Source organism: Theropithecus gelada, chromosome 10 (assembly GCF_003255815.1).
Source record: "Theropithecus gelada isolate Dixy chromosome 10, Tgel_1.0, whole genome shotgun sequence".
NCBI lineage: Eukaryota > Metazoa > Chordata > Mammalia > Primates > Cercopithecidae > Theropithecus > Theropithecus gelada.
The window spans coordinates 94,477,162-94,548,808 of NC_037678.1; the positions used below are offsets into that span (position 1 = coordinate 94,477,162).

General features: G+C 48.6%; 1 protein-coding gene across 1 annotated transcript; it reads right to left on the minus strand.

Moving 5' to 3' along the window:
- Nucleotides 1–6,695: 6,695 nt before the first annotated feature.
- On the minus strand, nucleotides 6,696–13,709 carry CD93 (CD93 molecule). Its single transcript, XM_025400439.1, has 2 exons — nucleotides 11,631–13,709; nucleotides 6,696–11,340 (listed from the first exon to the last, which is right to left on the minus strand). The coding sequence occupies exons 1-2, from the start codon at nucleotides 13,559–13,561 to the stop codon at nucleotides 11,316–11,318; spliced, it is 1,956 nt and encodes a 651-aa protein (XP_025256224.1). The 5' UTR covers nucleotides 13,562–13,709; the 3' UTR covers nucleotides 6,696–11,315.
- Nucleotides 13,710–71,647: the final 57,938 nt, after the last annotated feature.

Genomic DNA, 71,647 nt, shown 5'->3' on the forward strand with positions numbered 1-71,647 from the left:
CAGAAAGGGTGACTGCTCCTTCATGATGTGTGTGTGTTTTTATGGAGGTCAGTATAATTACGGCTATTCATGATCCCTGTGGTGCTTTGGTGGGAGGTAGAGGGGGACAGTCAGAGACCGATGCCTTCGCAGTCGCTAGTGCTGAGCAGAGGATTTGGTGAAGTAACCTGCAGTGGGTAAAGTGTAGAAAGCACAAAACTAACTCCAGCCCACAATAATCATTCACTTTTTAATACCACTAAAATAATGAAGTTCAAAGCAATCATGTCTCCGACTTCTAGAAAAATATTCGGGTCCCAATTTATAAATCTTTTGTTTAATTCATAACAATGATTAGCAGCATTTAAAAATCAACTTTATTGAAGTTTAATTTACATACAATAAAATGTACCCATTTTCTGTTTATGGTCTAAGGAGTTTTGACAAATGCAAACACTCGCGTAACCAACGCCCAATCAAGACACAAGTATTTCCATCATTCCACGAAGGTTCCTCAGGGTCTTTTGCTCCCAACCCTCACCCCTACTCTCACATAACCACTGAACTACCTTCCATCACTGCAGATTAGTTTTACCTCTTCTAGAATATCATAGAAATGGAATCATGCGGTGTCCAGCTAATTTTGTTCCTTTGTGTCTGGCTTTCTTGCTCATTGCGTATTTCAAACACCTTCTCCTTTTCCTTGATAGGGGATATCCCATTGTGTGCATGGCCCACAGTCTTCACCTACTGATGAATATCTGGGTTGTTTCCATATCGAAGCTGTATAAATAAACCTTGTGAATATCTGTGGCCAAGACAATGTAGATCATGGCTTCATTCCCTTAAATAAATATCTAAGAGCAGAATTGTCAGGTTGTACGGTAAGTGTATGTTTAACTTTCTAAGAAAGAAACCATCTGTTTTTGAAGAAGTTGTACTGCTTATATTTCTATTACTGTGTGCAAGAGTTCCAGTTGGGAAGTGGCCTCTGAGCAGGTTAGGACCATGGGGAGGTTTGCACATTCCCACTTCCCTTCCTCTCCCACTGCATTCAAATACATTGCTCTCACCAAGGCAGACTGGGGATGGCCACACGGGGGGATCGTGAGGGTGCATTCCCTGGGATCTGCCCTCAGAGCAGGCAAGGCAGGTCTCAGGATACACAGTCTCTCTGATCAGAGAGCTTCTGAGTAATTCTACCCCAGTGTGTGTGCATGTGTGCGTGTGTGTGTGTGTTTGGGGGGTACATACACAAGCCTGGGTACGTTTATTTGAACATGTTGTTAAAAATACCCATATTGCTTAACGCTCTGCTTTTCCTATCTGAAACTGACTGAGAGGCCCGCTCATCTCCCCACTCTTTGCTGGTTGACACTTTTTCAATTGCAGTTCCTATTCATGTCTAATGGGAGGCAGGGAAGCCTAGTGATTAAGAGTGAGAGTATAAGATTTCATTCATCTATTTCACCACTCATCTTCTCTCTGCCTCAATTTCCTTAACTATAAAATGGAGATATTAATACTACCTATTTCTCAATAGCAAATACTATTTTCCCATTTGGTACACAGTAAAAAGTCAGTGATTTTTTTCCTCTTCATTGCTTTAATAACATATGCGGTATAAAATGACATATCCAGCGGTCTTGTATTTAAAAAACCTTTGAGGCTTGACTGTGAGTAAGGCACAATACAGATGTGCCCCTTACTCTTGAGTGCCTTACAGTCTCTCAGGAAGACACAAGTCATATAGCCACTGATCTATCATGCAAGGAATAAAGTGATGAAAGCCAGCAGGAAAATCCTGAGATTTTCCCCATGGATACAGCTCCTCCTGGAAAAATGGAGGCATGACCTCTAGAGGCAGGGAGGACTGTCTGCACTGGGTTTAGAGGACAGCTGTGTGCTGGAGGCTGCCAGTGCTCAACAAATTGAGCTTGCACTTTTCACTGTGCTCAGGCGAAGTACTCCTGCCAGGGTCTGCACCTATACCTGAAGGTTTCCCCCTCCTAAGTGTTGAAGACCACTTCGCCCACATGTGTGGTCATCTGGAGGTGCTTAGAATTACACACCACCACCACCCAGGGCAGCCCTCTACTCATTACCAATGGGTATTTACACACTGCTCCCTTGGCTTTCAGATGTGATGACCCCGGAGCGTTTTGCACCATTTCCCACGGTTTCTACAGTGATGTCACCACTCAGTGCTGCTACCACTGTCCCCTGCGCTTCCCAGTGAACCACAGGAAGGTGAGTCCTTGTCTCAGGCTCTGTTTCTGGGAGCTGGAGTGCAGAGCCCCAGACCAGATGGATATGGCGGCCACAATTCAGATCAGCAATAGGGAAGACTTGAGTGCAGGCAGTGCCATGAGCCGGAGACAGGGGACAGGAGAGCAGATGGTGGAGGAGGAGCCCACAGCCTTGGATGGCAGGTGAGGAAGAGGCCCTGGATAGCATCGAGGCTCATGCAGGCCCACCAGGAGGGTGCACTGGCCCACCCTGCCTGATACACTGCTCCAACCCCTAGCTCAGTCATGCATTCCACATGTGTTTACTGAGCACCACAGTATGCCAGGCCCTGGTCTAGATGCCTAGGGCATATCAGAGACCAAAAGACAAAAAAATGTGTCCTGGTGGCACTTACATCCTAGTAAATAAATACAGGTCCTAAATAATCATAGTGTACAAACAGAAATCATATACCATGGTGGAAGGTGATTGGTGTTTTGGAAAAACAGTAGAGCAGAGCAAGGATCGCTGGGAGGGCTGGAGAGAAGGCCCAGCCTTATAGCCCACTGGGAGAAGATAGACAAGTAGAAAGTGAGGAAGGAAAGAACCATCCAAAATTGTTTCCAAAATAAGAGAGTCAAGATAATGAACAACAAGATATACTAACAAGAATGAATAAGACAAGACTACTCGAGATCAAATGAAGCAGTGGTTCTCCAAGGGTGGTTCCTGGACCAGCAGCATCAGCAGAAATGCAGGCTTGGACTCCACCCCAGATCGGCCAAGTCAGAAGCTCTGAGGGAGGGGTTTGGTTTTAAGGAGCCTTGCAGGAGGTTCCAGGGGATTCAGACACATGCTCAGGTTCAAATACAGCTAGAAGGAAACACCCTCCTGTGTTGGGAAAAGCTCACCTAGTGCAGGCGGGACCAGAAAAGAACCCAACCTGTGACCTGAAGCGAAACCTCAGAACTCAACAGAGAACAAGAAAATCACCAAAGCACTTGGGGAAAAAAGGAAAAGAAAAAAGAAATGGTCCATGAAAGAAAACACATTATTTGACATCAGCCTTCTCATCAGTAACAACATATGCAAAAAAGCAAAGGCTGGATATGTCCGGAGTTCTGCGGGACAACAGTTTAGAGCCTAGAAATCTATGTCTAGGTGAGGCATCATTCAACCTGCGGAAGGGAAAGGCATTTCTGGTCATGCAAGTATGCAGAAAACCTGCCCATTGATGACCGTCTCAGAAAAAGACACAAATCAAAACAAAACACTCCCGTGAGAACTGAATCCAACGGTACTGGGAATCAGAGGTGAAGATGAGAAAAAATCAAGAAAAACTCATGGCATCTAAGTAGGCTTTGACTGTAAAAATGTATAACAATCAAAAAATAAAATTCAGATGCAATCCAGGTGGGCAGTGGTGTGGGAATTCGGGTAACTTGAGAGGAGAGGAAATAGAAATAACAGATTGTTGAGTATTTTGGGGGAGGGGAGAGGAGATAGCTATTAATTAACATGAGGACATTGATAGGAAGACATAGGCTTTAGTATGTGAGATGAAAAAGTAAGACTATTTGAAGAATACAAATAGTCTATATCAGTTCCAAACTATTAAGGGAAAAAGTAGATCAAAGAAAACTTAATCAATCTAATAATTGACGAGAGAGAGACTAGAAATCCCAATGAATCATTATAAATGGAATACATAAAGTAAGTCAGCACAAATTTATTAGTAACCTTAATGAAGGTGAATAGATTGAATTCTCCCATGAAAAGACAAAGACTTTCGATTGAATAAAAGAAAAAAAGTAAAGTGAAATCCAGCTTTGTTGTTTACAAGTGACAAAATGAAGTGCCACCAGAAGGCTGAATTTAGGGAAAAACAATCAGATATTCATCAGATGCAGTAGAATGAATCAGGTATATCACTTGTAAAGTCATATATAATATAATTTGAAGTGAAAAGGTTCAAAAACATATATTTTATATTGGTGAAGGACGAAATCTGCCAAACACATATTAGTCCCTTCACCACATGGCTGTAAATAGAAGACAAAATTGGTGGAAATCTGAGGAGAAGCTGACGAAGCCACAGCCATGGGAGATGAGGGCCTGGATGGAGGCCAGAGCATGAGGACTTGTAGGACAGATGAGAAGAAAAACAGACAAGCGGGTGACACCCTGACACACACACATGGGACGGGAGGTGGCAATTTCAACAATGAAGTAAAACATTTGTGGCATAACCTTTTTGGGAAAGCCAGACCCTGGAGAAAGAAGGTAGACGTCCCAATTATTTTTTTCCACCTCACAAATTTCATTATTTCTTGATACTTGAACACAGGAGGAGCCCCACAGAGACAGGTCACGGCCTTGGCTTCAGACCTTATGATATGAACTATATAGACAGGTGTAAGGCCAGTGGCAGAGGCAGGCAGGCTTTGCAGGAAGGTGACAGGAGGGTGCTGGGCCTCATCAGGGCCAGCAGAACAAAGCGGCCTGGAATTTGCACAGGCACGGCCTGAGAAACTCAGCCCTTCCTTCTCAGGCTCCAAGCCCAGCTTCGTGAGACCTGATTGTGACCACCACACCTGGGACATTCCTCTACCCCCTTTTGTGTTTTCTCTCTCTCTTCCCTCCCCCATGTCTCCTTCCTTCTCTTTCTCATTTATTCGTTCCCTCCTATTCGTTTTCTCCCTCCCTCCCATTTATTCCTTCCCTCCCTCCCATTCGTTCCTTCCCATTCTTTCCCTCCTTCCATCCCTCCCTCTCACTCCCTCCCTCTCCCTCCCTTCCTCCCTGCCTTCCTTACTTCCATTCAGTTGAATTCTGTGAACCAGTTTTAACCACAAGAGAACATCAGCATCCAAGTTAATGATGACAAACCTCAAATAGAATCCAACTACTAGAACTCAGAGAGGGACAACTGCTCACGGGAATTCGGTGGTGGTTCCCCTGGGGACTCAGGAGAGGGCCTGTGCCTGAGCTACACGCTGAGCATCCTTAAGTCAATCACAATTCTGGAAAAATGACTGCATTTGATCCACACCTTTTACTCTCTCTGCCTCTTTCTTTACTATTTCACTCTTGAGCTGTCCATAATTTCCTCTGAAAAGGGGGAGTTAGGAGGCACTCAGAGGATCTGAAGGGTAAACCCATTAGTCATTCTCTTTCTAAGCAACTGTAATGTCAAATATAATTCAGGGAAAGGCTGACTGTGACTTCTCTGGTTTTCAATTTATCATCTCTGCTCTCCGTATCGCCTCTTACTGAATATACACAAGAGTCAGCCGAGAACTTGATAGGCTCACTCAGTGTATGTTCAACCCCATGGAAGGTGCGTAGTACATGTCTGAGTCTCTCATTTTAATCTGCATTTTGTCTGATGACAGCAACACAAATGTACTCTGCATTGTGCAATAGATATGTGTGCAAATTAATTTTTCTTGGCAAATCATTTGTTTGCTAATGATTTACCTAGCATTTAAGAAATTTTAACGAGATAGCAAAAGTCGCCAAGAAAAGTAACCATCACAAGTTGGTGTTTTCTTTCATAGGCTTTTCCTAAATTGAGAAACACTGGCCCCAGGTGTACGAGACAGAAGGATGATAGAACTGTGTGTGCTTGTGGGTGTGTGTCTTGTGGATGTGTGTTGTGAGTGTTTGTGGATCCATGTCTCTGTGTCGTGCATGTGTGTGTTTGTGTGTGTGTGTTGGGAGAACAGCCATGGTTATTCATATTGAGGAATAATTTCCAAGTGTATGTTGTGAATGACTAGACTTCTAACAGGATCAGCTGCATTTAACCCTAAATAATGGATATTTATTGCAAGTGTTCTGTACCATCAGCATAACAGAGCAGAACCCTTTATTCTTCTTAAGTCCTGTGCTTTTGCCACAGCCTTTTGCACAATCTTAAAGCAGCCTGACTCAGAATTGACCACCATCTGCTGTTCCTGACTTGGAATCACCATGAGATTTGTGTAGCCAAACAACCAGCAATCTGATCTGCCTGTCCAATTAGTTAAATAAACTGAAAGGGCTTTGCTGACAAAGTAGTGATAAATGCTCCAATGATAATTATAGGACAGTATTTTCACATCGCATCCATTGGACATGTTTAATTCTGCGCCAGGCATCACCCATGTAATTTACAAGATGCAGGGAATTAATGAGTGATGAGGGGACCATGGATGAGTGGACTCCGCTGCCATGGACACTGGGCGCAGTGCAGCCCTCTGTATTCCATGTCCCCAAGGGCAGCACACTGAGGGGCAGGGAACACATTTGCTGAGGTAATGAAGGAGGGCAGAGCCCAGCGCCCCCTGTCGCGTCCAGCAGGTGCAGGTGCAGAAACTCAGCCACAGGGTACCTTCTTTTTAGCAACTCTTTGAAAACGGAGATGGATAAATGTAATGACCTTGAAAGCAAGTTCTGCCAGGTATTTTGAGTTGTCGTGAAATATATTAAAACAAGTTCACAACCAATGTATGTAAGAATTTATTAGGATAGGCACATAACAGAAAGCTCAAAGGACGACAAAGCTGCACCTTCCTAAAGGTTGACCCATGATGGCACTCAAAGCACCATTTTGTTAGAACTTGGAGGAAAAGCTCGATCTCTGAGCCTTCCCTCCTCACAGTCTGGGAAACATGCACAGGATGAAGATAAATCCTGCATAGAAATCTTATAATTTCAGAATTAGTCAAACACATTTAAAATACACACATTTAAAAATACTTACATTCTCATTTTGTGTTCATGAAGTGATTACTGACATTTACAATCACATCTGACATCACAGAGCAGGCTTTTCCGGGATCAAATTCAAGTTTAAGTCAAATCTATGCAAAGAACTTCAGCCCAGGGGAATAGTGGGCAAAATCTGCTGAAAAGAACTGCTTGCCACCTTGCAGATAAGAGCAACAGCGCAATAAAGGGATTCCAGAGCTTCTACTTTAAATAGAAGGGCATTTATCTACAAGAACAGACCAAAACACAATTTATTTTTAAAGCCCTTCAGTGAGTATTTGTCTCAGAAATCTATTATGAAAATAGTGTCTTTGATTAGTGAATATATGGAGAATTCAGATTATCATCCTCTATTTTTGGTTGAGAAAATGCACAAACCATATAGATTTAAGCCATGGGTTTTGCAGCCAAAGTAGAGACAGATGTTTTCTGGGATCATATCTCAGATTCCCATGCTAAAGCTATTGTTCAAGGTGATGGAAATATGTAGGGTGCATTAAACCATTTTGCAGCTGCTAGAAAGCCGTGTTTTCCTGTTTTCCTGATTTAGACAATGGAGAAGCTAAGAGGAGAAATAATAAGAAAGGCTTTCCTATGTTAGTTTTAAAAAGACAGTGTTATTTTTAATTCAAATTTTTTTTGTCAAATCTCATCTCTGCTCTCCTAGTTTTCACAGAAATATTTATAGGAATAAAGGTTGAAACAAAAGTACCGAATGATCATCTCCATCCATCGAAATATTGCTCAGAGATAAGACCCATGAGGATGGAAAAGACAACGCAATTTGAAGAGAAAAAAAAAATTCTTTCAAACTCAGTTCACCCTGCAAAATGGACACAACACATGCATATAAAGGTTTGACTTTTTGACTCCACTTTTCTGCCTGATTGCGGGGAAGATGACATGAGGCTGGCCCTTCCTGAAGCTTTGCTCCTCTGCCACTGACCAACAGGCAGGCCTTGAGGTGGCCTTACAAGGTCAGCAGTGACCACAGCCCACTTCCCCACATCCTTAATCAGAACCTTGTGCAGTTCATCCCCACATTACCCAAATATAACGTCATAGTGCTACACATAGATGTGTTGCATCGTGATGCTGTGGCAATGACGATGATGCTGAAGTGTGGGCCACCGAAAGCAGAGACCAGATGTGGCTGGTCTTGCCTGGAAGCCAAGCTGCTGAGCAGGGGTGGAGTCCCTCTACAGAGGATGCTCACCAAGTTCCTCTTAATGCATTGTCGATAACTGTCCTGCCCTGGTTTTTCTGCCTTCCTCAGATTATCTGTAGGAATTGTCCTCCTGCATCACCCTTCCCAAGTGACGAAGAAGAAAGAAAGAGCAATGACAGCACCTGAAATTCAGGAATGAGTGGGTATGGCGAGCTGCATGTGTGACATGTTCCTTTTTTACATTGTCTGCTTTGAGACATGGGATGAGGGGAGGGAGAGAGTTGGTCCTGAATATATTCAGTTTTTTCCAAGAGTCTCCCAGAATTATTGACCTATTTGGATGACAAGTCTTCATTGCCTTGTTGTCCATCTCCATGTGAAACCTTCCCCCTGTCCCCACAGCCCTGGCTTGTTCTGCTGTTGAACAGGTCACCTGGAGAGAAACACTGTGTCTAGTGAGAAGTCAGCAGGTGGCAGGGTGCACCTCTCCCCACACTATGACCCTTGGATTCCCCACTGTGCCACACCCGAGCAAGCTTGGGTCCCTCAGGATAAGGATGATTTGTTAATGTCCCCTTGGCTGGTGGGCATTTGTTTACCCACTACTGTAGCCCCAAGATCCCCCAAACAAGAATTTCCATGCCTCAAAGTAACAGCAAAAATAAACAGGAGAATAAAGCACGTGTTTGAGCCCAGTGGTTTCCATCAGATGCACCTCCTGAGCCATCTGGTTGGGTTGCTGGCTCTTCCCCAGCAGTGGGAGTGGTGTGCAAGAGAAAGCACCACCCAGCGGGAGGGGGACCCAGCCCTGCCAGGGGAGGTTTTGAGGAACTGGATTCTTTATTACCCATTTCTCTCCTAGCGGGTTCCACAGAGAGGGTCCGTGTCCTCCCTGTTGTTGAGAATGGGGCTGCATGTTGTCACCTACAGAAAAATTCAGAGACCAGACAATGGGCCTGGGCTGTGAGAGCAATCAGAACGCTGTGGAAATAGGAGGCCTCGTTGGACCCCAGGATTCATACACAGACTGCGTTGGGGCTCTGGGAAGCCAAGGACAGAAATGCCTCCTTCACCCCAAATGATAAGGGCAAGGATTTTCAAGGCCCAGAGGGAAAAGTGTTGTATTTGCATTTATTTAAGTGCTGATGTTGGTCAGCAGCGCATCCAGCCATGTCTTTAGAATCCTCTGAATGGCCAGACAGGCAGCTGCTCTCCACGCCACAGGCTGCCCAGCTTCACACATCACCTAGAGTCTCGTGGCCAAGGAAGTTTTGCCAAATGGACACAGCCTTTGTCTCCCTTAAGTGTTAAACACCAAAGTTCCAACTGAAAACTGGAGACCATGAGATGACTTTAAAAAGAAGTTCCAAATGCCCCACTGAGCCCCACAAAACCTCCATCTTTCCTTTCACCTCCCCTGCCCCTTGAGTTTTCCATTAAAAACAATCTGAACCATAGCATCTATATTTCAAAACTGGCAAGAGTATTAACTCTAAGGGCCTGCACCTGGTGGTTTTTCAACTGCTCCAGGGTGTCACCTCGGAGACCGATGCATTGCTAAGGCAAAACCAGAAACACCCTTTCTCTGAGGCTTTGGGGCCTTGGAGGGAGACACATTTCCTCTGTCTGTTCTCCTGCACAGTGACAGCAAAAAGCCCACAGGAGACGTGAGGCCTCCCAGAGATACTCAGGTAACTTCTAGTGACTCTGACCATTGGTGACCCCAGGGCTCTATTCCAGTGCCCCAGGCAGAATGGTGCCGTGTGTGTGTGTGTGTGTGTGTGTGTGTGTGTGTGTGTGTGTGAAAGAGAGAGAGAAGGAGAGTGCACACTATCAACCACATTATCATCATAGGGAGAAATCTTTGCAAATGTGACTTTTAAAATGAGGATATAAATGTAAATGGCTTTGAGCAGTTTTTGCTGATAAAAATGATTTTAGTTAGTCCTCTTCTTCCCTCTTCCTTCCCTCCTTACCCCCAATTTTAAGGAAAAGAGAGACACAGAACAAAAGTTCCTTAAGCAAACTGCCTGACTAGCTCCCTACTTGGTGTGTGCCCCAGCCACACTTCAGGATTTAAAATCTCAGGATGCTGCATCAACTGTGAACTATGAACTGTGCTAAAATGCTTTAAAAGGGCAGCTTTCAAAACACAGTGCATCATCTCCCGTTCATACATCCTTTAGAAAACAGCCCGATGGAAGTTTCCGCCATGGCTTCCTCCGTCTGAGCTCGGAGCACTGGCATTCCCAGCAGCATGAAGTGGAGGCGGGGCCACAAGCAGGGTGTCTGAGGCCTGCCCTGGCTCAAAGACAGGTTGTCCTTGATTTTGTTTCCTTGTTAGTGTGGATCACATCCATAGTCAAGTGTGTGATAACCTCAGTACATTTAGATGAATTAATTCAAGTATCTTTGAACAAATCTCTGGCCTCTCTCGCCCTAGCCCTGTAGATTATGTGACTTCACAAATACCTGTAACTCACTTCAAGCAACTTTTCTCATACTTTTCAAGCTTCCTTTGCAAATAAACCCAAGACTATTAGAAATGTAAGAACTAAAGAGGCACTTCCTGCCTGCTTGCCACCTAAGAGGTTAATTGCACTTCTGGCAGTTCTGGAGGATGTCAACAATTTCACATTTAGCAAGACTGGGGAAATGCAGGAATGCAAATGTAAAGAAATGTTTCCAGTCCTGAACATGCTCCCTTTGACCAAAAAATCAGATCTTCTTATCTAATTGAATAATTAATTGACTTAGTTTTCATCCCAGGAAGAGAAACAAATCATTTTCAATCCTAATCGGCATGAGCAGCCCACCTTTTCCTCTTAGATGGTCGAAGTGAGCAGAGAAGCTATTCAGGGGAGCCCCTTAGCCCCAGCCTCCTCACACCCTGATCCGGAATTGGTCACATTGGAATTTGAAAAGGAAGGGGGAGTAAGAATCATTACAGAGTCACAAAATCTCCACTGAGGCACGCCAACGCACAGCTTCCACTTCAGGAACACCACACACGCGTAGAAAATACCTGCATGTTCCAAGGGAGCTTTAAGGAGAAGGCTTACAATAGTTTGCTAAGATTTCAGTCCAGTCTTTCAGAAAGATGTGGGTCCCCCTTTGGAATGGGGAGTTCAAAGCTCTGAGGATGGTGGCCGGTGATTCTAGTGTCTCTAGGGCCACCTCACTTTCAGCAGTCTGTCCCAGGTGTCGGACTATGGGAAACAAAAGAGACAGTGTTGGAAGCCACGGAGCCCCTGCTGCCTGCACGTCTGGAGCTTGGGAGGGAGCCCCAGGTTACCTGCAGCCGCGCTGCAGACAGGCAGCATGCTCTAAGGGAGCCCGTGTGCCTGGCGTGGGGGGAGGTTGAGGGGTCAGCTGCCAGGACCGGGGTGTGTCTGCCCACAGGGAACCTGGGCCTGCTCCTGCTGCCACCTCTTTGTACTGTGGTCAGTGTCCCCATGCCTGCGCATCCCCTCCCCCAGTCGCTCAGGGCCCCCTTTACCTGTACTGGTTCTCCATTGCCCTGCTCTCTGCTCGCTCTGGAACCCAGGAGTAACTGTCTGCTGCATTCTGGGGCTTCTCCTTCTTCTCCTCCCTCTTCGCTCTCCGCTTGCGATAGACCAGTAGCCCCAGAGCCAGGGCCAGCAGAAGTAGGATGCCCACCACGGTGCCTAGGATGTAGAATAAAAGCAGCTTTTGCCCGTCAGTGCCGTCGTCGTTTTGTGTGGCCACGGAGGAGTCCCCACCTGCAGGCTCCTGGGCGCCAGAGGCAGCTGTAGTGTGATGGATGCTGGGCTCCCTCCAGAGGCCTGGGGACCCACTGGGGGCCAGCACCTCAAGTGGGACAGAGGTGATGGGGGCATCAGATGAGAGCAAAGGTCTCCTTGTGGTGGGTGTAGACTTGGGGGTGCCCTCCGGGCCCCTCGTGGGACTGGCTGTTGCAGCGGGAGGCACAGTGCTCCCCTCTCTCTCTCCCTTGTACTCCTCATCGGGGGGCCCAGATGGTGGTCCCAGAGACACAGGCCCCATGGCGCAGGAGACCCCATTGGGGGCCAGCACCCAGCCTGGCAGGCAGCCACAGCGGAAGGACCCTTGTGTGTTGAAGCACAAGCTGTCGCAGAGGGGGCCCTCCGGGCCCACACACTCATCCACGTCGTGGCACTGAGTGCCGTCCTCCCTCGCCAGGACATAGCCCTCCTCGCAGGAACAGTGGAATGAGCCCTCTGTGTTGGTGCAGCCCTGGGCGCAAGGCGAGCGGCCCAGGGCACACTCATCCACATCCTGACAGGCCTCCTCTCCAGGACCGCCCGGCTCATAGCCAACCCAGCATTCGCAGCGGAAGCTCCCAGGGGTGTTGACACACTCCTGGGCACAGGGGGAGTCCTGGCATTCGTCCACGTCCACACAGTCCAGCTGACTCGAGTCCAGCTGGTACCCTTGGGGGCAGCGGCACGTGTAGTTTTTCCCATGGGGTCCCGGGATGCATGTGGCCCCCCCACGACATGGGCTAGAGCTGCAAGGGTTTCGTGAGGCACAGGTCACCAGGTCGTCCAGCAGCCGGAACCCTGGCCGGCAGCCGCAGAGGAAGGAGCCATCCCCGCCTTCAAAGCAGTCCTGGTGGCAGCCCCCATTGTTGAAGTTGCAGCCATACTTGGGGCTGACACAGAGGGGGCCCGAGCTGCCCCAGTCGAACACATCGGGGGCCTTCTCCTTGCACAGGAAATAATGACTCTGACTGTCGTCTTTGTCCCCTTCCCCACAGGCCACATTGGCGGCAGAGGCAAAGGGCACAGCCTCCAAGGAGGAACTGGTGGTCTGGAAGGGGGTGGTGTAGGTCACCTGACCTGGGCCCCCCAGGGCCAGAGGCCGGCACATGCCTTTGAAGCTGAATTTGCACACGAAGCCCTCGATGTTACTTCCGGGGGAGCCTGGGCTCCCACAGGGGCCTTCGGACCACTTCGGGAGGCGCCTGGGAAGGAGCGGCTGGGACAGGTCCAGCAGCAGAGACACACAGCGCTTGGAGATGCACGAGTTCCGGAGCTCCTTGTGCCAGTTAGAGTAAGGCGTGTCCTCCCCGCCGCCCACCCAGCTGAAGCCCTTCAGCGGCAGACTGGGGTCCAGGCACTTGCCCTTCTCTCGCTGGAGCCCAATCCAGAACTTGCCCATCCTTGCCGTCAGGGCTGCCTCCCGCCTCAGGAGTTGGGCCAGTACTTGCTGGACGTGCTGGGCCTCCTCCTCGCTCTTCACAGTGGCCAGGTTGCCCCCGTTCTGGAGGCAGAGGTTCTGGGCCTCGGCAGCGCTCAGCTTGCCCCAGTGGGCCGTATAGCAGGCGGTCCCCGCGCAGACCACCGCCTCTGTGTCAGCTCCTGTCCCGGCCCCGAGCTGCCTCAGGAGCAGCAGCAGCAGCAGCAGCAGGCCCACAGAGGTGGCCATCCTGGTCTCCGTGTGCCCCTCCGCAGGAGGCGAGAAGCCCAGCGGCGACAGTAGCTTCTATCTCGGCTCCCAGATGGGACCCGAAGGGAGCTGAGGGGTGAGCTGCAGCCACTCTGGCCCCGAGAAGGACACAAAGGCTGCGGGCTTTCCACGTCCCCGTGACCCAAGGCGCATCCTGTACTGTTGTACTTCTTATTTCTCACCGGATGCTGGGGCTTCCTGCAATGAATAGTTCTCTGACTCCTGCTGCCTTCATCACGGTGCTGTTGTTCATAAAAGGAGCTAGGCAGCTCTGCCGGGTCCCTGGCTCAGCACTGTGGAAACTCAGCGACGTGGGGAAGACGTTACAGCCTGGAGATACTGCCGGCTTGATTTTGGCTCCATTCTCTTTCTCATGGCATGAGGAGCCTCGGAGGCATGCTATGGAGTGCACAGAGGCTTTGGGGGCTAGGAACTCGAGGAAGCTCCCTTAGTAACCCATAATAAAATTCCACTTTGGTTTGCAAACCATCAAAAAAGAAAAAAAATTCTGAGACTTAAGACGCAAGGCCATGGATGGTTATAATTTTCAGCCTTTTTTAGAAGCAAACTGGACTTTCCTTTTGCCTAGCTCATGTTCTCTGTTGACTTTGGGAGTCTTTTCTCTTTTATCCTCCCATCCTGAACTTTAAATAGACAGACATTTTTTAAATAGGAGCCGGGTCGTGGGAATGTCTGGGTTTTCAACATAATGCCAAGCTCCTTGATAATGTTAATCCAAAATGGGTGAAATTTGGCAGTTTTGGGGGTTTCACAGTGGAAATATTGCATTGTGAGGTGGCAGGGTCACAAAAAGCATCAGAAAGAAAATGAAAATGTGTCCGGCCTTGTGGTGCAGGCCTTGCAGGCTCACGTCCCCTGGCTCAGGATTCCTAGCAAGGGCCGGAAATCTGGGCAGGGAGCGGGAATCCAAGCCCGGGCAGGCCCTCCCGTGACATCGCGACTCGGCAAAAGCCCGGGACTCACAGGGTGCTTTTCTTGCCGCCACAGACCTTAGATCATTGGTTGGGATCCCCCAGGAGGGGACCCTGAGACAGGATTTGGGGAGACTAGTTTATGTGGAAGGGGAAGTGAAACAGACAAGGAGGAAGCCAACCCGCGATGGCTTGCTGAGAAGGTGACCCTGGGCTGCTGGAGCTGGTGCCGGGTCACTCTGGGGGCCTGAGGGGACCACACCTCAGCGCCATCTCAGCTGAGGGAGGGGCTCAGCTGTTCTCCAAGTCCCCTGTCATTGGTAGCAGGCTCTGTCTCTCACTTGGAGAGACTGACTATAAATTCTAGCCCTGTCCAGTGACCAGAAGTCTCTCTTACACAAACTTGTTTCTCTGGACAGACACCTTATGACTCTCGTCTGACCCATGTCCAGTTTATTCCTATCAAGACAGCCACTTCCTAAGAGAGCCCTGATGGGAGGAGAGTTGGGTTGGGGCGTGGGTCGGGGGAGACGCAGGAGGCAGCACAAGAAGACACAGGAAGCAACAGAAGCACTGTGTCCCAGGGAGATGGCAGCGTGCCTCACGGGGCCTGCAGAAAGTGGGATCTGTCCGGGTCATGAACGCTCACTTGGGGCGGGGGGAAGTGAAGGGAGAGAGAGGGACCTGAGACCTAAGCCTTTATTGGGGTCCAGGGCGTTTCCCAAGCGGGTTTCCCATGGGGACTTCTCACTGGTGGGTTTAGAGCAACCAGACATGGGCTCCGTGTGGTCCCTGTGGCTGAGAGGTGGGCATGGCGGCATGTCTGGGAAGTCCCTGTGGGGTGTGGAGTCACTGAGGCTATCAAGTGGGCTGTATCTGCCTGTTCCACAGGGAGGTGGTCACAGGAGGTGAGTGTACAAGGCAGATATTTGGGTTGGCCACATTGAGGGACCGGGAGTGGGTGAATCCCTGGACACTGTGTCAAGGGCGACTAAGCCCTGCTTCTGGTAGGAGAAGGTCCAAATTACATTCAAAATGGATGCAATGCACAATTATAAGAATTCACCACACAGCGGCAACTCTTTGATGCTCTGCACTGACTGTGAAGGCCCCAGGGGACGCGCCATGGTGGAGAACACAGGGAATACCTGTGAACCTGGCACCAGCAACCACCACAGTGGCCTCCATGGAGATGTTGGGGTGTCCCTAGGCCTGGGAGCTCGCTGGCTCCCTAAGGGACAAGGGGCTATCTCTGACTCCAGCTGGATACCCTCCTAAGAATGTGCCTTAAGTCCTTGCATTTTGGCAAAGATATTTGAGACCCTTTGGGAACTCTCCATAGAAGCCACCGGACCCTCCCTGTGCCCCTTCATCTATCCATCTGTTTGTCCATCCACCCATCAAACATTTGTTGATTAAGACCCTGCTATGCGCTGAGCGAGGCACTGGATTCCAGAAGGGGATCCCTGCCTCTGTGATCCTTGAGGCCTGTTAGAGTGGGACAACTTCGAACAAGTCACAGCACTGATGGCTTTATTTCAGGCAGCACAGGGGAGGGGGGAGGTCATGGTCAATACAGGGGTAGCATCCTGGCTGGGGGAAGGGGAGTTAGGAGAGGCTCCTCTGGAGAAGACAGGCAGTAAAGTCGGAATCTAAAGGAGTTGCAGCTCAGATGTGGAATGGTGTTGGAATGGGGGTATAGCATGTACAGAAGCCCTGGGGACAGGGAGTGAGTGAAGGGCAGGGAGATCAAGGCCCAGGCAGTGGGAGGGAGGATTCAGGGGAAGATGGAGCCTGTGAACCCCAGTAATGAAGGCTTGGGGCTTCGTCCAGTGGACCCACACAGGGGGTGGGGATCCCTCAGCAGGTGGCCACAGGTTTCCAGGCCAGATGACAACCACCTGGACTAGGCTGGCCCCCAGATTAGAGAAGGAAGATTGAAGAGCTGTGGAGGGTCCAGGTCAGATGTTCTCGGGGCTGGGCCGAGGTGGGGGGAAGGGCACTGGGCACGCAGAAGGACTGCATGGCTCCTGCTTGTGCTGCGGGGAGATGGGGTCCTAGAAGGCTGTGTCCGCTGGAGGTACCTGGCTCTGAGAACATGGGGGACTGCCTCCTGGGGCTCAGGGTCTCCCAGCCCCCTGTCCTTGTGACCTGCCTCCTCGGGACGCTGAGTGTGCCGCCAGAGCTGGGTGAGTAGACAGCTGTGAAGGGTCCAGGGAAGGCTGGTGTCCTCGGCTTCTAGCCAACATAGCTGGCCATGCATTTGAGCTTGGCAAGGGTCAATCTTGTTCTCTGCCTGGGAAAAGCTGCATTTCTAAGGGTTTATTTTCATGCAGGTAACTTCTCAACATTCTGTAAAATTGATCCTGCAGCCTTGGCATCCACTCATAACAGGAAGCCTTTCTCGTGATCTAGGCCCCTGTTCGTGCAGCTCAGAGGTGGATTCCTCAGGGGTAGATTGTGATCTGCAGCATTCACTCACATTCTACTTAGTTGATGCTTAAGGATATGGGCTAAATGAGTGACTTTCAGCATGTTAGCCACTCTGACCCCCAGATCTTTGTCAAGATATCTTCTTTAGCTGTAAGTTATTCATCTTCCATGTGGGAACTTTCAAACCAATTACTATTCACTTAGCCAAGTGATGACATCTTAAAGAAGAAAATGAACTAGCAAGACATATACTCTGTTTTTTTAATCCATTAACCTTGGAAGTATTTGTAAAGCACCAACAGTGAGAAAGGCCATGTAAAATGCAGAACTGCCTTGCCCTGGGGGTCCTTGAATTTTACTTTATTATTTTCAGTAACTTGGTTAACTCAGCCCCACTTCTCATCTATAAATGCAGAGGTGGGAACAGGGCCTCTGGAAACTTTCTTGCTCTAACATTAATAAAAGTGAAATCATGCTTAACTCTCCCCTCTGGAATTAGGGAGAAAGCAAGTTGGGAAGAGAGTGGACGCTGAGACCGTTGCTGAGCCCTAGACATGCTGCACATGTAAGCAAGCCTCTGTCTAAACTGCACACACACAGTTTCATCCCAAGTTGACCTGCTGACTGCCAAGACACAGGGCAAGTTTTCTATTCCTTCTCCCCTACATCTGACTTCCACTCTGTCCCTTCACCCTTTGGCTGCTGCCTGCTGGGCTCAGGTGGGTTAATTCACCCGGGACACTTACAGCTGGGTTCTCTAGCTCCAGCCCCGCCCTTCTGTGTCCGCTCCCACCTATAGGTGATGCTCCTTAGAGGCGATACAGGGGATTCTTAGAGGCTGAGGGTATGATGCTTCAAACTCAGGGGAGGAGGAAGAGCTTGCTTTTCCTGGGAGGGATTTGGTGGAGTTTTACAAAGAATTTAAGATAGTCTGAATGCAAACTTTGAGGGAATTCTGTACCTCACATACTAAATTCCCCATGGATGGTGATTTATCCCATTTTATTTAGAGAGCAGATTATACCAAACCTCTCCAAGGACTGATACTTAAAACAGCAGGAATCAGCAGAAGGAGATTGAAAGAGTTTTTCTCGGCAGATCTTTGGACGGAAGCCACGTTAGGTGTTCTAGAACCATGGCGAGCCTAACAGCATGACATGTACCCTGAGCAAAAGGCTCCACATCATCTGTGTGTATTCTGCAGTCTTTGTGAGTACTCTGGGCTTTCTTTTTGAATTGCCTTAAAAATTTACTTTACATGATGCTGGAATGGAATGTTCTGATCTCAAATATGGGGACAGTTTAATCTCAATTATTTGGGAGTAGACTAGTTGGTTTGTGGATCATTCAGGCATCTGGCCTCTCTTTTTCCTTTTATTCTTTTTAACTAAAAATTGAATTAAAAAGGGAAACAAAGCACATTGTGATTTCCTGGCACAACACGGTATATGTTAGACTCACAGTGAGCAACAGTGGCACAGAGATGGTGAAGGGAATGAAACAGAACTGGAGTCACTGCCACCTGTCATTCTATGAGACCACTTAGGGATTTTGTGTCCAAAGTTTAAAACAGAAACAGAGTGAAAACTGTGAGATCTGATATTTTTGCTTGTCAGTACAAATTTTAGTTCATACATGAGGTGCTTAACAGAATTTGAATAACATTTTTGTAAAATTGAAATTTGTCCCCTATTAATCATTTGCTTTAAAACTTAAAAAACTAGAAAAATCACGAATATTGATTATGACATGATGATTTCTGAAAGTCATTGTGGTGTACAGAGGTGAGAGGTGCTACAAGGTTCACTCTGGGCACAAAGATGCCAGGATTGCTGCAGGCAACGCCACTTGAGGACACCGTCTCCCCTCGGGGGAGGCTCGTCAATTGACAGTCTGTCTTGCATTGAGAGGGATAGAGGCTGGGGGGCAGTAGCTCACACCTGTAATCCCAGCTGTTTGGGAGGCCAAGGTGGGTGGATCACTGGAGCTCAGGAGTTTGAGACCCCATCTCCCCATCTCCAGGAAGAGAGAGAGAGAGAGAGAGAGAGAGAGAGAAAGAAGGAAGGAAGGAAGGAAGGAAGGAAGGAAGGAAGGAAGGAAGGAAGGAAGGAAGGAAGGAAGGAAGGAAGGAGAGAGAGAGAAAGAAAGAAAGAAAGAAAGAAAGAAAGAAAGAAAGAAAGAAAGAAGGAAGGAAGGAAGACATTAGTGAAGTGTGGTGGTGTGTGCCTGTAGTCCTAGCTACTCAGGAGACTGAGGTAGGAGGAGGATTACTTGAACCAGGGAGGCAGAGGTTACAGTGATCATGCCATTGGACTCCAGCCTGGGTGACGGAGCCAGACCCTGTCTCAAAAAGAAAAAAAAAAAAGAGAAAGGATAGAACCTGTCTGCACTGGGTTACAATCCCACTCTGTGACTTACAAGCTGTGTGACTAAGGTCACAACTGAACCACTCTGTCCACTGTTATATGGTACGACTATCTGTAACTCCATACCCTCAGCTGTCTCCACCTCTCACAGGGCTTTGTGAAGACTAAGAGAGTGCATACCTAAAAGAAGCAGCTCAGGAAAGCACCCGGCAGGAACAGTGAATTCCTATCACACCAGGAGACTGTGGCCTGAGACCACCTGGACTCTACTCCTGCAACTGGAACTAGGGCCTCAGCCAGTTGCTGGCTTCGGGATTGGGACCAACACTTTCACTTCTTGGGGCCTTGGTTTCTTAGTTTACAAAACAGGGAGGATAAGAGTCAGGATGCCACTGTCCTGTCAGTGGCATTAAATTAAATGAGGTCCTAGCGGTAAGTGCTTCCTGCAAGGGCTGGCACGTGGCCGCCATCAGTGGACAAAAGTCATGTCGCTCTGATTGCAATGACCAGAGAAGAGACAGAGCCCACACCCCCAGGGCCCATCCCTGCCAAGGCAAAAATGAAAAGGAGCAAAACCTCCCTTATGTTTGCTGGAGACACGGAGCTTGTATTTTTCAAAAACTTCCCTGGCTTTAGAGTCTTTGTTTGGATCCTAGGCTGGGTAAACATTCTTCCTAGAGTGTTATTGATTTTTTCACATTTAGTAAATAGTCTTCTGACATAATTAATCATGTACCATATTTACAGAAAACTTGGCTGGGCTGAATGTTGTTTTTGAGGTTAACTTGTGCTCACCTCTTGACACTGGCCGTGATAAGCAAAGGCTACTCACCGGCTCACCAGCTTTTGGAACGAGATAGATCATGGAGGGAAACAGAGTTTTCAGCAGGATCGGTTCACACATTTAATCTCCAGGGACGGCTCTGAGCATGAAATACAAGTCTCTAAATTATGTTCACACGGCCGGTGTGGATGATTTCAGGTTCCATTTGACATTGACAACATCCTCGGTGATTCCAGTAAGTTGTCGTAACAGTTTAGCCATATTTAGACAATATAATTTGGAAGAGATAAAAATGATTAATTTAGCCTAACATACCAAGATTTAATTATTCATAAAAATGAGAACGATGACATTACAGTTGTGTGAAAGGAAGCCATTTAAGTTGAATAGATAAGCCTGCTTTTCTGAGAAAATTTAGTTTCCTTTGGGAAGCTGACTGGGGAATTCTGAAGATTCCTGAGAAGTATATACTAGAACTAGAAAGGAAAACCTCACAAGCACTGGTGGAGAACTTTCCAGTGCTGGGTGTATTTAGGACCACACCCAGGCACCCTTAGGATGAGGGTTTTAAACCAGCGAGACTGCCCAGAAGCAGGAGGAAGCACTCGGTCTCAGCCCAGTCTCCCGAGGCCAGGACTGCTGCCTTTGCCTTGCCGGGTCTCAGTGGGCATCCCCCAGCTCCACTGACTTAGCACAAAATGGGAATAATAACCCCCGTATTCTGTAGTTTTGACCACTAGTCAAAATGTGCCACTTACTAGCCATGTGCCCCTGGGCAAACACCGTTCCTCTCTGGGCTTCAGTTTCCTTACATGTAAATGGTGTCACATCCACAGAGGCACAAGGATTAAATGAGATGACTCAGTAAAGCACTTTGCATAGTAAATGGTAAGTCCATGGTTCCATGATTAGTGGTATGAATATAGTCTCACGTTTACCGAATAACAGTTCTAATGATTACGGTTATTATTTTTGCCCTAATTGATTCTCTGGCAAGGAAGTCACCAGGAACACTCCAGAAGGAAGAAATGTCTAGCATGTCCTAGGTCCCCACACCCTTCCAAAGACCCAGAGATGAAGCAATGCTGGATAGACCCCACCTGCACACAGAGAAGAAATGCTGCTGGAGAGATGTCATCAGAGGAGAGAGACAGTGGCCCTAATCCCAGAAACCAGGCAACATGTGTAGGGCTCAGGGTGGTGTGTGTGTGTTTTCATGCCCAGCACCAGGACCTGAGCCCTGAGAGCTTTCCCTACCTGCCATGGGATCCTGGTATCGAGGTGTTGCCTGAAGGTTTCAGCACCATGTGGTCAATTGGCCATGCATCTTTATGCCAATCCGTCACCCTGCTGCTGGCGTCCTAGAGCCATTCAAGTTGGTCTGAGGCATTCAGGGCTTGCCAGCTCCCAGTGGGCACAAGGCAGCTTCCTTGTAAGAGCACTTCCCAGCTTTGATGACCTAACCCTCCTTGCTGGGGTGCAGGACACAGCAGGTGCACTCCCTCCATAACCCTCACTCAAATATGCCAGTCTGTGGGCTCATATGCCTTGACCTCCAAAGCACAGACATGCCAACTGGGCATGAGCTGGGCCCCCTTTGGAGGGCAGCCAGAAGCATTCAGAGCCATCAGCAAAGCACAGGGTCTCCCTCCCTGCAGGGGGCTGTCTGTGGAGCTCCCTGTGTGCCTGGATGGTAGGATTCAGTCGCTCCACAGAAACCTGGAAATCCCCCTGTTGTCCTGAAGTGTCCGAAGCCAAGTCCTGTGTTTTAGACATAGAGACCCTCTGAACTCTCTTCTCACTGCTGGCACATGCTCTGTGGCTTCAACTGAGTAATTCAATTCTGCAGGGCCCTTAGTCATCCGTCGGTGAGAACCAGTCCGGGCAGAGAAGGACAGGAGCAGGGCAAGCTGAGAATGCAACCCATGATGCCGCCCCGATTATGGTGTTTCCTCACTGGATACGTGGATGAAGAGTGCTCGGGTTTTGATATCTCATAAAGAATGAGCTGACAGAATTGGGTTTGATTCAGTCATTTTGAAATAAGCAAAACTGCTTTTTGATATCCTTTTTGTTGAAAATGACAAATAGCTTGCCTTTGTGTAAACCTGCCTTGTTTCTCAGTCTAGATGTCTCTATTTCTTAGGAAGTGGGGGGACCAGCAGGAGGGGAGGAACATGACTGTGTCATGGCCCCAGCAGCCAGAGAGTGCCCCGAAGTAGGTGCTGGCTGTGACATCGGGTCCCCGTGCACTAAAATAGTGGGGAGCAAGGGGCATGGGTAGGGTACATGCCCCGTCTGGCCCTGGTGAAATGACAAAGAAGAGCCCTTCCTAGTTAGGCATTCAAATCATGACTGGATCCCCCAAGACACGAAGGTGTGGTTGATGTCTCCATGCCAGATCCTAGCACGGAAAGCTGTTCACCCAATGAGCGTCCATCCACACCCCTACTTCTGGCCTGTTCCACTGATGAAGGTGCCCGTGTATGTATCTGTCCGCCCATAGTGGGGTTTTTTCACCTGGTTTTATTTTACCAGTGGCTGCATTTCATCATCCAGCTTCATTTCGCATAGAAGTTCTGCATGTTGTCTGGTTTTCCTCTGAAACTATGAATCACACTCTCCATGCCCTGCTTTTCTCCAGCACTGTAAGGAAAGCACCCCTCCGTGCTGGACACATTCCTATCTACTGCCCCGAGAGCCCTGGTTCATCTCGTCCCTCCATTCCAGTTCCTTCTGGAAGATAAAAGTTGGGAAGTGACCTGAGCCCAGTGTGGGAGAACAGGCAGTGGTCTTCAAGTCCTCCGCTGGAACATCTGGTGTCTCCCAAGCTGGATGCTGTGTCTGGTCATTGGAGAAAGTAAAGGCAAAGCCTCAGGACAGCTTCCAGATACCAGTGTCTTCATCCAGACAAGGTCAGCTGCTAACTCCCAGGATGGGGTCTGGCTCTTCATCATTTAGTATTAGACCCACACAGTGTTTTAAATATTTCAGTGAATTGTGCATATCTAAGAAATGTGAGATTTTACAGAAAGATTTCTATTTCTGGCTTTTCTAAAAAACATCAAAGTGTCTTGCCATGCTGGCCCCCAGCCCAACATGACAATCAGCGGTTGCATTAGCTTCCTCGTTAGTGCCACCAGGCTGGTTCCGGCAGCCCTGGGAGCCTCAACATCACTAAATTCCTATCAACACCATAACCCATGCATCTTCTATCGAAAGTCATGACAGCTCCTCAAATGAAAGTTAACCAGGATCTATCCAGGATTCTCCTTATATCGAGTTTCTCCAACCTGCGACCCAAGAGCCCATGCGGCCCAAGATGGCTTTGAATGCAGCCCAACACAGATTCATAAACTTTCTCAAAACATCATGAGGTTTTTTTTAGCTTATCAGCTATCATTAGTGTTAATGTATCTTATGTGTGGCCCAAGATAATTCTTCTTCCAGTGTGACCAAGGGAAGTCAAAAGATTGGACATTTCTGTTCTTTATAAAGTGGGGAGGGTCCTTCTAATTACAGCATCTTGTGAATTCTTGAAGACTCTCCAACTATTACTCTCCCTTATTCTTCTGAAGACCAGCTCCACTGTTCATCTGTTGCTAGTAAGGGTTGGGATGTGCTGGGAGACTCCCCTATTCAAGGGGCAACCCTGACAGGTCTGGTCAACGATGGCATTTCTGTCCCCAGCCAACACCTGGCTCAGGAGGGACACGTGACACAGACTGGCCCATGTGGCATAAGGGAAAGTTCCAGGTGCTTCTGGGAAAGTCTCCCTTGCTCTTAAACAGAGACTGGAGAAATGGCCAGCCTGTCCTCTGAGTGGTCTTCTGAGGGGTGGTGTGCAAAGCTGCTGTGGTCAGGACAAGCTGGCTCAGAAAGGTGGCAAAAAGAGGGCAGGAGCTGGGGTCCCCAAAAGCCTCCTGGAACTGTGGGATTCACCAATCCTGAAATGATCCCACCTGAGACTTCTTATATGAAATTATTTGCCTTCTTAATTGTTTGAGCAGTTATACTTTGGTTGTTACTTGCAGCCAAAAGCATTTTCTCCAGACTTCTGAGTCCTAAAAATTTCATTCTTTGACGCAAGAGCTGACCCAGAGGCCTTGAAGACCCTCTCAGGCCTGCAGAGCTTTGGTCTGTTTGCTGAATCAGATTCATTTCTACATAACAGTTCTGGGGGCCAAACTCTGCTCTCCCACACCCCCACCCACTCATCTTGGAAGACAGAAGAGTCTTCTAGCTGAGCTGTTTCTGGTGAAAGAGTCGCCTTCCTTCCTGGGCGCTGATACTGAGGGAGGCAGCTACATGGCTACTTCCACCTGCAGATATTCCAGGTGGTGGCTCAGAACGGCTGACAGCCACACCTGGGGAAGACTGGCCTTTTTTTTTTGTCTGCTTGTTCATACTCCAACAGCCAGCACCATACCTTGGGGTCCAGTGAGGTGAGGAGCAGTAGATGGCGTGGCCAGGGCAAGGCAGACACGCTGGAGTTGTCAGGAAACCTGGCATCTACACCCATGCACTGGCACCCTCACCTTCCTTTCCCGTGGGAACAAAGTGGGTGGCAAAAAGCAGGGTGAAATACTCGGTCATTTCAGGCTCCAACTTGCAGAAGCCATTTCAGACCCACAAGGGGAGGAGGCTGCATCTTTTGCCTACTCAGGATAAAACGTGACTCTGCCGCATCATACAGAGATAGTCCCGCATAGTTTCCTAAGAAATGCGAAGCCAGAATGCCCAGGGCTTACCAGCATTTTACCTGAGTAAGTCACCAAGTGAGCATGCTTTCTGTTATCTTCAGGAGCAATTTCGGTGTGTTTTAATAATTTATCTCTGAGCTAAAAATTATAACTGAAAATGATGACCACTTTCAGGAGTTGGGTTGCCACACTGTACAACCAATTCATTGCACAGAGGATAATAAACACATTTCCATTCAACTCAGCCTCAAGTGACGGGCAGTTGGAGGGGGTGCAGAACCACAATAGTATTAGGTGCAGTAGTATTAGGAAACTGCACAACTCGTATATCAAATAAAAGCATCAAGGATGTGGGTGACAGCTGGAAAGCAGTCCTGCTCTGATTGAGGGTTACTGTCGAAATCTCCCTGTAATAGAGCAACCTGATTCCTAAAGAAACAGATACAGTAGGCAGTTCACTCAAACTAATGCCCTCCTCAGCCCAGGGAAGGGGAGGTCAGCCACAGGACAGGTCCAGCCTCAGCTTTGCCAGAGCCTTGCATGGGTCCAGGAGCCACCAACCTCCAGGCCAGCACAGCCCGGTTTTCTCCTCCTGCTGCTCTCAGCACTGTGCATTCACCCCCACTGCTTTCCATCTCCCCACTTCTTCATTCTTGGCTGTCCTTTCTGCCTCTCTGGTGTCCTGGAGCTGCTTTCATGTCAGCCTCCTCTGACTTCCGCAGGCCAACAACATGGGCCCCATCAGTCCTCTGCTCCCTGACCCTCAGGCATCCCTCCTGGAAGTGTCCAGTGTGTGTGTACCAGGTGGTCTACATTCCCTGGGCCGCTTTCCTGCTCTGGCCTCCTTAGGGTTCCTTCCTGGGACCCATCTCTCTCCTGCCCCACTCACCCCTGCATGGTCGCATCCACTCCCCACACATCTCCTACTGCCCCATCTCGCAGTTTCACGGATGTGCCTGTCCACATCAGGCCCGTCCTTTCAGCTCCCAGTGCAAGCACCCAGCTGCCCGCTGTTTCCCAGGACATCTCAGAGTCACCAACCCAAAATATTCTCACTTCCTCCCCTAGTCCACCATCCATCCAGTGATCCACGACGTGCAGGCAGCATCCTTTCTCCTACCTTCCCAGCCTCTAGGGATGATCTGGCACCAAGCCCTGGGCCAGTCCTCTTTCTCCCTGCCCATGCCCCACCTCCACCACGTCTCACATGGGTGGGCACAGCACTGGTGTCCTGACAAGCCCCTGGCTCCAGCCTCATCCCCTATGCTCCATGCTGTAAGGTGAGATCATGTTGAAATAGAAGCCTAATCATTTCTTTCCCCACAAGCACATGTACCACAGTGAAATGCTGCTGGGGCTTGCCACTGATCTTAGGATAAAAATCAGAATTTTTTTGAGACAGAGTCTCACTCTGTTGCTCAGGCTGGAGTGAGTGGTGTGATCTTGGCTCACTGCAACCTCCACCTCCTGGGTTCAAGCAATTCTCCTGCCTCAGCCTCCCAAGTAGCTGAGATTACAGGCATGGACTACCATGCCTGGCTAATTTTTTCTGTTTTTTAGTAGAGATGGCATTTCACCATATTGATCAGGCTGGTCTCAAACTCCTGACCTCAAATGATCCATCTGCCTCAGCCTCCCAAAATGCTGGGATTACAGACGTGAGCCACTGAGCTAGGCCAAAAATCAGATTTCTAACACAGCCCTGTTAGGCCTGAGACTTTGATCCTTCCTATTTTCTTTCTTTTTTTTTTTTTTTTTCTTTTTTCTGTTTTTCAGGCGGAGTCCCACTCTGTCGCCAGGTTGGAATGCAGTGACACGAACAGTTCACTGCAACCTCCACCTCCCAAGTTCAAGCTATTCTCCTGCCTCAGCCTCCTGAGTAGCTGGGACTACAAGCACATGCCACCAAGCCCAGCTAATTTTTGTATTTTTAGTAGAGATGAGGTTTCACCATGTTGGCCAGGATGGTCTTGATGTCTTAACCTTGTGATCGCAGACCTCAGCCTTCCAAAGTGCTGGGATTACAGGCGTGAGCCACCATGCCCGGCCGGTCCTTCCTATTTTCATGTCCACATTCCCCAGCCACAGTTCTGTGGGCCACCCAGTCCTTCCACAAGGCCAACACATACACACACACACATGTGTGAACATGCATGTAGACTAGGTGACTATGAACTCTTTTAACTGCATTAGGCCTTGGGGAACTTTGCCCATCTCCCCACTGTAGATCCAGCCTCCTGGTTATGTGCTCTCGCTGCAAACCCCTCAACCTTACTCCTCTTCCTCCCAGAACTGAGCATAGTGGTAACTTTGTAAATGTGAAATTGATCTCCTGGCAGTAAACTGAGAGAGTCACAGCTGGAAACTCATCTTTCTTGTCTATTGCTGGCTCCCTAGTGCCTGCTATAGAGAGCAAGTGATCAGTAACTACTTGATCCCAGCCATACATGGGAGTCACCTGGGGTGGGGGACAAACCATAGTACCAAGCCCCATTCTGGACCAAGTATATCAGATTTGCTGTGGGTGAGGCCTGGGCTGGGGGTGCTTTTGTGCGTGCACGCGCGCGCGCGCACACACACACACACACACACACAAGGGTGATTCTTACACCAGCCTGAGAAACACTGATGTTGAGAAGTGAGAAGTGGAGAGCTTGCTAGCATGATCATTGACGTAACAGCATGAATCTTCACTGTTCTTTGTTCCTTTCCTCAAGGCCAAATCGAAGACTCCCAGATGTTCTAACTAGTTTTATTTCCCCAAGTGTCAGTGTGTGGTCAGCATGCCTGAGGATCTGGAAACTGCAGCTTCTCTGCCACGTACAGCCAATGCTTCACCACCCTCCTTGTGCAGGGAGAGCAAGCCTCAGCTCTGCCTGTACACTGTGCCGTGCACACCAGATCCCCAGAATAGGACAGAAACAGCACAGGCACTGCAGGGCACTTCGGGGAGGACCGAATGGCCCTTGACCCCCAGCCCAGACTTCTGTGCAGAAGAGATAAGAGTTATTAAATAACTGCAACCTAAAGGATATTTCTTCTTTAGATCATTTAACTACACCACGAGCTTCTTGAAGCCAGGGGCTGCATCTCGTGCACCTTATTGTCTGCTCAGCAATAACAGGGCCTAGCGCTTTCTGATGAATCAACACACATGTGCTGAGTGGAACTGCCCTCAGGGATGAGCAGAGCTGCATCTTTCAAGGAGGCTGCTTTCTGGTCAGCTTGCATCTCCCTGGATCTCTGTGTATTGTGGAGTACTGGGCCTTGGGCCGAGCCCAGGGCATTCTGAGTAAAGCATCCTTGTATGGGCATGTATGGGAACTAGGAGTTCTAAACGCTTTCCCTTACCCTGTCCCCTTAATCCTCTTACGGACCGGCAAGACAGGTCCTTCCACAATGCCACGTGAGATGAGTAGCAGCAGTTTTCTCAGCCATTAGGCAAACTGATGCTTTGCCAAGGTCACACCTGGAAGACTGATGTTGAAGAAGCAAGGCGTGTTGAAACAGCCATGAGTGAAGGAGGAGCCAGGAGTGATGGGGGAGCCAGTAGCGATGGGGGAGCCAGGAGTGATGGGGGAGGAGCCAGGAGTGATGTGGGAACCAGGAATGGTGGGGGAGCCAGGACTGATGAGGGAGGAGCCAGGAGTGATGAGGGAGGAGCCAGGAGTGATGAGGAGGAGCCAGGAGTGATGAGGGAGGAGCCAGGAGTGATGGGGGAGGAGCCAGGACTGATGGGGGAACCAGGAGTGATGGGGGAGCCAGGAATGATGAAGGAGGAGCCAGGAGTGATGGGGAAGGAGCCAAGAGTGATGGGTGATGGGGTAGCCAGGAGTGATGAGGGAGGAGCCAGGAGTGATGGGGGAGGAGCCAGGAGTGATGAGGGAGGAGTCAGGAGTGATGAGGGAGGAGCCAGGAGTGATGGGGAGGAGCCAGGAATGATGGGTGAGCCAGGAGTGATGGGGGACAAGCCAGGAGTGATGGAGGAGCTAGGACCCTAACCTAGACCTGGAGTAGAAAGAGTAGGGACACGAGGAGGAGCATCCACTGAAGGTGCTTATGTTCTTTTTTGACCTGATGTGCCTCCAGCAATGGAGTCTGCCAGGAAAGGGAATCTACAGCCAAAGTCGGGTTAGGGTTAGGGTTAGGGTTAGGGTTGTCTTCTCTTGGCCAGGCTTTGCTGTATTAATTCCATGTTCATGCAAACATCTGTGCATGAGTGTCTATGACAGCCTTATTCACAATAGCCAAAACCTAGAAGCAACCCAATAATCCTTCCACAGGTAAATGGTTAAAAGTGGCTCATCCATACCCTGAATTACTACTCAGTAATACAAAGTAATAGGGTGATCCACACATCTACCCGGATGCATCTCCAGAGAATTATGCTGAGTAGAGCAGCCATACCCAAAGGTTCATGTTGTATGCTTCCATTTATGCAATAATCTTGAAATGATAAAATTCTATCAATGGAGAACAGACTAATGATTATCAGGGGTTAAGGTGAGGTGGAGTCAGGGGGCAAGTGAGTGTGGTTAAAAAAGGGCAGCAGGAGGCATCTTCATGGTGACAGATATGTGCTGTGCCCCTGCGTCGGGGTCAGTCTCCTAGTGGTGATAGTGTTCCACAACTTTACAAGGTACTATCACAGGAAAAACTGGGTGAAGGACACATGGGATCTTTCTGTATTATTTCTCATAAGTTGTATGTGAATCTGCAAATATTTATTAAAAAAAAAAACAGGAGAGATTCTCAGGGCAGAAGTTTATTTATACATTGCATAAGAACTAGATGCAAGTGGCTTTGTCACCTGTTTGCTATAGGGAAGTCACACCCATCCTAAAGGCCACCAGCATCCTCATGGGTCTCATGAACCAAAAGCCAGTGCTCATCGCCCAGCCCCGCAAGGCTGAGGTCTTCAGTGGGGCCAGAGCTGCAGGCGCTGGGAGGGGTGGGGACGAGCTTTGTACCAAGGAGGTGCAGGAAGCCATCAAGCAGGGCCTTGACAGTGCAGTGGGCACCACGGTCTCCACCATCCTAAGAAGATACTGGAACTGTCAACACAATAGCCAGTCCTCTGCAGACACTGTCTCCAGAAAGTTCTGTTAAAATGTAACACACTACAGAGGCAAAGGAGCATCATAATCATCATAACATCAGGGATCTCCAGCACTTCCTGTAACGGGCTATATAGTAAATATTCTCAGCTTGGCAGGCCACTGGGCTCTGCTGCAACTATTTAAGTCCATATTTGAGGCTTAAAAGCAACCATAGACAATTTGTACAGCAATGGGCATGGCTGTGTTCCAATAAGACCTTCTTTACAGAAACAGGTCGCAGGCTGGTTTGGTCCACATGCTGCGGTTTGCTCACCCCTCCCGTTATTTTATATGATGTTTTTGTGGTTTACAGGGCTTGTCGGCCCCAGCCACCACTGAGGGCGCGTGGATACCTCTTAGCAGGTTCAGAGGTGTACCTCTGTAATGGAAGAGAAGCACGGGGCAGCTGAGGGCCGGATAAGGGCCTGGGGTTCTGGGAAGGGTGCTGAAGACCAGCTTGGACACCCACACTGGCCCTATCAGGGGTCGTTAGAGCCAGATGGGAATAAGTTAAAAATGGGGCGAGATGTTTTAACCCTCAGTATTGATGTCAAGGGTGAAGGTATCTGGTCTTCCTCCCCGTCATGCCAGCTAAGGGTATGTTAGTTCACCCTGAATCTGCCCAGATCAATGCTCAAGACTGTGCACCAGGAAAGGAAAGCACTTCATGGAGCAAGAAGCCCAGGGCTGACCTAACTCTGGCCCTAACAGAGCACTCACTCCTGTCCAATGTTGCTGGAAAATTAGGGGCTGATTGAAAGCGCCTTCTCTGGGTTGTGTGACAGTGAGCTCTCATCACTAGACAATGGGATCTTTATCTGCCTTAGGTGTTTTAGTAAAGGTAATCTTTCACAGTCTGCCTTAAGGCAAAATCTAGCCATTGTTCTCATGCCTTATTTCTTCAAAACCTTCTGCCCAGCTCTTGCCTGCATCTGGATAGAAGACTCCTGGAGAAACCAACTGTAGAACTCACAGACCATGTTGGCTACCAAGTTCCTTCTCTAAAGCACACAAAGACGTTGGGAAATGACTCTAATGCCAGGAAGGAAGTTTAAAAAAAAAAGTGGGGGTATTCATTTAAAAGAACAAAAAATAATGAAAGGCAAGCTAAAATAACAAGAAAAGATATGACATCAGCTTGTTTTTTTTTTTTTCCTATAAGTGATGCCAATTCCCACTCAGAAGAGTCTTTGGAGAATTTTTCCATGGCAGGTAGGAGAGGGAATGTGTGCAGATGCTTTCTGTGAAGGTGGGCTAGGTGACTTCCTCTGTGCCCGGTTACCTCACACATGTCATGCCTAGCAGCCTGGGGAATCTTCACCAACTGAACCCATCACATAACCAGCTCCTAGATCAAGAAGCAGAAGAATCTCTGCTCCCTAGACCCCCGGGTCGTTCCCCCAGGCTCCACACACCCCGCTCTGACAGCAGCAATGGTCACGTTGGGCTGCTGAACATCCATGCATCACAGGGTGTCTGCTCTTTGTATCTGGTGTCTTTGTGTGATTCATCCGCATTGTGTGTGGCTGCAGGTTGTTCATCTCGCTGCTGAGTATTCCACTTTGTGAATATGCCACGGTTTTGCAAATCCATTCTGCTATTGATGAGATGTAGATGGCTTCTGGATTTTGTTGTGCATGATTTGAGGGAGACAGGGAAGGGCCCACCACTCCCTGTGATTCATCTGCGTTTTCTGAAATGCTTCCGTCCAGGCAGGTTGCTTTGCCGGCATCACTCGCACCCCACTGTCCTTAGCCAGGGGAGTTCCCAGGCGGCCTCCGCAAAGTTGTTATCGACTCCCTGACACTCACGCATCAGGGGCCTTTCATCCCAGCAGAAGGCAGAGGAGAGGTAACTGGGGCACATTTTGCTGCCTTCATCATTGTATGTCTGAGTCATGATGTCTTTACGACTCCTTAGAGGTCCTCCGCATGCAATCCCCTCCAAACCACTTACAGGCAGCCTGAAGACCTGGCTAGGTACCAGGTTTGGGAAAAAATAGACAGCATTGCCCTCAAGGAGCTCATAGACAAGTTAAAAACTCCAAAACGAAGTTTGATTGATGTAATGACAGAAAATGTAGCCAGAGTCTGACATGAGAGAGTGGCAACTGAGGGTCTCTCTCAGGGAAGAAGGGGAAGGACGGCATAGCAGGGAGCCTCAGGTAACTTAATGGGGTTTTAGAGGACTGTGTAGCTGTTTGTCTGGGACAAGGTGAACCTAGACACCCACCTTATTCAGAATAAGAGTCAACACTGACAGATATGGAACCGAGTCCTGCCTTCAAAATAGAACTGGGGACAGCATCTGGTAAATTCAACTACTTTTTTTCATTCAGATGAAAAGCCGGTTCAACAAGGGCGTTCGGGAGGCCTGGTTGTGGTGGGGGTGGGGCAGGGAGCAGAGGTAGGGACGTGGGGGATGGACCCAGGCATGTACATTGCCAGGCCTTATCCCAAGAGGTAAGGGGATGGTGCGCCAGTGTCCTGCAGCCATTGAACCTCCAAGCTCGGACGCAGCTGCCCCCTGCCCTGTTCCCGCCAGGTTTTCTGACCTGGAGCCACTTGCATGCCCTGTGATCTGCCCTCACATCAGCGAGAATGCGGATGCTGAAGGATTTTCTAGAAACACCACCCCTCCCCCTTGCCCAGCTCCTCTTAGAGGAACCGGTGACTTGGTTTCCTGTGAGCTCACTCCAGCGTGGCTCAGAGGACAAAGAGCGCGGCAGGGCCGTTCCAGGGGCACCTCCCCTAGGACTTCTGACCTATCTGAGGGCCTCCCGGTGCCCCCCGCCTCCACCACCCCCGAGCCAGCTCACACTCCTTACTGTGCAGAGTCCTGTTGCTCCCACATTTTTTGAAAAGTTACCTAATTTTAAAAATTGGACCTTATCTGTATGTGACGTGAGCTGGGAGCAGCGTAGAGGAGGACACAGTGAGATGAGCCCCTCCTCCGCTCCAGGCTTCCCCTTAGAGGCTGCTCCCGCGGGAGATGTTCTAGGGCACCGCTGCAGGTGTCTCCTCAAACACCGGCACAGCCATCTGTGTGCGGTCCTGTCCGGCCATGCTTTCTCACTTAGAAAATGTCTTGCGGATTTGTCCCTTATCAGCCCGTCTAGAGCTGGCGCGGGTTTGGAAGTGAGCATTCCATGATGCTGTCGTCTGCACTCCTTCACCAGCCCCTGGGGACTGCTTTGCTGGGGATGGCGGGGCGGGGGGCAGGGGGGAGGCGGGGAGGGGAGGCAGGAGCTGCCTACTTTCTATTGAGATGTTGGTGTTTTACACAAATGTAAAATGCATTTATAAAGTCAGCCCTCTGTGAGATGTATGTGTGAGAGTGTGAATTTTTTTTCTGTTTGTCATTTGACTTCATTTATAATATTTTTTTATTTGGAGAAAATTCTTATTTTCCCCTATTAAATTTATTACCCACATCTCTTTCTGAATTTGTGTTTTTCTTTTCTTTTCTGTTCTTGTTGTTGTTGTTGTCGTTGTTGTTGTTCTTCTTCTTCTTCTGTTTTCCACTCTTATTTAAATACAACAAACAAAAAACCAAAAAGACATCCCTGTTTCAGTTAGTAGTTTAACAGTATTACTTTTTACTTATTTTTTGTTAAATTTGGAATATACTTCGATGGACAGAGGGAGATAGAGACTCAGTTTAATTTTATTCCAGATAGTTATCTAGTTGCATAACTTCTTTCTGTTCTATTGATTTGAAATGCCATCTTTATTATAAATTAAATTCTGATATTATTTGGGTCCATTTCTGTCCTTGATTCCTTTCACTGGCCTGCCTATTCATACATCAAAAAACGAAATTATTTAAACTTCTGGAAGTTACAATGTTTTGTACGTCTGAATTTTATGTATCCGAATCTCCTGTTTACCTGAATTTTCCGGGCACCATTGTAACTCAGTTTTTCTTTTTGGTAAGTACTTCCCATAAGAACTTCTCACAGAAAAATATGAGCTTAGCTGCTTGAAAACAAGCTATCCTTTTATTTGTATTTATTTATTTGGATTACTATAAACATAGATTTATTTATTTATTTGGATTACTATAGACATATAGATTAATGTGAGAAAAGTTTCAAGTTTTACTATGTTGTGTTTTTAATACCAGAACAAAGAATGTCTTTCCATGTAGTCATAGTATTATTCCCCCTCTCTCTTTTGTAGTTTAAAATTTTTGTCACAAGGAACATGCACTTTGTTTATTCTTTGGTGTTTTTATATTTTAAAAAATTGCTGTCATAAATGGAATATTTTTTCACTGTGTTTTCTTATCAGTCTCAGATTTTATAGAGAAAAGTTAAGGTTTTTGCAAATTACATTAGTATCCAGGTAGCTAATTGAACTGCTCATATTTCTGGCATCTTTTCAGTTGATTCTTTATTCTTTCATATATAATACATTCCATCTGCAAAACATGATAATTACTCATCCTCTCTTAGATTTAAAAACTCAGTATTTTCTCTCCAGTTAAGTGCAACAAGTAGCCCTCCAAGAATATGTCACATAATGTGCCATTAGTTGGCATCCTGGTTCAAGGCTTTTATGGGAATGTCCTTTGCATTTTACCTTTAATCATGATTTTTAATCCCAGATAGTTGGGAAAGCAAATACCTGTTCCCTGTTCAATTGATCTTTAAAATCAGAAATGTGTTAATTTTTATCTAATGCCTTGCTGACCTCTATAAAAATGGTTGTATTTCCTTTTCTTCTTTAACTCAGTAGGCGCCATCCACTTAGTTGGGGCCTCCACTCCTGAGCCTTTTTGGTGGGGAGCCCCCCTCCACCAGATGCCAAATGTGGGCTGCTAGTGGCTCACAGCTGCCCCCGCCAAAGAACTGCCCCCACCACACAGGGGCTCTGTGGCCCAGGGATCTCTGGGAGGTGGGCACAGTCCAAGTCACAATGGGTGTAAGGGTCACAAACCAGTTCCCTGGCTCCAGGTGGAGCAGACAGTGGGGTGAGGCTTGCTCCCAGCTCCCTGTGGATCAGCCAGAGCAGACCCCAAGGGAGCCTCCCAATCACCCCTCTCTTCCTCTGCAGCCCCTTTTCCCTGACAGCTTCTCCTTATGCATCCTTTGCCTGAAGATCCCCATATCCAGCTGTGTCTCCAGGAATCCCCACTAATGTCAGACATCTGGACAATTATGTAAATAGCAATTGGTTTCCTAATGTGGCTGTGTTTGCATCTCCAGAATAGCTCCTCTTCAGTGGGTTATTCTTTCTTTATTTGGATTATTTACTGCTATTTTAAACAAAATACTCCCTCAGAATTATTTTTATTTTCCTTTACTCCCATTGTGAGGTGTTCATTCTTATTTCTACTTTTGTATTTTGTGCTTCCCCTTTTCTTCTCCTGCGACAAAATAGCATTGTGAGATTTTTTAGTATAAAAAATGTAAGCAACATAAAAAAGGAATAAAATAAAAATTGCCCCAAATCTGATCACTGTGATGTAAAACTATTAATAATTTGATGACTTCCCTTTTGTAATCCATTTACACACCTATATGTATATCTTTGTGTCTCTCTCTGTATATACACATCTATATATATATTCGTATGCAAGGTAAGTCGTGTCTTAGTCTGTTTCCTGCTGCTATCACAGAATACCACAGACAGAGTAATTTATAAGCAATAGAAGTTTGACTTACAGTTTTGGAGGCTGGGGGGTTCAAGATCAAGAAGCCTTCTTGCTATGTCACATCATGGCTGGTGGCATCACATGGAGAGGAAGTGCACACTGAAGACAGAGAGGAAATCAGACCCCACTCATTCCTCTTATTGAGAGCCCACTATGCAGATAACTAACCCCCTCCTGCAACAACAGCATTAATCTATTCATGATTAAGACCTAATCACCTTCCAAAGGTCCTTCCTCTCTACACTGTTACAGGGGCAATCAAATTCTAACATGAATTTTGGAGGGGACATGCAAATGATAGCAATTGGATAATATTCATGCTATTTTAATTGTAGACACAGTACTTTATTATAGAAAAAAAAAATGTAGTTTTTTTGTTTTGCTTACCTCTTCTCTCCCATTCCCATTCAGACAACACACGCACACACACACATTGCTTTTCCCTGAATTTGATACCTGGTGATTGAATCTCCAACATTGTGTATTGGTGTTCTGTGTGCTTTAGTTTCTTTGAAAATGGAGTTTTCTGGTTTTTACTCTTCTTGTTTTTGGTTAGCTTTAAGGAAGAGAACTGGACACAGATACTGCCATTCTCCCATCTTTAAAAAGAAAGACCTCAGCCAGGCATGGTGTCTCACACCTGTAATCCCAGCACTTTGGGAGGCTGAGGCAAGAAAATCACTTGGGTACAGGAGTTCAAGACCACCCTGGATAACATGGTGAAACCCTGTCTCTCTCTCTCTCTCTCTCTCGCTCTCTCTCTCTCTCTCTCTCTCACACACACACACACACACACACACACTAGCCAGGGGTCCTGGTGCACACCTGTATTCTCAGTTACTTGGGAGGCTGAAGTGGGAGGATAAATTGAGCCTGGGAGGTCAAGGGTACAGTGAGCGATCATAATGCCACTGTACTCCAGCCTGGGTGACAGACCAAGACCCTGTCTCAAAAAAATAAATAAATAAATATATATATATATATATAAATAAAAGAGCCTTCTGTGAGTATCCTACAGTTGCAGTAATACAGTGGCGCTGACTTAGTGGCTTAAAGCTACACACACGTGTTATCTTACAGTTTTGAAAGTCAGAAGTCTGAAGCCAGTCTCAAGAGGTTAAAATCAAGTTGTCAGCAGGCTGTGTTTCTTCCAAAGGCTCTGGGGAAGAATCTGTTTCCTTGCTTTTGCCAGCCTCTAGAGGCTTCCTGCATTCCTAGGCTTGTGGTCTCTTTCTGTCTTCAAAGCTAGCAATAGATGTTTGAGTGTTTCCCAGGCTGCATCATTCTGTGACTCTGGCCCTTCTACCACTCTTTCTCACTTATAAGGACCCTAGTGACTACATTGGACCCACCCTCACCATGGACGCCTCTGCTTTGATGGAACGTCTGTTCTCATTCACAAGGCTGACAACATTGGTAAAGTCTAGTGGTGACAAGTCTGGTAGAAATCGGTTTCCCAATTAATGTTCTGAGAGTTGCAGTTGACGAGTGAAGACAGCACCAACATTACACCCCCATGGGCTGGACTTCCCAAATTAGGGTTTCTGCTTTGGTTCCTGTCTTCCAAAAAAGCCAGGAGTCTAGGAGGGGGGTTGTGTTTACCCAGAGCCTGTACTCCCCACTTCTAGTCCATGCTCCACGTACGTGCCATCCACAAGTTTCTGCTCAAGCAGGTACTTCCAAGGCTGGTCAGCCCTTCCCTGGCTTGTCCGTCCTCCCATTGGTGGAGCTGCCTTTTGCATGTGCCCTGATCCAGGATGGTATCATTGGCTGCCTGTGAGTGTTTGTGGACAGGATCTGCACATACTGGGAGGCTGAATTGTCACACATGTGCACACAAGACTTCTACAGCTGGAGGGAAGAGCAGGACAGAGCTGGTGGGAGGAGGAGGGAGAGGGGCTATGGGCCAAGGGCCTGTGTCCTGAGGGGAACAGGAAGAGGCCTGAGATTTCTAAATTTGAACCTTGGCTCCTGGGTCATTATAAAGGTGATTGATACCTAGCAAGACAACCCATGTTTTATTTAACAGTTTCTTAACTTTACTTAAGAGTTCCAAATACTTAAATATGGGCCTTTCTTTGTCCCCTTGCTTCAGGCCCCAACCATATTATGGCTAGACTAGGAAACGGGCTTGAGGAGGGTACCAATATCAGGTAAAGGAAACACAGAAAAGAGTCAGGGAGTTTCAGAAAGCAGTGCACTAACCACCAAGCTTGGCCCAGGCAGGGGGGCCCTGAGCTCTAGACGAAGACCCCGTGTGCCTCAGTACTTCCTGCCCAGGAAAGGAACACAACACTGCAGGTAGCCAGTATACTCCAGTCGGTTCTGTCCACTTACTCGTTCACTCCGCACATGGAGGGGGAGAAATGTGAGTCACAGCATTATGAGCTTTGTAGCAAGCAGGTGAGATGAAGGACAAGAGGAATGGGACAAAGCTTACGTCCCAAGCCTTGGAAGTCCCCTTGGCTTGTGACTGCATGACTTAGAGCTTTCTGAGACAGTTCTCGAACTACTTCTGTGAATAAGAAGAGTGGCGCTTTGAGAGGCAACGGAGAAATTGCTTCCCTGCCCAGACCAACTGAAGCTACCTTTTGATGTCTGTTACTTGACGTGCACATGGTCTCAAAGGCTCTGTGATGATGCAGTCAGAGCTAAAATGATGAGTCTTCCTGTGCCGTTTTCAAAGGAATCGCTTGAGCTTGTCAGTAGTGGCACACCTCTGCATCTGGAGGTTCTCAGAGCTCATAATTCTTTATGGCAGCAGTGGCTCCTCTCTGCCGGGTGGCTCGATCCAGCTTTGTCATGCCCTCTTTTAAAATGATTGCCCTTTACTGAACAATTGTCTCTGGTAGTGGAATCCAGCCTAGGTACTTAACAAAAAGCAGCATGTGTTCCTCTGCTTACATCAGGTCTTCTCTCATGTGTGAGAAATCCAGTGGTGACAGGTGACCTGTGTCTCTCCGGGGTGTTTCTTAGTAAGCCAATTGTGGCTCACATGAGTTGGTTACCTCTCTACAAGAGAAATTGGTGAGATGATTACTCTAGTAGGTCTAGCTAAGATTGCATCATCTTGGTTGAACTAAAGTTACAAAACCAACAAGACAGGTCACATTTATTTGGCAGCATCATGCCTCGCATGTCAGGAATGTTCATACTGGAGAATAACCACATTATGTCAGAGGATCTCAAAGAGGAGTGTGGGTAAGGGTGACTGGGTGCTTCCTCAAGGCGGCAGATGCTTAACCTTCAACCCAGTCCTCCACAAGCGGGACCTCGGGGCTGGGGCTGGGAAACTTCACCTTCTAATTAGCGTCCCAGGTGATTCTGATAGAAGCGAGCAGTGAACTGTGCTGGGGATGTGCTGAGACAGTGGCAGGTCCATCGTTCATGCAGCCTCCACAGGGAGGTGATGGAAGCAAATTTGGGGACATATATATACACACACACGTATATATACACATATATATGTATACATATATATACACACATATATATACACACACACATATATGTGTGTATATATATGTATACATATATGTGTGTGTGTGTATATGTATACATGTATATATACGTGTGTGTGTATATATATGTGAGTTTTTAAGAGACAAGGTCTCTCTCTGGGTCCCAGAGTCTTGCCCAGGCTGGACTGCAGTGGTTCAGTCACAGGTTTTTATAACTGAAACTCCTGGGCTCATGTGTAGTGGAAGGCTCAAGCAGTCCTTCCTCCTCAGCCTCCTGAGTAGCTGAGATTACAGGCACAAACCACCATGCCCAGCTGTTTTTTTCTGTGTGTGTGAGTGTGAAGAGATGGGGTCTCATGTCTTGATGTTGCCCAGACTGGTCTCAAATTCCTGACCTCAAGTGAGCCTTCCTTCTTGGCCAAAGAACTGGGATTACATGTGTGAATCATCCTACCCAGCCAGAAATCTATATTTTTGAAGTAAAGTGAAAAAAAAGAAGGTTACACTGGATATCCAAGGATTAAGGAATGAAACACATCAAAAAAAGTTTAAATTTGCTATGCTCATTATAAGACTAAAAACAAACAAATCATTATTAGCCACTGTGGTGGGCAGACTCCAGGATGGCCCAGAGTTCCCACCTCCCAGAGCCAGGCCTTCAGTCTGTGTGCCCTGAGGAGGGGAATGCTGCCAACACCCTAAGTAAGCTGGAAGTAGGTTCTTCCCCAGGCCAGCCTCAGATGAGACTACAGCCCCCGTAAACACATCAACTGCAGCCTGTCAGGCCCCAAGCAGAGGACTCAGTCGAGCCATGTTCAGACTCCTGACCCACAGAAACTGTGAGATCAAAAGTGTGCTGTCATACGTTGCTAAGTTTGGAGTAATATGTTATCTAGCAATAGGTAACTAATAACTCATACTTCCACCTTTGGAGAATTCTAAAAAATCATCATTTTTTAAAAAACAAATGGTGGATAGGAGGACAGAATCAAGCATTTATCTACCTTTTCTCTGTGAGTTGCACCTTAGGGCAACAAAACAGTTGATGAAGCCAGTGTTCTTACTATGAAAACCTTCCAACTAGTAAGTGAGACAGTAATAATAGAATTATAATATCACTATTTTACTTCCCTTGATCAAGTAATGGCAATGATCATCAACGGCTGCTAATGAAAAAGAAAGAGACAACTGTACATTATACGCCTCCTGAGAGAAGTACCCAGCACCACCTACAAAGCAGCATCACAAATAAATCAACAAATAAATAAACCTGCACCTAAAGCTGATCAAACTTCCAGATTGTACTGCCAATTTGCAGTCAAGACGAGGGATAGGAGTACATAGTGAAAAATACCATAGAGATGCAATTGGTAAAATCCAGGCTGTGGGAAGCTCACCAGGACAAATGACTGACTTCTTTAGCTTGGGGATGAGGTCAGGGAGGGAGAAGAACCTACAGATGAAAGCAGGCTTAAGAGACTTGTCAATAAATTCCAACTTTTCACCTTCTTTGAATTTCAATTCAAACAAATTATTGAAATTGATCACAGAAAAACTAGGATAACATGAACACTCATTGGATATTTAATGATGATTCTCAATGTTTAGGTATGTTAATGCTGTTGGATGATGTATTTTAAAATGTTTTTATATCTTCCACAGATATTTTCTGAAACATTTGCAGATCAACTATTATCTTGTCTAGGATTTGTTTCCAAACTGTTGGTGGGGGAATGGTGGGGTGCAGATGCCATAAGATTGACTGTGCATCAAACTTATTGAGTCTGGATGATGGGCACATGAAGCTCATTATGTATTAATCATTATTATATTATTCCCTGGATTTCTATGTGTTTGAAAATGTCCATGATAAAAGGTTTAAATTGCAAGGGAAAAAATGGCAAAGGCACTGTCCTATAGAACTAGAGTTTAGCCACTAACCCTCTCTTCCCCCAAAACTTGTTAAATAGAAATTAGTAGAGAAATCAAACTTGCTTTAAGAAATCTTAAGTGACCAACTGCACTAGAAATTTATTACATGGAGAGAGGAGTCACTGAGTCATGGTTTTGGTGTCGAATCAAGTAATGATTGTGCACAGGATTCTCTTCTCTTTGTGGCTCACTTAATTGTTGTGACTTTTATATAATGGCCTGCAGAGTAACAGTGCACCTCCACAAAATCTCAGTTCAGGATAAAGGGAGCCTTTGTTGAAGTGAAAAGGTGTTTTTGAATTTTCCTGTTTTCTTTGGTTTATGTGCTGAGCGCTGATTCCCATGCCTGGTGGCTTGTCACTCCTCAATGAACAGAAACTACCAGAGACAGGAGTGGGCCGAGGGAGTTGGCGGCTGTGAGGTGAGGTCAGGGTCCTGAGGAGGGTGGAGGGTGGAGAAAGAATAAAGAAAGAGGATGTGCTGGTTAACACTGAGAGTTCTGACTGACACAGAGGGTCTCTATGCTGATTTGCTCCAGATCCCAAGGGAGGTGGCCCTGCCCGCCTGGAACCAGCATCAGGAGTGCCCATGGGACCATCTGATTGACACTTTGCTCCTCTAGTTTTCTGATCAGATCGTGACTTTTAGCTGTGATTTTGTCCAGGCCTGCTGAAGTCCACTATGGATGCCAGATTCAGGGGCCCATTCTGTCCCGCAGTTGACCCTTGTCTCCTGCTCAACCCTGAAGCCCCTGCAGTGTGTACAGGCCCTGGACCCATTCAGCTCCAGCACGGCCTGTCACACCCCTGCAAGCCAGGTGAGGCTGGCTCAGGCTGGTGAGGAAGTGCTTGTGAGGGGAGCCAGGGCTCCACGCCAGGGTAAGAGTAAGACCAGGAATGACGTATTTGGTTATTGACTTTTCCTGCTTCCTGAGCTTTATAACAACGCTGGGAAGAGGGTCCTGTGATCATCTCAATTTACAGACAAATAAACTGGGGTATGTACAGAGCAAGTTTTTGTGCCAAGGCTGTGCTCAAGGTGAGATGACTCTTTGACTTCCCTACCCTGCCTGTGCTGTGACCTCGGGAGCAGAAGGTCCAGCAATGTGGGGCAAGCAGTTGGGGACTGGGGAAAGAGCCAATGTGGTCACCATTCTGCTGGAGGTGGGTCTCCAAGTGTCTCAGCCAGCGTTGCCCTCAAAGATGCTCAGCAAGTTCTTCCACATTAAGAAATTTCAGAGAAACTCCAAGGAGCTTCTCCAGAAAAGAACATCTGGGGAATATCTGGCCTCCATGCACCCAGCCCAGTGCTGGTTGCTAGAAGGCATAGCAACGACCTGTGAGCAGTGGGCCCAGCAAATTATTAACTACAGCTTTTCAGGAAAAGAAAATAACCCGTTTGTATCATTTGCCTCTTTCCGTGGTATGAATACCTCCACCAGGGTCAGCTTCAGCCTCCACATGATGTTGTGGAGCATGGAGCAGGGAGGAGGTGTGAGCAGCCCACCGCCGAACAGCCGGCTCCACACATGCAGTTAACCTTCAGAGCACAGGTTGCAGTAAAAGTCATCAGGCATGAAGAAGGTTTTAATATTTATTATTTTAAAAAATATCATGTACTTACCTGTAGGTTTACAAAGTTTATTTTTAATAATGAGTGTGTTTAAGAACCAGCTTGTGAGATTCTTGGAAATTTCACAATCAGCTTTTGCAAACAAGCCTAAGTCAGCCCAGGCTGGCTCCCGTATACCACCAGGAAATCTGGGCAGAGAAGGGGTAGCATGAAAAGAAGTCAGGGTTAACCCTGTTTAACCCTGGTGCTGAGTTACAATGCCTAAGTGTAGAATGATAAAACTTCCAAACGTTAGTGTCGGGGATGCTGGGTAATCACTAGTTCTACCCGTGCAGATAGAATGGAGAAAGATTTCAGTTCCACCAGTCAGCTACGGTCCAAGCCTAATATGGAAGTCCAGTATTTTCTTCTGCTGGTGTGGTGCAGGGTAGGGATTTCAGGAAGTTTGTCAAATTGTTTATTCTATGAGAATCAAGAGCCAGGATATTGTGTCAGCCTTGCCTGTCAGCTGTTGTTTATACCACACTCGGCTCCTGTCTCTCAGCTTCTCTGCAGAGCCAGCTTCGCCTTGCTGGGTGCCCTGCAGTTCTGCTGTCTATGGAGCGCTGCTGACCACACAAACAATCGAACAGAGGCTGTGCTGGGAGGTGCTGGCAAAACCCATGAGAGAAACTAGAAAAACTCATGTTTCACAGACCAAGAGCCTCTTTAGAGTTTCACGCACAGAAGGACCTGCCGTGTGAGCAACAGGGCTGCATGGCCCAGCCTGAGTGCTTTGCTCTAAGTTGGCCTTTGGGGTTGTGCACTGTAGTAACTTAGGGCTGCATTCATCCTGCATGAGGCTGCTTTCCTCCTCTCAAATGTTCCTTGTTTAAAACCCACTTTCAGAAAGACAACTAGATGAGGAATTGGGAATGCTGTGTTATTGCAAAGCTGGCAGCAATTTTAAAATCTTGGAAGAAGCTTGTTTCCTCTGTGAGCCTCGGTATTCAAATATACTTGTTTAAGGCATTAAAGCTCTAGCTCGCTGATGCTGTGAGAGTAAAAACGGCAAGATGTGAAAAGATTTGTAACACTCTGTGTGTTAAGACCTAATAGTTACCCTCAGCCTCGGCATTGTCCACATCCACATCATCTGCTTTGACCTGTAGCAGACTTATTGAATCTCCAAAGACCTCATTTTTCTCACCTTGACCTGGTGATACCCCATCACTTGGAAAAACTTTTGTGGGTTACATCAATTTCCAGCAAGCTCATGGCTATTAGGGAGACTCAGCCTAGTGGGGATAATAAGCAAAACAACTTGGAGAGCTCATGGCGCCGTGGGGCCTGCAGGAAGGAAGGTAGCCCAGGTCTTCAGCCCCAGAACTGGCTGCAGGTGAACTATCTGAAGACAGCCAAGTCCAGACTGGATGTCAAGGTCCCAGGACACATGTGGTGGATGATTAGAGACCAGAGTTTGGAGGAGTTATGCCAAATCCCCAGAAGCATGGAAATCCCCCACCTCTCCCGAATGTTACAGGAGTGTGAGCTCCTGGCCCTGCATCTGGTCACTGAGACTCCCACAAATTAATACTGACAAATCCACATCCAAAAAGCCCAGTCATACTTTGTAGCTCTTGTTCATTATTTGTGATTTCAACTATTAGTTTCTCTCCCTGGTTTAAAGAAAAGTGCTTGATGAATTTTGGATAACTGAACACCTGCCATCCCTGGAAGGTACTCCCAAGTCTATGGGAAAGGGAGGTGATAAGAGATCAGGCTAGGCCTAAGTTTGATCTCTTACATTGCAGAGTGTGATAGAGTTAGGGGGGTTGTTTGCGTGCTTTTCAGTTGTGATTTTAAAGCCACTTACCTTTTTCTCACCCATAGTCTTGATACTTGATGTGAGGAATAAACAGAAGAAGTCAACCCTGCTGAAGTTACATGGCAGGGCACAGAAGCCAGTGGCTGTGTTATTTTCCAACTGAAAAATCATGATTTATAAATCATTACTACGTCGATTCCACCAAGGATACAAACAAAAAATGGTTTAGATAGAGGTGCCTACTCAAACATGCTCAAGCCTGAGTGCAGACATGGACTCACTCATTATTAAAGCTTACCCTGGAAAGAGCCACGTGAATCTTTTTGGCAACAATCATCCCATGCTCCAGCTGGAGGGAACCAGAGACCTTTTGCTTCAGTCTTTCATTTCACAGACGCAAAGAAATCAGATCCAGAAATGTTAAGTGACCTGACCATGTTGAAACATCCGGTTAGCGGCAGAAGCCAAACTAAAATCTAAGAGATGTGTGTGTGTGTAAGTGTGTGTGAGTGTGGTGTGTGTGCACGTAGGTGCACAGGTGGAAAATCTGTGTGTTTTTCTCCAAATCCTTGATCTTAAGAGAGTCCATTCTAAGAAAATCATCTTAATTACAAAATCAGTGATCTGCATTAATATCATGAAACCATTATTGAAACCAACAGAGTATTGTACCAATTCAACAATAATAGTATGATGAGGTAAACTGTCATGTAACCACATGATGTGCTATGCATAAATTAAATATGTTGGCCATGAGTTTGTGCACACACAAGGCAATGTTTACCTTTAAACATTCAAGTGGGAGAAACCCAAGATTTGAAACTCTTCAGAGTAACCTTAACTATATCTAAAACTTTGCAGAAACCTGTTGACCTGCCTGCAGTGAGCCTCTCTGGGTAGTAGACTATGGATGACTTTTTGGTTCCAAAAATATCTCTGTATAAAAACACAATTCCTAAACTGGAAGGAAAATGAGAAGGTGTAACCAGAAACTTGCATGCGGGCTCCTGACCTGGAGCAATTTGGTGACTTTGCCTGTTTTGCAGCTCTGGTCAGCACCTTGGCACGTCCAGGGACCAGAGGTTGCAAGAAGACCTCTTTCTTACAAAGTCAGCAGTTTTGTTCCATGTCGGGCATGAGTTCAGCCACACAAGGACAGCTCTGGGGTTGAAAGTCCCCTTTTCTGGCTTCCTCTGGTGTGCTTTACTGACCTACCTCAGAGACCACATGTGGTCTTTGGGGCAGGTTCTCAGGCAAACGTCTGCCCCACTCCTTGAGAGAGGAAATGGGCTCCCAGTGCCCTTGACCTTGAATTCCTTTGTGTTTACTTCCCCAAAGCATCTTGAGAATTCACAAGCTTCTAGGCTTTTGCTGTGACCTCCAATGGGTTTAGAATGTACCACTCACCAGAGAGGAGAAGCCAAAGGGTGGACGCAGTGGTTCCCAGCCCTGGCCTTGGGGTCCAGTGGGAACCAGGCTGTCACCCCTTGCTTTCTCCTTTACTGAACTTTAGTGTGGCTTGTGGTAGAATGCAGCCAGTTCAGGCTCTGTGGCCACCTGCTGAGTAAAGACTGGACCCTCTCCTGAGGTCCAGGCAGGCCATGGGAAATTTGAGTTATGTTCATTAAACAACGGCAATCTCTGCTCTTCATTTTCCTGACTTGGAGGGACTTGCTGGGGCAGGCAACACGCCCAAGGCATTTGTTAGCAATCACGGTACGTTGTGTGGTGGACTCGGCCGGATATGGGAGGAAGCTGAAGTCCTCCATGCTGCTCAAACCAAGGACACTGCTTACCGCCCCAGGACTCTACAATAATAAACAAATGTTCCACTGAACACTGGGGTGGGAGAAGCAGAAGGTGAAGCTAATTTTAAGTGTCCAGGAACTTATTTGAAACAACCTTGACCCAAACTGCTCTGAAGTTCTCTAGGAAATTGCATCTGCTGTGAGTAGTGGAGTTAAGGCTGTCTAGACCAGGCTGGAGGGATGTAGGTAGAGTGATGGGTGTATGAAAATCCATGGAAGAGAGGGGTGGCAGGACCCTTTACACCCCAGGAGGGCACATGGGAAGGAGGGTCTGTTGGAGAGGAAGCTGGAGAGGTGGCTAGCTGTGGGTGTGGAGTTCAGACCCTCTCCAAGTGCATGTGTGTGTTGGGCCAAGCTGGGAGGGGCAGGCGTGACTTGGGCCAGCTGTCCTCCAAGTGAGCTCCCCATGGTAGCGTCTGCAGCACGGAGGATTTTGTTAGAAATGAAAGTTCCGGCTGGCCAGGCACAGTGGCTCACACCTGTAATCCCAGCACTTTGAGAGCCTGAGGCGGGTAGATCACCTGAGATCAGGAGTTTGAGACCAGCCTGGCCAACATAGCGAAACTCCATCTCTACTAAAAATACAAAAATTAGCTGGATGTGGTGGCATGCACCTGTAATCCCAGTTACTAGGGAGGATGAGGCAGGAAAATTGCTTGAACCTGGGAGGCAGAAGTTGCAGTGAGCTGAGATCTCGCCACTGCACTGCAGCCTGGGCAGCAGAGCAAGGCTCCATCTCAAAACAAACAAACAAACAAATAAATAAATAAAAGTTCCTACCCCTGGATTAATGTCCTGGGGCTGACATAACAAAGTTCCACAAACTGTACGGCTTACCACAGCTCTGGAGACTCGAAGTCTGAGACCAAGCTGTCGGCAGGTCTGCGCTCACTCAGAAGCCTCTAGGGAAGGAGACTTCCTTGCTCCTCTCAGCTCCTGGAAACCCAGGTGTCCCTGGGCTTGTGGCTGCATCACTTCAAGCTCTGTCTCTATCTTCCCGTGGCCGTCTGCCCCCATTATGTGTTTACACTTGTGTCTCTCTTTTCTCTTCTTATGAGGACCTCATTCACACTGGATTAGGGCGCATCCTGAGTGTGCCTGCCTTTGAACTTGGTTACATCTGCAAAGACCCTTTTTCCAAATAAGGTCACATGCACAGCACTGGGGGTTAGGACTGCAACATCTCCTTTTGGGGAAACAAGTCAACTCATAACAAAGTCTGTCCACTGAATGAGAACGCTGGGTTTTAGCGAGCCCTCCAGGTTAAGAAGTGCTGGTCTAGATAAACAGAAAATGTGCTTATGTTTTTCCAATAAATGCTCAGAGCCCAAGGCAACTGAAGATCATGTCTGTAGTTTGCAACATATAGGGTTACGCAAAGTCAGGCTTGGGACCAGCGAGAGTTGGATACAGAGACGAATGATGTTTTAGCAGCAATGATATTCATGAAGCTTTTTGCTTCATTCCTTGTTATGGTTTGAGATCCCACAGCAGACCTTGAGACAAAGACCTGGATGCAGGTGGTTAACTTGGGAGGTGAGGTGGGGGGAAGGGAGATGGGGAAGGGAGAGGAGCCAGGGCAGATGCTTCCCGAGACTGGTGCTCTGTGGGGAGCTGGAGCACAGTCTTGAAGGGACAGGTATGAAACGCCCAAAAGCTGACCTGCCAGAAACTGCCTCCTGACCCTCACCAGAGGCTGGCTGAGGCTTTTATGCCCTGGCGTTCCCAGCTGCCCTGCACAGGCTGCTGCTCAGGCTGAGGACCGAGAAATGCTGACGCTTGAGGGACTCATGATCAGTGAGGACAGGCTGTGAGCTGAGCTCTGAGCTCGGGGCGAGACAAGGATGGGAGAGGAGCATCAGTGTCCCCCACCCCATCACCACATTAGAATCCTGCAGGAACTGGCTGGGTTCTTGACGGCATTGTTACTGCCCTGCTCACACATGAGGACCCTGAGACCCAGGGTCACTGGGGTGAGGCGGCGGGGCAGGGCCCCATGTACCTGTCCAAATCCACTTCTAGCTCCCACCCTGCCCCCAGAGACACACGCCCCATGGGCCAGCACACAGCAAGGGGCTTCGGGGCAGGGTGAAAAAACGGCAAACACACACATTTAAGCCAAAACAGTGAAATGACTCTGGCCCTATCAGCCTCTAAGCTACATCAGTGTCAGATTTTTTAAAACAGAAGAGGAGCTGTGAGGACATCCAGCCCGTGGTCACTCCAAACCTGCCTCCACAGGCAGTTGGGGCCTCCCTGGAGTCCATGGGCTGAATTCCACAGGCAAGCGTTCCTGGGGGTCCTCACCAGTTGACTTGGTCAGCTCGGGCTGCTCTGGCAGCACCACAGGCAGGGGCAAAGGCAGAAATGTGTCTTCTCACAGCTCTGGAGGCTGCAGTTTCAAGATCAAGGTGTGGATAGGCCTGGGTCCTCTGAGCCTCACTCCCTGGCCTGCGGATGCCCCTTTCCTCCTTGCTCCACACATGGTCTTCCCTCTCTGTGTGTCTGCGTCCTCGTCTCCTCTTCTCACAAGGACACAGTCCTATTGCATTAGGGTTTCAGCTAGCCCCCAGGGTCTCACTTACCTTACTCACTGCTTTAAAGGACTTTTATCCTACTAAGGTCAAGTTCTGAGGTGTTGGGGTGACAATGTCAACAAATGAATTTTGGGGACACAGTTCAGCCAGTATCACATGATCTGATTTTCTTCCCCAAAACTCTACATGCTACTAGCTATTACTATGCCCATTGTAGAAATTAATGAGATACTCAAAGAAGTGCAGTAACTACAGCAAAATGTCACAGCTCAGATGTGTCCAGCCCCCAAATCCAGAAGACTCGGACAGCTCCTCCCAGCACAGAAGCCAAGACGTCAGCTGTAACAGCTGTGTGGTTCCTGCAGGTGGAGTTTGGCCTTGCCCAGGTCTTTGGAGGCACGACTGCTGTGTCTGGTGGAACCGTGCAACATGGCTCAGACCCACAAGCTGTGTGATGGCTTATCGTCCCCGTGTAGGTAGGGCATGCTGAGCCAGGCTGACTGGACACCTCTGTTCAGGACGCGTTACCATCCTACCAGCAAGAGCAGGTGAATAGTTTACATGGTAACCAGCCGGCATGCACGGTTCCCGTGTGTTCATTCATATGTTGAAAAACAAAATAAGACAAAACACTCCTTCCTGGCCCTACTAGCTCCCTGGCTTTTCTAGAATATGTCAAGCACAGGCCACTTCAGAAACTGTGCGTTCACCGCTCCCCCTGCCTGGATGCTCTTTCTCGTGGTGTTGTCCTCATAGCTCACACACTCAGCTTCTGCACGTACTTGCCCCCTCCCCAACATTCCCAGGTCTTACCTCCCTCACCTCCCCATCTTCCTTCATTGCACTGGTCACCTTACAGCTCTACAAGGGCAGAGGCTTGTGTGATGTGTGACTAATCCATCCTTAGTACCTAGAGCAGTCGCTGGAGTATGCAGCTACCTGGTAAACGTACTGCATGAACACATGGTTCAGAGTTCAGCCCTTTCCACATGCATCTGCACCTCTTCCTCAGGCCCCAGAATGCGGCAGGCATTTTATACCTGCCACGGGGGCATGAGGAGCAGCAGGCGTTGATTGATGGATGGGCTGCCTTACTCTCTGGTTTCTGCAAATAAAAATAAGAACAATCCAGGTAGACAGGAAAAGCCCTGTTATATGTCTCCTATGAGCTTGCTGCTGGAATCCTGCAGCTGTTTCAGAGACCTGAAGACATGCATGGCTTTAGCGGCCCCAGCAGGCGCAGGACCTGGTGCACAGGCACAAGCCAGGCTGGAGAATAACTCAGAGGGCAGGGAGGATTGAGGACCACCAGCCCTTTGTCCTGTGAGTTGCGTTAGACCAGGAAAGCCGAGAACCACTCCAACAAGTTGAGGAAAACTATGCCTGTTATTCTACATCCTTTGGAGAGCTTTACATTTATAGCTGTTGGTCATCTCACAGATACTTACTTTCCCTGCCGCCTCAACCTCCTTCCACCATTCTCTGTCCTGATGAAACCAGATGATGTGCGAGCAGGGCAACCTTGACGGGAAATGTTGGTCCCAGAGTTCCGTGTAGAGTCTCAGGCTGGGTGCAGAGGCCAGGCAGCCCTCTGTGGGCCTGGGGCGGGCTGGGCACTGGGAAGGAATTGGCATTTGCCATGTACCTGCTCTGTGCTGAGGCACACACAGTTTACACCTAGGGTGCCACTGCATTCTTACATTTTATTTTAACCTTACATTTATTTTAAAGAAACTCAGGCTTGGACAGTGAAAGAGACTTCCTTGTCTATGGGCACACAGTCAGCCAGCAGCAGAACTGAGTTTCTTCCTGTTCCCATATCAGCCCTTCCCCATGCCCTCACAATCTGGAAGCTGTTCTGGAAGCCGCTGACTGCCTCTCGTCCTTGAGCAGACTTCCTGAGGTCGACACGACCTCTCTGGTTCCCGGAGCAAGGAAGGCAGGTGCTTGTGTCTTCAGGCCGAGGATTCTCAGGAACCAAGAGAAGGGATGGTGACTTTGACACTCCTGTTTTCAGAATTGCTCCTTGTTCTTCCCACCGCGTTAGAGAATCAACTGCTGCATCCTCCAGTGGGACCCATCCTGGTGCTGGCAGGTTGCTCCAAGTGTGGGCACTGACACATGCTGGGCAAACCAGTCCTTGAACCAAGAATTCCATTTGCTGAGTCCAAGAGGCCAGGTGCTTTTTAGAGTCTCAACTGTAACCTGTAGCATTTGGGCTCTCACAGGCCATATTTCCCACCTCTGTCCTTAAATATGTACTTTAGTCAAAGCAGATATCATTACCATATGCTCTAATTCTCCTGTAACTACTAAACTAAAACATCTACAAATATGGTAAAACAAGACTAGAACACCAGAATGGTTCAATTTAACACACCGATGTAACGCAACAACGAAAGGATAGTTCCCGGCTGACACCAAGTCTCAGCCTTCAGAGCGCCATGGGGCTCACAGTGTAGGTTTGGGGTTTGGTATCTCCACTTCCGAATTACTGGGAAACTCCATTTGCCCAGCAGGTCACTGGGCCCCATGTGGCCTTCATATGGAAAGGAAGTATCATTTAACCAGAAGAACTGCTTCTGGGTCTTTTTTGTCTTTTTGTGGGTTTTGTTTGTTTGTTTGTTTGTTTGTTTTTAGACAGAGTCTCCCTCTGTCTCCCAGACTTGAGTGCAGTGGTGAGATCTCTGCTCACTGCAACTTCTGCTTCCTGGGTTCAAGCAATTCTCCTGTCTCAGCTTCCTGAGTAGCAGGGATTACAGGCGCCTGCTACCATGCCCAGCTAATTTTTGTATTTTTAGTAGAGACGGGTTTCACCATGTTGGCCAGGCTGATTTTCAACTGCTGACCTCAAATGATCCTCTCACCTCAGCCTCCTAGAGTGTTGGGATTACAGGCGTGAGCCACTGCACCTAGCCATGGTTTTATCTGCCACAAAGAAAACGGTTCTATTTGGCCCTCTAAATGGAAGCACGGGCTCCAAGAAGCCCCGGCCATTCTGAGTTGCGTAGCAGGCCTCCCAGTCTCATAGGCCTCCCAGTCCCACAGGTCTGACTTCTATCTCTTTTTCTTTATTGTCACCCAAAAATGGCCCATACATAACATTCCTGCAGAAAGTTGATTAGCCCAAAGGAGTCGTCTGAAAACCTGAGTTCTGTAACACACTGATCTAGACTTTTAGATTTCTTACTCTTTTTGAGGTTTAATCCTCTTTTTCTTAGCTATCTATGTCACCTGGGAAGTATTGTTTTTAATGCAATGTATCATAATAATGAAACCAAAACCATCAACTTGTCTCTACTAATGTAATTTCAATTTCCAAATGAAAATAAAAGGCTCTCCAAATTGATAAATTCTTCTCCAATAAATTAATTACTTATATTAATCTCATTAATTTGACTAGAACTCAGTTTTCTTTCAAAAAATGTCTGCATCTTTATTGTTGCATAAGAGTGACTGACTGTAGTCATTTCCCCAAAAGTTTCCCAGAATAAATATCAAAAACTCAGACTAAGTAAAAGTTCTGCTTTCAAGTTCCATGAAGTGGTTCTCTTGGCTATGAGATAATTTATAGTCAGGGCTATGGTACGTCTGAGAACCCACACAGATGTTGCAGCGCTAAACCTGAGAAACAGCTGCAGTTTCTTTCTCACATGATTACATTTGAAGGTAATATTGTGCAATTTACAAAGAAATGAAAGCTCAGAGAGGTTATGCAAGCCTCCCAAGGTCACACAGCAAATTTATAGGTTGGGTCAGGACTCAAGCTTAAGTCTCGGGATTCGTAGTTCAATGTTCTCACCTTGGCTACTTAAAGGCTGGACAGACAGAAGAAAATTATTTTGAACAAGCAGCTTTCCTTATTTCCAAAACCCTGCTGTGCTGCTGGAGCACCCAGGAATGCATGGGAGGCTCACTGGGGATGTAGTTCCTGCCCTTCTTTTAACGCCAACTCCACATCTTGAGTCATAGTCATGCCCACCTTCTCTGGCATCACAGGTCTTTAGCAACTTTTTCTACTCACGTACATGTTCATACCGGGGAAATGTTTTCCGTGCATGCGTTAGCCTACATATTTACCTGGAATGTGCCTGTCTTATCTTCTGAAAGCATCATAGCAGGGTGGTGAACAGTGTAGCCTCCAGGGCCTAATGATCTGCTTCAAATCCTGCATCTGCCTCTTAAATGCTGTGTGACATTAGACAAGTGATTCAAAGTGAATGCCAGGAAAGCCTGGGGTCACACTGGTCCCCAGGCTGTGGCTGTCAGCTTCCAAAGGCTCCAGCCTGCCTTTGAGTAGAAGTGTCCAGTTAAGGATGCAAGTGAACATGACTTATCTGGAGAGGACCCAGAAGGCAGCCTTCAGGGGCAGGGCCGTGAAGCAAGGCAGGGCGGAAGGAGTCATGAGCTCAGTGGGTGCATGAGCAGGTGGCCTCCACACACAGCAGGGCTCCATCCTGCTGGGCACCGCTGAGCATGGTCTGGAGCACACCTCAGAGTGGTCCCTGCAAGACAGACCCTCTCCAAGTCAGGCTGCTGCTCTCTGTGTATCATCTCCCTCACTGGCCCATGACTCACCATCTGGCTTTGGGTTTTAGACCCTGGAGCTTTTGTCTAGTCTGTCTCTCCTGCTGGCTGTGCATGAGTCACTCAGACCCAATGCCACACAGGGCAAGCTGTACTGAGCTTGGAGCAATCTCAGATCCAGACTGGACCTTCGGAAAATGGGTGACTTTGAACCAGAGACTCACCTCGCCGGAGCCAGTTTTTCCATTTGGAAAATAAAGAAATTGGACCAGATAATCTCTGACTGTAAGAACTGCAAAGCCCACCTTTTTGTTCATATTTCCAAACCCTACTCGTGTGCGTTAGCCCTTCTCTCTCCATTAGTGAGGGTCTTGGCCAACCTTCTGCACTATTTCTGCAGGCATGGGGTGGGGTGAACTTGGCCTGAGCTTCTGCGATTGCATTACCTTCCATCCAGGGGTGGACGCTCTGTGGGGATGCCTTTCCTGGAGAAGGCCACGGTTGAATTCTAGGGCTCAGATCACAGGCACACAGTTTTAATTTCTCAATCATCTTACCTCAGGCATTTTTCTTTCAAAGTTTGGCCTCTCAGAGTCCCTAGAGGTGAGGGGCCTGTGACTTTATTTTGTGCTGGCATTTGAAGAGAACATGAATTATTTAACGATGATCCTGGGAATGTCACTGAAACTACAGGTGAAGGCTCATGGTCAGGCATCTTCTGGGAGCAAAGTGGAAATGACTGGGCTGCACATCCTGGGACAGAGCAGAGGCTGCGGCAACTTCAAAGGACTTTCCATCAAGGAATCTGGTGTTTCGCAGACATGGCTTTGCTTGTTTCCAGGGGTCTTATGAAAAATACTCACCATCGACTGGACACAAGCACCTGCCCCTCAGAACAGAGGCTGGAGTCGGCTCCAAGCCCTTGCTGAGTTGTAGAGAGCCCTGGAGGAATGGGAACCCTGAGGAGGAGTCAGGAGGCAGGGGACACTCTGGGACAGCAAACAGCAGCTGCTTCCGGCCAGCATGATGTGCCTACCAGGGCACATCAGCCATAACTTCTGAATGCAGTATTCAAGCCATGCCCAGACCTCCCTTGGGCTAAAATTTAATAAAAAATATTCCCTCGCAGTGACTGCATGCCACTCTGTGTTGTACATGGTGGAAGGCAGGGCCTGCCTTGCCCTGGCATGGAGCCTGCAGGCTTTAGGGCAGACATCTTCTGTTGGAGTGGTGGGCAAAGCAGAGGGCACCCTGGCTGCATTAGGTGGGAAGTCCAGTGAGGCAGATGAGGGGCTGGAGAGAATGGCAACTCACTAGAGAAATTAGAAGCAAGAAGCCTGGAGTGACTATATTGTCAGTCTGGAGGCGACCAGCAGAGAGCTAGAGCTCTAACCTGAGCAGGCCCATGGGGAAACGTCCATGAGAGGATAGCAGGGGGATGCCGTGGGAGGGGCAGTCCCTGAGCCCATGCTGCCAGAGGCTTTTCTCAGAACAGCTGCAGCTGGGGTCTGGGCAGGAAGGAGCTCCAAAAGATGTCCCTCAGGCTCTTCACTCTCTTCTCAGGCAGCCAGGGCCCCCTGCTTTGGAAAAATCACCCCACACTCAGTCACACTAGAGTTTAAATGACTTTCTGGGTAAAGAGTAAAATGCCCCAGCCCAGTGAATGAAGTTCTATAAGTCATGATGAATGCATCAGCAAAGACCAGCAGGCAGAAGAGTTTGATGCCAGGAGCTTGGCCCTCAAGTCACGCACAGCCCTAGGGAAGAAGCTGGCTTTGGGAACAGATGTTAGAAACTCACTCATGACTGAGTCTCTGACCAAGAACCCTTTGTTCTTAGGTGTTGCTGTGTAGCAAAACTCCACAGTCCTCAGACACACATCCAACAACATCTACTTTACTCACAAATATACCATCTGGGCAGGGCTCATGCAAGCTCCTGGATCCCTCAGCCGGCATGTGGGCTGGAGCAGCCGGGGCTCCTCAGGCACCTCTCTCCATCTCCATGTGGTCTCGACACGTGACCTCTGACTGTCAGCTCAACACCGTCACCCGCAGTCCATGCCCCGAGAGAGCGGGCAGAAGTTCCATGCCCTCAATGGCCTGGCCTTGGATGTCGTGCAGCGTCACTTCCACCACAGTTTGTTCATTGGAGCAGCACGAAGGTCCCCCGGGGGTATGAAAGAGGGGACACAGTCTCTGCTTATGATGGGTGGTGGTGAGGTTCAAGAGGGGCACGTGGGGCCAGAAATATTGCTGGGGCCAGCGTTGAGTAATACCATCTACCACTACCTTGCTCTCCATTGCCAAAACATAAAACACCTTAAACCCTCCCTGGGTTTTCCCGCATGCTGGGCTGGGCCCATGCTCCTTCCTCTCCTTTCAAGAGAGTGGGATTTGTAGGTCTATATGCAAGCACATAACCAGTCTATCATCTCTATACATCATCCCTGACTTGACAGTCATCCCAAAATGTTAGTATTACGGTGCTCGTTTGGAAGATGAGCACACTGAGCTCCCGCAAAGCCAAGTGACTTGCTGGAGGCCACACAGCTAGAGAAGACCTGACCTCCAGCTGTGCGACACCCAAAGCTACACTGTTTGACTCACACGCTTCCTTATTTTGTTCTGTATGAGAAAAAGGACACAAGAAGTTATGTGGGGTCGCCCAGGAGACTGAGGGTGCACCAGAATTCTGCAATGGGGGTGGCCTCGCTACTGGGTCCAGGCCTGGAGGAGTTTCCCATGCTCACTCCTGCCCTCAGGCTGAAAATGCTCCTTGAGTGTCCACAGTGCCAGACCCTACTCCAAACTCTGGGGTCCTTCAGGAAAGGAACTAATGCACCCCGACTTCCTGGCCCTGCCCCTCTCCCTCCAGCCTTTTGGGTAGGTCCACCCATATTAAGTTTCCTTCCTGTGCCTGGAACAATAACACGTTCTGTGCTGAGTGTACAGCCCGAGAAGTCCCAACCATCACAGGCCAGAGTTACAGAAACTGAGGACCTGTTGGGAGGGATGTCTGCCCACCCAGAGCCAAGGTGCTCATTGTCCCCACACCTCCTAGAGCTGGGCTCTGCGCCTCTGCTCTGACCAGGCCTGCCTGCCGCAGCCCAGGCTTACCAGTTCCCAGCCTGCAACCTCCTTGCTCCTGAGCCCACTGCTTCCTTGAACACTGGTGTCAAGGTTTGCTAGAGCCGTTCCATGCTCTTCACATCCCCTAGACCCCAGATGCTGCATGCAATGACATAGAGGAGGTTGGCTGGGACCCTCATCAGCACCAGATGCACAGATGGATGAGTATCCTTAGGGCTCCCTCAACTCAGCGTGGCTGAGCCTGATTCCCTTCCAACGGTCCACACACACCATGTCCCTCTCTCCTCCACCTCCAACACTTTAGCAAACCCCTTGGCCTCCTCCATCCCCAAATGTCCGTTTCTTGCCACTAACACTGTGCCCTCCTCCGCAGACTGCCACAGTTCCTTGTCTAGGCTATGGCAGCAGACACCTGATGGCAGCCCAGTTGCCCCTTGCCCTGTGGGGTGTGGCTGCAGAGTGACCCCTTTATCAGTGCAAATCAGATACTAAGGCACCCAAAGTAAGACCTCTCCGGCTCGCTTTACGCTGCAGCAGCCACGCTTCTGTCTTCCCTTGCATGGCCACAATCCGGGCCTCTCCCTGTCCTTTCCTCCCTTGTTTCAAGTCAGCTTTGGGGTGGGGTGGGATGAGGTGGGGTATCTGTAAACTATGTTGAGCCCCAAGCACCTGACCGTACACAGGGCAAAGATTGCAGGGTTCTTTCTGGCCTCTGGGCCCCTGATGTCTCCAACCCGAGCCTTGCGAGGGCAAGTTCCAGTTTTTCCAACCTTGCCTCTCTCCGGAGGGGTCCTGCCATGCTTCACAACTGTCCGTTGAAGGACAAGGTTCCCAGAGGCTCTTCCACTGCCTCCTGCTTGGCTAGGGAGAAGCACGCGCATGGGGAGAAGCATGCATGTGGGGGTAGCTGACAACTTGCTGCCAGCAGGGGCGGGAGCCCACTGGTTTGTTTTGCTCACCTTCTGCACAGCACAGCTGGTGCAGGGCTGGCACAGGAGAGGCCCTCAGGAGACATTTGCTAATTAAATAATTGACTCCCATGACACTCCCAACTCCTTAGGGCACACTCTCTTCTCAACTCCCACTCCCGCCCTGGTCAAAACTGGCTGACTTTGTTTCGATTCTACCGAAGTCAGTCTGGGCTCTGTCCCGCCTCACTCTATCTCCCAGCACAAACAGCCTAGACCTCAAGCTCCTTCCTAGAGCACTGTCTTCTCCAGGCTGCCAGGACCTGCTCTGGTTTCCTCTCACCCTGCACCCCACCCCCACTTCCATCTCTCAAGCTGCCCCTTATCTTGCCAGATGAGGAGGTTCACCCCAGAAATCAGTAGATGAAGAAATAGATACATGAGAAATTTGCCCCAAATCCAAGAAAGCTGACTTTCCTCTAGGAAGTAGCCCCTTGCACCTAGAGGGTGTACAGCGGGCCTTGTTTCTGTCCAGCAGATGGCTCCTGGGTTCCTCCCCTCCTGGCCCCCCGCACGCCCTGCCCCACCCCCAGGACTGCTGTCACCACGCTTATGTATCCGCGAAAAGATGCCTGCCCAGCACCCTGTATGTCTTGTGCCTGAGCACGAAGCTGCACTTCCTCGGGCCTCCCAGCTCTGGAACCTGCTGCTGAATGCCTCTTATCTGAATTATGACTCCTCAAGAGATAAGAGCCTTTTTCTTATCAGAAATTCAGGAGTTTGAAGCCTTCTGTATCCTGTATCTCTGGACTCAGGTCTCTCGAGAAGCAGGAGCCTGTGTCCAGTGGGGAGCACTGCCGCTGAGCCCTGCTAGACGGTCAGCTGGGGCTGGAGAGCCAGGGCCAGGGGCAGGATGAGGGGGAAGGGGAGGGTGGTGGCCTGGAGGTTCTGCTGTGCTTGCAGGCCTCCACCTGTCCTGGAGAACTGAGCAGAGGTCATGACAGCAGGACAAAGCCCCTTCTGAGAGAAGGATCTGAATCCATTCCTCGCTTCCAACTTGTTATTATTTTTGCTGTGCTTTTGATGACGCCAGGAATGCCTCTCTACAGACAGCTGATTAGCGACCCTGATGATGACATCTAGGGGGTGTTCATGTGTCAGCTTGAGTACCTATGTGTTCCTGTGGTTTTGGAGCAAGAGTGATTTGAGTTTCAGAGATTTTTACTAATTCTTCTGACACCACCAGAAAAAAAGATCTTAGCATTTGAGAGTGAGATGTAAAGCCAGCTCTGTCTGACTCGAGTCTGTGCCCTAACCCTATGCTGAGCCAAGCAGCGCCTGGAGCCAACAATTCGTTAATATGATGAAGCAAGGATGGAAATTGGACAAAATAGTGTGTCTACTGAATCTAAGAATGAAAAATGATTGCACTCCTACTCTGAGTGCTTTGGAGCACTGCCCAGTTGGGCAAAGGGTTGGCACCTGGGCAGAGGTCCCCACAGCCTGGCAGGAATGTGGCCAGCCACCCTATGGGCCTCCATCATGCGCAGTGACAGCAGGGCTGTCATGTCACCATGTGGGAGGGCTTGCAGGTGAAGTGGTCTGGGAGGGGTCCCCTAGACAAAGCCAAGGTTCTGAGAGTTGGCCCGAACACCACTGGATTCCACGGCTGGGGCTTGGGAGAGCCAGACTCAGAGGAAGTGGGGAGTGACAATGTATATACATCACAGTGATCACAACACAGCCCCACACGTGCCTTCCCCACCAACAGCTTGCCGTGTCCGTTCCCCTACATCCCCATCCTAGTCCCAGCACAGAGGCTTCCTCTGCCCTGTGTCTGCAGCATGGTGTGTGTTTACCCAGGATGCCATAGTTCTTCTCCCTTCTCCCATGTCCTCCTCCACACACCTGTCAAGGGCAACCCCAGAGATTTCTCCTCCATGATTTCTAAAGTCAGCGGTAAATCTGTTCCTCTTTAAAATCTCATCACACTGTTCACCACTTCCCCTATAATACAGTTCCGCATGGCCATGTCATACATCCCTGTCATATCTGTCAGCAATTGCTGTATAACCAGCAACCCCAAAACTCAAACAACATTTATTATTATTGCCCCCATGTCGAGGGTCAGATGTGCATTTGCTGATCTCAGCTTGTTCGAGCTGCTACAGTGTTGGGGTTCTGCTCCAGGCAGGCTTGGCTGTAACCACACATGTACACGTATATTCCGGGCCTCTGCTGCACGTGTCATGTTCACTAAAGAGCTTGGGGTTGGGAGTTGGGGCGGTGGGAGGGCCCAGCAAAGTCACCCGGCGATGGCAGGGACACAGGGAGGAATGTAGAATGGGGCCGATGATGTGACCCGCCACATCTGCAAAGCTGCCATCTCCTTGAGGGGTGGAGAGAGCAACAACTCACTGCACGTGGTGCTTCAGTTCACCGTCTCCCCGGGACATTAGGGGTCTCCGTGTTATCTCATTTTGCTCTGGTTTGCATTAGTATTTTATCACTTTGTAGATGAAGCCACTGACACCCGGAGAGGGAAAGTGGCCTGACCAAGGGCCACAGCAGGGAAGTGAAGGAGCCCCACAGTCTGGCAGGAACACAGCCCTGGCTTTCAGACCCACTGACATATTCTCATGGCTTCTGTAACTCACCAGGCATCAGGGTGCAGTCCACAGACCAGTGCCCCACAGCTGCCGCAGAGTGGGAGCACACCATCAAGTATAAGTTTCTAGAAAGGCTTTTAGACATTATAAGCTACAATGGAAAATAAGTCATCTGTGGATTAGGTTTTTGGTTAATTTTATCTTCAAAATTGTTCTGCAGTGAGTAAGCCATAGCAAACTGCTTCGTGGGGGAATTGGCATATTCAGAAATGACTGATATTCTTGATTTCAGTTTTTTACCTTGTATGTAGCTTCTCAAGTAAATATCATGTAACGTGATTCCCTGGGAAGGTCCAGTGCATGGCACGCATGGGCCAGAGGCCACTCTCCTCCACCCCGAGACCACACATGTTGACAAGTCCCCAGCATGCCTTGAGGATCAAGGCCAGGGCTGTGCATACTGAGGCGCCTGTGGCCAGTGTCAACAGGAAAAACTAACTCCACCAGTTGTACACATCAGCCAGGTGTGCGGTCATGCATTTCTCAACCCTCGGGGGCTCCTCGGGATGGGATGGAAGATGTGTAGGTAGCTTTTGAAGAAATCGCAGATGGTGTTCCAGAGAGATGGTAGCACCATCCATCTCCGCTGTAGCCTGGGAATAAAACTGTGCAGGTTGCAGGTTCACATCCCATCTTCCATTAAGGAATAAAAAGGAACAAACAACTGATACACGCAACATTTGAATCTCAGAATCATTATGCGGAGTGAAATAAGTCAGACACAAGAACACCTGTGTGATTCCAATCACATAGAATGAAAATTAACCTCTAGTGGCAAAAAGTTGGTCAATGGTGGCCTGGGCCCAGGAGTGAGAGGGACTTGTCTGCCAAGGGGCACGGGGAACTTTAGGAGGGAGCGGAGATGCCCTGTGGTGGTGCTGCCAGGGCCCCCAATCACGCACTGTGAATGTACACTTTGTGAGACAAAGTAGTAAACATAGGAAACCACGTTTGCTCATTTCTGCTTGGCAGCAGAATTTCACAAAGCGCCTGTCTAAATAACGACGTGCAGCTCTCCAGAAAGATGCTCTGAAGACCAAACAGGATGGAGCACACGCCCGCCCCGGACTCTTGCCTGAGTCACTATATTCTTTACTGATAAATGACCCTAGACTTGCCTTTTCCTACTTATCTTATCCCCATAAGATAACATCTGATGAGGTCAATGGTTATTGCTCTGTAATCGAATCCATAACCTGATGCACTCTGACACCCAAACCTGACTTTGCACGTACTGGACCTCCCCCCTATATGTCAACTGCAAGCTGAAATACAGAACCTCAGTGGAGGCTGTCCAGGGCTCTACGCTGCAGCCTGTGGTCCTCAGTAAGCTTCTGAAGAAGACGAACTTTAATTCTTTAAAAGCTTGACAATAACTTTAAATTGATACAATTTATTGCCTGTAAATTATCCCTCAATAAAGTTGATAAGAAAAAAAAAACTGTGCTCTGGACACAGAACGAGCAGCTCCTGGGTCATCTTTGCATTCCAGAAGGGGCCTGATATTTGTGATAGTAGCAATAGCAGTGATGGCTGGAAGCCAGGTCGTGCTTACTTTGCACCAGGCGCTGAGCTGGGCACTGCATGCATTGGAGGAGGGGCACGGCTGCGTGCCAATAGACCTTTATTTACAGTAACAGGCAGTGGGGCAGGGTCGGCTGTGGACTGTGGTTTGCAGACGTCCCAAGTTAAGGCACTCTGGCAGGTATGCCTGGCAGGTCTTGGGAGCTGGGCCTCCAGAGGTTTGTGCTGACAAAAAGGCCAATGATCCCGCCTCCTGGCGTTCTTGGGGATGGATGTGATGGGGAGTGGTGCACAGTGATCAAGCCAGGTAACTGTGACTGAGACACAGGGAAAAGCTGCTTCATTTAAGCAGTGGTGAGGTCAGTCTCCCCTCAGACCCAACTTGCCTTGAGCCAGCTCAGTTCAAGGAACATGCCGCCCTTCCTTCCGCACACTGGAGCATGCAGCCCTGGACCCGCATTTCTCAACAGGAGCAAAAAAGGAAGTCGGGAAGAGAAGTCCAAAGCCAGTGAGTGAGGGTTGGGCTTGTAGCATCCCCGAGGGCACCCCAGGGAGAGTGTGGTTAGGACATCTGCAAGATTGCAGTCTAGGGTGACTCAGTGGAGGAACTGTCAAAAGTGCCAGGCTGGGATTCCTCAAGGCCTGTCCTCCCCAGAGCTCCTCCCAGCCACAGACCCGCAAGGGGCCTCCCTCGTGGGTCTCAGTTATACCAGCTTCTCCCCCACAGCACCAACAATCCCGTGAGTTTCCCAGGCAGCAGCAGGCCTCACATCCCCACCAAAAGGGACACCATTGTGATAGCCTGGGCTGCAGAGATGCGTGCTCTGCAGGGACAGCCGTAGGTCTTGGCAGAGACAGAGTGGCTTGGGCTAACCTTGAGCTGGGCCTTTGCCTCCTGGGTTACAAATGAGAAGCTCTGAGGCTGAAGCCAGTGGATGCCCCCCAGGTCTTTCCACTGTCCCCAAGCAAGGCCAGTGCTGAGAAAGCAGCCCCCTGTGTGGGCTTCTGCATTTCTCATTAGGGGGCCAGGAAGGAGGCATTCAGGAGAAAACGCCAAGTCAGAAAAAGGATTCCCCAGGACTGGGGACAAAAGACTCAGAAGGAGGGGAAAGAGGAAGAAAGCTGTAGGGGAAAGGAAGGGAGGGAGATGAGAAAAACGTGGGGGAACACCATTGAAGTTATCTCTAGCAAGCAACACTGGACATTCAGGTCTTCGGTTGCACGGGTTACATTCCAAGGACTCAGTGGCCGCCTGTGGCTGGTAGCTCCTGTACAGGACAATAAGGATACAGAACTCGTCCATCATCACAAAAAGTACTACTGGACAGCACTGGCAAAGCCTAACAACGTGTAAAATTTTACTCAGGACATTAGGGGTTCCTGGCCTTCCGTCCCCACCCCCGGGAGCCTGGTGCCTTGGATTTAGGCTGCCACTCAAACCCATGGTCTCCCCACCTCGTCACTGTGGACATTTGAGGCCAACCACTCCCTGTGATAGGGGCTGTCCTGGGCACTGTAAGGGTGTTGAGCAACAACCAAAACCTATCAGACATCACCCAGTGTCACCCTGTTGACAGTCACTGCTCTAAATGGAAACAATGTGGCTTTGGGGTGAAAGGGGACCTGGGGGAAGTCTGGATCTGTCTCAAGAGCTTGGGGCTCCCGTGGGCCTGGCAGAGGCTGGGGGTCCAGGGTCTCAGGCTGAACCTGAGATGTTCCAACAGGAAGGGCCTGCCCGAGGGCCCGGGCTCAGAAACGAAGGGGCAGGAGTACATGCAGAGGGGACTCCTGCCTGGGGAGCTCCAGTCCTGCCTTGCAGAAAGAAGAAAAACTAGAGAGCAGAAGGTCTGGAACACCAGATACAGCAATAGCAGAAGGCAAGGGGATTTAGAGTGATTCGGGCACTAGGATCAGGGCTGATGGGGGAGGGCAGGCAGGGGCGCTCGGGGGTTGCCTTGGTGGAGTTCGGGAAGAGGACTGAGCTCGGGTCAGGGGACAATCAAGAATTCCTGGAGGGCAGCAAGGTAAAGAGGCTAAGCTAAGAGGCAAGGAGGCATCGAAGGAAGGGAAGAGGTGAGGACCAAGGGGATCCCAAGGAGTCAGGATTGAGGGGGCTGCCTGAGTGGGAGGAGCAAGGAGTCTGGGCCATGGGATTCTGAGGAATCTTGCTCCTGAGCCAGGACCAGTGGGAGCCATGAGCCTAAGAAAAGGGGCCCTGATGTGGGGCCAGGCCTGGGCTGGAGATCAGAGCTGGCAGGACTCAGGGAGCAGGATGTGAGCAGAGGGCACAGAGTGCAGGGGAATCTAGGGGCTGTGGGCCACCAAGGGCTGGGGACAGCACATCCAGGCCCTCAGCCTGGCCAGAGCAGAGCAGGGAGGTTTAACTCCAGGTGAAGTGGGCAGAGGTTGGTACTTGGGTCACACAGGCATGGCAGTTAGTACATGTACCCGAAGATGCCTGGAGTGCGGCCTGGGCACTGGAGATCAGAATGGGGGACTTTGGTAATGGGGCATTGGTCAGGGAGGAGCTGGCATTGAGGGGCCACAGGAGAGAGAAACTAGGCAAGGCAGCTTGACCTCGGCCTGCTAGGAATCAGGGGTCCAGGAAAAGGAGGAGTTTGGTGTGAAGATGAGAGGCACGGGCTCCAGGGCACATAGACCTTGTCAAGGGTGGGCCCGTGGCTGTGGAAGGGAGTGCTGTGGATTACTGGACACTGGGCAGGGAGAGCCAGGGTCCAAGACAGCCAGGCTCTGCCTTGACTGGGGCCTAAGTAAGGGTCTGGGGGCCCAAGAGAGGTCTGTAGGCTGGAATTGAGCTGGACAGGCCAGAGTTGTAGGACCTGAAGTCTGGGGAATAGAGACGAGGCTGAGGGAGGGGGAGGCCAAGGGGCCCAGGGGCCCAGGGTTTGGGTTCCATGCACTGCAGATCATCCTGCTGCATGGATAGATGGTGAATGTGTGCGGGGTCTTGGCATGGGCAGTGACACAGCGGGAAGAAGACTGTGAAACCAGTGACAGGGACAGTCACGAGGCCCCCAGCCTGCTCAGCACCTCCCCCCTTTCCTCCGACATCCTGGCTGGCGGCAGCCCCTCTGTCTCATCTCTGCATGGGGCGGGGGGCGGGGGTAGCTTTTTATTATTAACTAATCATCATGAGAACCCCATAAGGAAGACCATATGGTTATCCCCCTTGCACAGAGATGTTGAGTCACTTACCCAAGATCACACAGCTAATCAGCACTGATTCAAACTCAGGCAGCCTAGCTCTGATGCAGCACTAGTTAATCAATAAGCACTTAGGGAACAGGAGGACAGAAAGTGCAGGTGGGCCCCACCTCTAGCCCTGCTCCATGCTGAGGCCGCTGCCAAGCTGTCTATTCAGAGGCAGCTCCTCCAGTGCTGGGCGATGCTGGCACTCAGCACTCCGTTGCCCCTCAGTGAGCTGATCATGACAGGAGAATGACAGAAAAACAGCCAGGTGATGCCACCCACCACTGTGAGGCTAGTGGTCCCTGTCCCTTAGAGAGGGCAGGCTGTGTTCATGGGAAGGCAGAGGCAGCTGCCGTTTCCCACTGGGTGATCCTGGTGGAAATCTGGGAGCTGAGGGTGTGGGCTGCCTAGACAGAGGCCTCACCTAACACCTCTAATAAAAGCACCCCTCGTGTGCTGGGCACTGACCTGGAAGTTGGTGTGATGCACCTGAGGCACCAGAAATGCTGACTGCAGTGCAGATGTTAGGACCTGGGTTCAGAAAGCAGACCCCTAAATGAGCTTCTGGGGTCCACGGCTTCTTGTCCATGTGCCCACGGCTTGGTGAGGTCTGGGAGGTCTCCCTGAGGGAGGCAGGACTTGAGTGGGACCGTGAAGGGCAGAGATAAACCTGAAAAGTGGGGACAAGGCAGAGGATGGAGAAATGGAGGGAGGGAAGGCCTCCCGGGGCAGAGTCCTTCTTGGAGGCCCAGAGATGTGTCTTCTCCCCAGTTACCCTCCAGTAAAGGGACTGCAGCACCACAAGAAGACTCAGCAGCACCATCCCTGGCTGCAGAGGGGCCACCCAGCTGCTCACGTTGTCCCCACCCCATTTTCATTCTTTGCCTGACACTGATGTCTCGCATGAAATATTTTTCTTATCTACTTTGATAAGACATGCAGGTCAGAAGAAAATAGTTCTCAAACCAGAGTTGGCCTAAAACACTACATGGGCTGTAAACCACAGATTTCCTTGTGCACACCATCCCTGCTCCCTCTTCCCATCTGACTAGAAGGGAAAGCAGGAACCCCAGAAAGGGGTATTTGTAACACACTTTCAGGATATTTTTCTGCAAGTGGCCTCAGGCCACACTTCAGGAAACAGACTCAGACCATCAGCACTGGAAGGAATGATGGAGTTTGGCCAGCCCGGTGTTTCCAACTGTGCGGATGAGACCCCTGCTGGGATGACCCTGGGAGAGGAGGTGAGGGTGAGCGGGTACGTGGGTGCAAGGCCCCTTCTCAACCCAGCCAGGTCAATGTTATGTTTATGGGGTTTTATAGGGGCTTCTGGTAGTATTAGGTATAAGAGGGGTTTAAATGCCTTTAAAAAAACAAAAAGACTGCAAACCACAAATTTTACCCTACAGTGTCACTTGTGGACAGGCCCAGCCTGGAGTGTGAGCAAGACACAGGGCCTTGATGTCAGCCAGACTGTGGCCTGGGCCATGGGGTTCACCTCTCCTGAGACTCTGGTCCATAACACCTCCCACCTCGGCCTCCAGGGGAAAACCCATAAGCCCCCCGCCGGGGTCAGTTCCCTTTCCTAGTCTAGGACTCAGAGGGAAGCCATTTCCCAGTTCCCGACCCAGGCTCAGTCCACCAAGCATGGTGGAAAAGCAGAGGCACCAAAGACTTGAGAAGTGCCCTCCAGGTGTTTGGGGCATACCTGGGGTAGAGCACGCAGCCTGAGCCCTCTTGAGGCTGCTGAGAGCTGACAGAGTGGGCTCTGCAGGGAGACAGGCACGGTGGGCTTTCCGAGGAGCTGTAGGACAAAGGCAGGTGGGAACGGAGGTCCTGGAACCAGGAACTGAGGAGCAGAAGAGTTTGGAAGCAGTGCAGCCTTCCGGTGGGTGTTTCCGGTAATTCTGAAGTTGGGCCTGGACAGGAGGGATGCTTGAGGCTGGGCACCCCCACAGACATTGGGTCTAAAAACACTGGGAATGAGAGTCACATCGGAGGACCCTCCACAGCCCCCGGCACACATCCAGGCAGTGATGCCTCCAGCTCACACCCTGGGTGGGGGGCAAATGTTAGTATCAACATTGAGCAAAGAAGGCTTTTTTTTTTTTTTTTTTTTTGCCAAAATTTGCATAAGACTTAGAACTCTCCAAATGGCTCTTTTTGTATATCCAGTGCTTTTGGCTGCCTGTGACACGCTGTCCCTGAAGCGCCAAAACTGCATAAGAGCTGAGGACAAAACCCAAAGAGGGCCACTCTAAGTCACCCAACATCCCAGGCTTCACAGTTCACAGGGTTAAAAGCATGTAGCCTTCTAAACACGATTCAGAGGTGTTAGCAAACTCAGAACGTCTAAGTCACAGCAAGATTTTCTTTTATTCCACTTCCCTGCCAAGGATTTCAGTGGAACTAAATAAACCGGACCTCCTAACAGCACAACTAAGTGGAAACGATTCAGTTATCTTTAGGTTTCTTCAAGCAGTATTTGGCAAGCCGCTGTTTTTGGATCATGTATTTTCCACAATAAGTCAGTAGATATTCTATTAAAAAAAAATAAGCAAAATGAGTTTGAATGTTTTGTCAAATTATGCTTGAGCATAGCTGTATACTTACCCTGGCTTGGCAATTAAAACATTTATTAGCATATTAAAGGCACTTTAAATAAAGAAACCTGGTTTACTTAAAAGCAATGTTGTCCATTGGAAAACATGGCACATGCTATGGATTGAGTGCCCTGTGTAATCAGTAGAGAGCTCACTCTGTAGGATTTAAGCTATGTTTGAACACTCTAATTTTCTGTATCTTGATCCAGATGTTTGACATCTCAAGAGGCACGGAGGTCGGGTGCGGAGGTTTATGCCTGTAATCCCAGCACTGTGGGAAGCCGAGGCAGGAGAATGGCTTGAGCCTAGGAGTTTTAGACCAGCCTGGGCAACACCCTGAGACCCCATCGCTACAAAATATCAAAAAAATCAGCCTGGCATGGTGGCATGTGCCTGTGGTCCCAGCTACGCAGGAGGCTGAGGTGGGAGGATTGTTGGATCCTAGGAGGTTGAGGCTGCAATGAGCCATGCTTGCACCACTGCACTCCAGCCTGGGTGACAGAGGAAGACTCTATCTAAAAAAAAATAAAAATTATATTAAAAAATAAAAATAAAATAATAAAAAAGGGCATGGTGTAGCCTGTGCTATTGAAGGGTTCTTGACCTCTGCCAGCCATTCCTAAAGTCCACTAGAGAATAGTACGATGTTCTTTTTCCACCAATTGGTATTTATTTCTGTGATAACTGAAGAATTCAGCCATACAAGCATCACCCGGGTCAGCTGCCATAGGCAGTGACCATATTTGTGAGGCTTACATGGTGTCCAGGAGCTTAAATTGACCTCAAACCTCAAGAATCTCCTGATAATCTGGCCATGATTAGAACGGGGTTCACAATCCTTTCAGCACGTGAAATGAATGGCCAGGTCTTCAAAAATCCCAAAGACTTCAGCCCAAACAAGCAGCTGCCCTCTTAGACTAGCAGCAGCTCATCCTACCGCGGCCCTTTTCCTTATTTGTGAAGGCGCCGCTTCTTATCGTCATATCATCAGCACGATTATTCTGGGTATTTTCCGGTTATGTGGTTTATGCACTATTTATTTCCTGATTTTTATCTTTTTCTCCAAGAATAATGGCACAGACATCAAGTCAATTTCAGCATGGATTTATTCTGCCTGGAAGGTGGGTCCCAGTCACACTAGTACAGAGGTGACAAAATCATGTGTGTCCAGCAACTAAGTCTGCAACGCAGTCCCATTTAGTCCTCAGGGAGCTCATATGGCAGAAGGACTTGTTTCCCAGGAGAGGGCCGGGGCCTGGAGCAGGCTGACGGATTGCTCCTCCAGCAGCTGCAGAACTAGGCCTGGGACCGGGGCTCACTCTACCACTCGTCTGCCCTGTCCCCGTTAGCACCTGGCCTCAGAACAGCATTTATGAAGCACTTACCACACATACCCAGCAAAGGCTCGTGTTCTGCAGTGGCTACCTTACAATTCGGAATGACCTTTGAATAAATCCCTGAAGACGATGAAGCTGGCCGTAGATGTGCAGCCGCTTCGCACCTTAGTGTGTCATCTGTAAAATGAGGTAACAGCAACGTCTGTCTTATGGGTTACTACTGTCAGAATCGAATAAGGTAATTGTAGGTAGCGCCCTGTGCACAGTGTCAGGTCCACCATGAGAAGTGGGAAGGTGTTGGCTTTTAATATTCCTCTTCTTCCTTTCTGTTTTCTGAATTTCTGGGTTTCATATTGAAAAGTGTGGAGGGGGATGTGTTTCTTTTTTTTTTTTTTTTTTGAGACGGAGTCTCGCTCTGTCGCCCAGGCTGGAGTGCAGTGGCCGGATCTCAGCTCACTGCAAGCTCCGCCTCCCGGGTTCACGCCATTCTCCAGCCTCAGCCTCCCGAGTAGCTGGGACTACAGGCGCCCGCCACCTCGCCCGGCTAGTTTTTTGTATTTCTTAATAGAGACGGGGTTTCACCGTGTTAGCCAGGATGGTCTCGATCTCCTGACCTCGTGATCCGCCCGTCTCGGCCTCCCAAAGTGCTGGGATTACAGGCTTGAGCCACCGCGCCCGGCCTAGGGGGATGTGTTTCTAAGGAGGTAGACAGTCCCTTAAGCTAAAGGTTTTCCTTTGGAGGGCTGGGGGCCAAGAACACGAGAACCTTCTCTATCTGCAGGGCCTGGTCTTGCTTCCACATTCTGGAACCAAGGGCCAGCAGAGAAAGATAGAGACTAACCCCAGCCCCAGGTCCCAGAGGTGGGGTTTCCAGGATCACAGAGCCCCCCAGCCTGGCTCCACCTCTCTCTTTCTCAATGTATGAGCAGCAGCACTGAGGGGACTGGGGCTTCCTCGAATTTTAAAAAGGATTTTTCTAACAATTCCAGGAACTGTGAAGTCAGTGGGGAAGGTCATGGGTGGAGTGAGGTCACGGGCCTAGCTCCAGAAGTGTGCCGACAGATAAGGTGCCTTGGGCCAGGGCTCTCCAGCCTCCAACGCCCAAACGGCTTCCCTTTGGGGCTGCAAAGTTTACAGGAGAGACCAAATGATGAAACTGACAATGGAGGGTGGGTCTCCTCTACACCTCCCACTCCAATAGCTGCCTTTGCCCTAGTGGGGCCCAGACACGTTCATTGGCAGTAAAAGCTTCATCCTCCAGAGCAGAAGGGGAGGCCCACAGGCTTCTCCCTGAACTTCATCATCCCAGCGGATGCAGGGTGGGGGTATTTAGGACTGTTTTCTAAGGAGCTGCATTAGGATTTCAGCACATTTTTTTCTTTGTTAATTTTGTTTATCTATCAATTCAACTTATTCAGGCTAAGGCCAGAAAGAGATTAACTGGGATTTAGGGAGCATCCGTATCAGTTTATTGTGTTTGTATTATGCAGGCATCATTGATATGATGCAAACTCACTTTAAACGCCCACAGGCATCAGCAGGTGGAGATGGCAAGGTTAGTGCCCTCCACTGGAAGGCACAGACACTGGTTAGGGAGGGAGGAAAGCAGAGCCAGCAGCCAGCTCCTGTGGTGCCGGTTATCAGCCAGTTATCAGATGGGTGCTATGAGCAACTGACCTCCCTCGCCGTGAGTCTGTTCTGGAAAACTGCGGCCTAACCAAGGCTATCCCAGGGGGCTGTCCCAGGCTCTTCCAGCTGCTCAGAGGGAGGGTTCTCAGATCTTACAGACATAGCTAGGTCATGCTCCCCACGCCAGTCAGGGCAAACAGAACACACTAACAGTGAATAATTCCAAGAGGAGATTAAGAAAACAGTTCTATTTACAATAGCATCAAAAAGAATAAACATATAGAAATAAACTTCACCGGCGAGGAAAAAGACTTGTACACCAAAACATTTTTAAAAAATGAAATAAATTAAAGAAGAAATGAAGAAATTAAAAGATTGCCTTTGTTCATGAATTGGAAGACTTAATATTGTTAATGTGTCAAAACTAACCAGAGTGATCTACAGATGCAATGCAATCTCTATCAAAATCCCAAAGGGATTTGCTGCAGAAGTAGCAAGATACATCCTAAAATTCATATGGAATTTTAAGGGGACCTGGAGAGTCAAACAATCTTGAGAAAAAAAGGACAAAGTTGAAGGACTCAAACTTCCTGATTTCAAATCATATTACAAAGCTACAGTAGGCAAAACACTGTGGTACTGGAATAAAGATAGATATATAGACCAATGGAATGAAATAGGGGGCCCAGAAATATACCCTTGATTTTCAGCAAGAATGTCAAGACCATTTAATGAAGAAAGGGTAAATTTTTCAACAGATGGTTTGGGAAAATTGGAAATACATATGCAAAAGCAGGAAGTTAGACCTTACCTCATATCATATAAAAATTAATTCAAATTGATCATATGCCTAAACATAAGACCTAAAACTATAAAGCTCTTAGAAAAAAACATAGAAGAAAATCTTCATAACATTAGATTTGGCAATGATATAACGCCAAAACCAGGCACTGCAAGAGTAAATATACTAACAGATAAATTGGACTATATCAAAATTGAAATGTTTTGTGCATCAAAGGACAATGAATGATAATAAACAGAGTGAAAAGGCAACCCATTGAATGCAAGAAAATATTACGAATCATGTATCTACTAAGGTGTTAATGTCCAGATTATATAAAGAACTCCTGCAACTGAACAACAACAAACAACAACAAAACAATTTTTAAAATGTCAAAGGACACGAATAGACATTTACAAAGGGCCAATAAGCACATGAAAAGATGTTCAGCGTCACCAGTCATTAGGGAAATGCAAACCACAGCCACACTGAGATACCACCTCACACCCATTAGGATTAGACAAACAAACAAAAACCAGGAGTCATAAATGTTAATGAGCATGTATGGAAATTGGAACCCTTGAGCACTGTTGGTAGAAATGTAAAATGGTGAAATCACTATGGGAAATAATATAGTGGTTCTTTAAAAAATAAAAATAAATTAGAATAAAAGTAAAAGTAGAATTTCCATTT

Excerpts from the sequence above, each read along its gene's own strand:
- CD93 (XM_025400439.1), bottom strand. The coding sequence starts at position 13,561 with ATGGCCACCTCTGTGGGCCTGCTGCTGCTGCTGCTGCTGCTCCTGAGG. Across the intron at positions 11,341-11,630 it reads GCAATGGAGAACCAGTACAG|TCCGACACCTGGGACAGACT; the intron begins GTAAAGGGGGCC and ends TGTTTCCCATAG.